The 72,089-nt window shown below is 46.3% G+C and overlaps 1 protein-coding gene across 1 annotated transcript; it reads right to left on the bottom strand.

The window, feature by feature from the left end:
* Window positions 1–28,245: 28,245 nt before the first annotated feature.
* On the bottom strand, window positions 28,246–58,015 carry LGI2 (leucine rich repeat LGI family member 2). The gene is made up of 8 exons (XM_084895796.1): window positions 57,633–58,015; window positions 55,673–55,744; window positions 53,983–54,054; window positions 51,708–51,779; window positions 45,687–45,758; window positions 44,852–45,021; window positions 37,289–37,453; window positions 28,246–33,662 (listed from the first exon to the last, which is right to left on the bottom strand). Exons 1-8 carry the CDS (start codon window positions 57,848–57,850, stop codon window positions 32,845–32,847), a joined length of 1,659 nt encoding a protein of 552 aa, XP_084751922.1. The 5' UTR covers window positions 57,851–58,015; the 3' UTR covers window positions 28,246–32,844.
* Between the last annotated feature and the right edge of the window lie 14,074 nt (window positions 58,016–72,089).

Below are 72,089 nucleotides of genomic sequence, written 5' to 3'. Positions count from 1 at the left end.
GAGTCAATAGCATCATTTGCATGAATGAAGGACCTTATGTTATTAGGGAAAAAAAGTTGAAACATAAGGCAAGAAGCCAAATTCAGTCTCAATTGAACATTCTCTATCTTACAAATGCAGCATAAATGTGTTTTCCATAGTTCTTGCAGAGCAAACAGCTGCATTTATTTGCGTCCAAAAACATGGAAAAATTACCGACTGTAAGCAAAGGGGAGGAACTCGAGAAAAATATTCAAATGTCTATAAGTGTAAATTGTCATAAAAATCGTTGTAAGGTTGTCTAAAGCAAGTGCTGAAACCTTCTCCTAGCCTGAGTATTCCACTTTCAAATGACCCCCTTCCCATATAATGATGACATTCGCTATGTACTACTTCTATATTTGTCTAAGAGTCAAATGCTGATTATACAATACTTTCTTGTGTTAACTTGATCGACCACTCCCTCCTATCTCCAACACACACAAGTTTAGCGCTCGTTCTCTCTCTCTCTCTCTCTCTCTCTCTCTCTCTCTCTCTCTCTCTCTCTCTCTCTCTCTCTCTCTCTCTGTCTCCAATCACACACACACACACACACACACACACACACACACACACGCATACACAAAATTTCCTGTATTCCTCTAGAGTCCTTTAGATCGCCTTAGATTCCTTATACAGACTGGTATATTTTTCATAGTTAAGACTTGGCTTGGACAAAAACATAGGACATATACACCTATGTCCAAGTTGATTTTACCCTATGTGAATCCCTTCCTTTTGCCCCATGAATAAAGACACAGTCTGAAAGAAGATGGCACCAAAGAACCTTTATAAAATTCTCATCCCTTTCCAGCCAACCCTTGATCATATTTTTTCTCTGGTTTGTGAATCTGAAAATGTCAGAAATGCATTGTTCCCCACAATTTAGCATTAGCAAGAGAGCTCTTTGAAAGGATTCTATTACATCTTTATGTATTTTCAAATAAACTAGGTCTTGTCTAAAAAGTTTGATTTGCACTGCAAATTCCAAAAGTTATGGTAAGGATTTTAAGAACTAAAGAAGGAAATACCACTCAGTGCTTACTGTGTCCAAAGCAACATGCTAGGCACTTTTTTAGAGAGATGTGCATTGTAGGGCGTGGCATAAAAGAGGTCATGATAAGTACTGTGTGTAGATGGGTCAGATGTCCAGGAAGGAGGAGGTGGTGGAGGAGAAGGGGGAGGGGCAGCATCAGGGAAAGTGGACACCTGATGATTGGGAAGGATGTCTAGAATTCCAACTGAATGGATGGTATGTGTATTGCTCTCACTTTCTTAATTAGCCCGCTGCCTCCTTACCACTGCTTATGTGTGGTTTGACCATTACCAGGCTGTCCGAAACTCTTGACTCCGCTCCCACTCCCCACTGCCCTTAATCTTGTTTTCTCTATTCTAATAACACCAGCCAGGTTCCCTCCCACTTCAGAGCCTTTGCAATTATGGTTCCCTCTGCTCTGAATACTCTTCAAAAACTGTGAGAGAATATAATAAATAGCTGTTGTTTTCGACCACCAACTTTGTTGTGGCATACCCAGGAATTCAACAGAGATGTACCATGATCTTCACAGAGTAGAGGGGTTTCCCTGTCCTTCCTAATGTGTCTGGGAGCTGAAATGAATCTGGAAGGCAAGGAAGGAGAAGAATAAGAGGCACGGGTAGCACTCCATGTGATGGGCTGAGTAGCGCACACCCCTTCCTTAGGTGACATTTACGGCCAACTAAAATGAACTTGAATTATTGCTAAACTTCACCTGCCAGGTTGCTACACAGTCATGCACTTAGCTGGTCCATCTGCTTGATTTAAATGAAGAAGAGGCACCCTTATTAGCATAGTGCTCTGACCCGTTTCCTTTGAGTCTCCTCAGAAAAGCTGAGGGTGGAGAAAAGCAATCCCAACCCCAGCGGTGTTCAGTCCCATGATCTGGTGGTGATAGTTGGTCCCACTCAGAGCTGGCCTAAATGGGCTGCTTGGTGACTTCTGTGTTTTCCAGACGTATTGGCCCGAAGCTCTGCTCTGCTGATTCTCAAAAGCAGCCTGTAACTTGCTGCACTTTTTCTCCTGTGGGCTCCCAGGGAGCAGAGGTCGGCCCAGGGCAGCTCCTGAGTGATGAGCTCGAGGATTCTCAGAGTGAGACCGAAAGGCTTCCGGGTAGATTAGGAAATTCCCCCAAATCTCCTCTCCCTCCTCTTCATTAGCATTGCCACCACTACATTTCCATAATTATTTGAAGTGGAAAGAGAGCATGTTACCTGCGTAATGAAAAATAAATGGGGGGAAATAGAAACTGTGGAGATCAGTGATTGAACAGCCTCTCTCGGAAATGCACATCATCCTGTGTGATGAGTGAGTGTGAGGGCTTTGCATCCAACACACTGGTCCAGATTAAACTAGCTCTCTTCTCTCTGAGGCCTTTCACTCCAGCAATTCAAATCTGACTTCCTGCCATAAAGGCTCCCCAATTCCTCTCCTCTGTGACTACAACACCTCTCTCCCATCACAGAATCCTCCATCTCCCCTTCTCCTCAACGTCCAAGACTTATCTAAACCCTCTTGGAGATTTTGTCATTTTCTGACATATTATATAGTTTGTTTTCTACTAGATTATAAACACCCTGAGGGAAACTTCCTGTTGCATTCTCCTCTGCATCTCCCATCCCCCAGCCACCAAGCATGTGCTTTGAATAGAGCAGGGGTTTCATCTCTGTCTATTGAAAGAACAAGAAGCTAGAGGTTATGAACTCATCCTTTTAATGGACATATATCAAGAGGTGTGGTATTATTCCCCAACCATTCTTCCTCTCCTTCCTAGACACAAGATAAATGGCACTGATCTACCTATTTTTGCAATTAAAGAACCTATAGGTGTGTTCTGGCCAATGGAAAGTAAGCAGAAAAGATTCGTACCACGTCAAGGCCTGGCCCATTACACCTCCATGCATGACCTTCTATTCTCTTTCTCTTCCGCCAAGCTTGGAGACTACATCTGGAAGATGACAAGGACACAGATAGAAGGATCCTGGGTCTTTGAATCATCACATGAGGAGAAGCCACCTACCAATCAGAAATACCATTTTAGGATTTTGTGTAAGAAATAAATGTCTGCCATGTTTGAGCCATTACAAAGTTTTGGGTGTGTTTTTGTTTGTTTGTTAGTTCGTTTGTTTTGTTACAGTAACTAGGACTACCTTCACCAATATAACAGGTTTTAGTATTTCTGGGAAAAGGTGCAAAAAAACATTATTCTTGTTTTTTTTTTTTACAATGTATATAAAATTTTATATTAGTCAAGACAGGCTAGGTTACACTACAGTGACCATTAAGCCTAAAGTGCCAATGGCTTAGCGCAGTGGTCCGCAAACTCATTATTCAGCAGAGCCAAATATCAACCATACAACGATTGAAATTTCTTTGGAGAGCCAAATTTTTTAAACTTAAACTTCTTCTAATGCCACTTCTTCAAAATAGACTTGCCCAGGCCGTAGTATTTCGTGGAAGAGCCACACTCAAGATGCCAAAGAGCCTCATGTGGCTTTTGAGCCGCAGTTTGCCTGGCTTAGTATATGAAAGCTTTATGTTTGGCTCATGCTGTGTATCCATTACAGGGTTTTTATTTGTGTTCAAGTCCAATGAAGCCTCTAGTCCACACTGACACTCAGGTACCCAGGCTGACGGCCTTTCTACCATTTGTAGCTACAACATCTGGGAGGGGTGGCCTTCTCATTCACTTTAGTAGGAGAGGAGAGACCAAATACGCCCTTCCCTGTTCATCTGATTGGCCAGAACTTGTCATGTGACCCTAAAGAAAAAGAGCTGGGAAGCACCCACATTAAACATAATATTTTGTGAGCATTACTGTCTTCGCCACTTTCCAGAAAGCCTCCTGAGTTTCCTCTAGCTACAAACACTGGATTCTGGGAGCACTGTCTGTGCCCCTTCTTTATAAGAGGTATTTTTTTACACTATATGAACACACACACACACACACACACACACACACACACACACACACACGTCTACCGTATATCTATGTAAAAGAGAAATCACTTGCTACATGCCACTCTCTTATTTTCAGGTATTAACTAATTTAAAACCCCACAATAGGCCCTGGCCAGGTAGCTACTCTGATTGTCTCAAACCAACAGATGAGGAAAGTGGGGCACAGGGGGCTAAGTTCCAAGCCGGATTCCAGCCAGGATGCTAGCACAGCCTGTTCACTCACACAGAGCATGCTCTGAACTACTCCACTACATTGCAGCTTGTCTTTTTAACTTCCTCATTAGCAGAGATTAAGATATAAAATTGATTTATTGCTTTATTTCCCATAGTGCCAAGTTCAGTGTTGGACACATAAGCAAGTTTCCTGAAAGGTACTGCACACAATTAGTACCTTTCTAATCAAGATTGTCAACAGAGCTGGTCTTTTAGTAATTGGATCTTCTGCAATGCTGGTTGACCCTGAGGTTTTGGAAAGTATTTTAGGAGATGCGATTGTTTCTCCTTAAAAAGCCACAGGTCTTCAAAAAGGTAAAATCGCTTCGTTGGGGACAGCTAGGAGATAGCAAAGCAGGAGGCAGCAGAAGTGAAGGTAAGACACTGAGGAAAGACTTGAGCCACTTTGCTTATATTGTGTTTTATTTTGTGCTTAAGAGACTGTTAAATTGCAGTAGGGAGGTGTGGCTGCTAAATCTATTTGGTCTTCATTTGAGTCCCTTGACTTCGTAAATAAATCCAGATCCCCAGAGAGGACTTCCCTTGGCTTAAATGTGGATTCCTAGTAAGCTATAATCCCCTGCCATTGGCCGTGGCCTTCTATAGATTAAATTTATAAAAATTAAATTACAACCCAGCAATGTGGCTCCCAAATGAAATGTAGAGGGCAGAGCACCTGAAAACACCAGGGAAATGGTCGTGAGAGGGAAGTGTCAGGGACCCGGTGGCCAATCTCACCTGTCTGCACTCAGAGAGGCAAAGGTCCCGTTCATTTAGAAAGAAATGGGATTGTGAGAGCCAATTTAGAGCCATCAGAGCAATGAATGGGGAGAGGCGCCTCATCCTAATTAGGACTCCGCGGTCCAACCAGGCATGAATGACATCACAGTAAACCTATTTCAGGGGAAGGCATTCCCCAGTGTGACCGGGGCTGATGTCTTACGTGCAGTGAGAACCAGTGAGTCAGGGCAGGGAAAATACTAGAAAATGATCCTCTTTGATGACTAACATAGAGGGGGCTTTTCTCCCATTGCCCTGATGGAAAAGTTGGAATTAATAAGGAACTATCAGTTCCTGCTTGGATGTTGTATGGTAAAAGTGGAGACATGTATGTATTTAAATGGGAGGGACTGGGTGGCACAAGAAATCTATCCTGAGAAGGCGGGACTAAGTGATGCTTTGTCATTAACCAATCCACAGGATTGCTCTGCACTACCTGTTGAAAGGTAACAATGCCCAAGTCACCTTCAGACATACTGCAGAGCCCTAACCAGTTTGGCTCAGTGGATAGAGCCTGCGGACTGAAGGGTCCCAGGTTCGATTCCAGTCAAGGATATGTACCGTTGGTTGCGGGCACCTCCCCAGTAGAAGGTGTGCAGGAGGCAGCTGATTGAAGTTTCTCATCGATGTTTCTAACTCTATCCCTCTCCATTCCTCTCTGTAAACAATAAAAAAAATGTATTTTTAAAAAACAAAAACAAAAATCACAGAGCAGAGCTTGACCCAAAGTATTTTCTAGATTAAGCAAACAAACAAATGAACAAAAAGCCTGAAATTTTCCTAGTACCATACTAGAGATCTCGGGTTTAAAAGAATATTGGAATTTAAAGAAAAATGTTTCCATGAAGATGGACATGATTTTTGCAGAAAAGTAAGGCTCACATATCAGTTAGGGTTCTTGGTATTTTAATATAGTCTACAAATATTTTTATTTTTTATTTTTGTATTGCACAAGTTTTTATTTGCTTATTTGTTTTGCAACTTGATGTTGCTCAACAAATATTTACTGAGTCCTAAAACAGGCCAGGGACTGTTCCAAGCCATCCCTGAGAATGATGTGGTGACCAGACCAAGTCCTTTTCCTCATAGAATTTTCTGTTCTAGAGGAAGAGACAATGAACAGTAGGCAGATAAACTAATAGTTGTGTGATTTCTTACTGAGATAATTGTGATGATGGAAAAAAAATAGTGTCTTAGTCTGTTCAGGCTACTGTAACAAAATACCTTAAGAATATGATGTAACAAAGTACTATAGACTGGGTGCTTATACAGAACAGAAATTTATGTCTCACAGTTCTGGAGGCTGGGAAGTCCAGGATCAAGTGCTGGCAGACGTAGTGTCTGGGGAGAGTCTGCTTCCTGGTTGGGAGAAGCCATCGTCTTGCTATGTCCTCACGTGGTAGAAGGAGAACAAGACAGCTCTCTGAGGTTTCCTATATAAGAGCACCAATCCCATTCGTGAGAGCTTTCTCCTGAAAGGGATAGCTTTCTATATTTTCTGTGCAGCCTGAATGCTGGCATGGGGAATTGCAGTTCTTCTAGGACATTGGTTCTCATACTGTGTAGGACCTCAAGCCCCCAGAGGTCTTGTTGAGGCTCAGTTTGTTGGGCTCCACTCGCAAAGCTTGTGACTCAATATGCCTAGGGTGGAGCCTCAGGATTTAGATTTCACGGGTAAACTAAGTTAAATAGTGTCACCCCTCCCCCCACCCACACACACGTACAGACTTAAGGTTCCTGTCTTCCCAGAACCTCAGAAACTGATCTTATTTAGAAGCAGAATCTGGTCATACAGGATCAGGATGGGTCTAAACCGAAGATGACTGGTGTCATTTGGAGAAGAGAAGAGATAGAGACACACAGGGAGAAAGCCATGTGCTGCCAGAGGCAGGACTGAACTGGTGCATCCGCCAACCACGGAACACTAGGATCGCCAGCAACTACCAGAAACCAGGTTGAGACAAGAAGGCTTCCTTAGAGCCTTCATGCGTGTTCTTGAAGTGGCCTACACTTAGCTGGGTTGCAGAGGAATGAGGACTTAACCTTGTTCTTCATTTTTTAAATCATTCTAACATGACATTGTTTCAATTACAACATCTTGGTTTTCCCCCCCTAATTATAAAAGTAATGCACATGTTAGAACAAAGGAAGGGTGCTTTCTAAGGTTGAGTTTAAAAACAAAACAAACAAAAAAAAACCCTGCTTAAAAAATAAAAATATCCCTGCTTGCCTTCCATTGGTTAGACCAGTGGTGGACAAACTCATTAGTCAACAGAGCCAAATATCAACAGTACAATGATTGAAATTTCTTTTGAGAGCCAAATTTTTTAAACTTAAACTTCTTCTAATACCACTTCTTCAAAATAGACTTGCCCAGGCCATGGTATTTTGTGGAAGAGCCACACTCAAGGGGCCAAAGAGCTGCATGTGGTTCAAGAGCCGCAGTTTGCCGACCATGGGGTGAGACTATCAGAAAATACAATATTGGTTAACTAGACTAGAGGGCTTTTCCCTGAGGAGGGAACACATTAAATGACTGTCTAAAAAGCCAATCCTAGTAAATATGAGCAACTTCATCCCAGCAAAAGGTGGGAGTTTCCTTTTTCTTATCCTATTCAGTGAGTTAATATCAACTCCAGGTTTATCATCAGTCTAAGATTTGCCTTAAAATCTCATTTATATTAACTCAAGGCACACTCTTAGAGTTCAGGACTTGCGTTTTTCATACACAGTCATTTGTGGTGTCTCAGTATTCGTATGCACGCATAGCTTTTCCTCCCTGAACTGCACATTTCTTCCTCTCTGTGACACCATCTGCTTCCCCCACCTAAGCCACTTTGCAATGCTATTATAAAGTCGGCGTCAACAGCTTCCCACCTGACCTGGAAATCAGGTTTCTGTGGGAGACAGTAATATATTTTTTTCAAACCATTAGACAGATCACGACAAACTTTTCTTCTTTTTATTTATGCATGAATACATTGAAATAATCTCAGCCAAGTGTTTATACATGCTCTTTGCTTCAATTCTATCCCCTCAACCTGTGCTAAATTACAGGTGTTTAAGTCAAACATGACTCCCATGAGCCTGCCCCAAGTCCATCCTTTTTGTCCCCTCAAGAAATCCCAGCCACCCTTTTCTGAACCTCCCCAGAAACTTGCCATGGCATAGCAAATAGCCAGAACTGGACACCACCTCTCCTGCGTGTTGCATCTAAAAATCAAAATGCTACCTTTTAAAAATGAAAAAGCCAGTAAAGTGCCTTTCAAGGTTCAATTTGAGTTTAGAAAATTCATTACAATGAGAAGAAAAGAAAGAGGATTTATATATATATATATATATATATATATATATATATATATATATATATATATATATATATATATCTCGCTGGATAGTTAGTGGCATTGATAGATCATGGCAGAACCATCCGCAATATGGCCAAATAATTTCACTGGAGAAGATTTTATATAGCTACAGCTAAAATCCAATGAGCTGATGCAGAAGGCTCAGTATAAAATATAACAGTGACTGTGAGCGCCAAATCAATCTGGGAACTTGGAGGGATGGGGGAAGCCCCCTTCATGGATGCGACTAAGTGGAGCTGTAAATTCAGAGGCTTCGGAGTGGCCGGGCAGTGGGTTACAGCAGGTGATTTAAGAGATCTCACACAAAACACCAGCAAGTGGTTGTGAACACTGATGCTTAGAGAAGCATGTGACTCTGCAGTATGTCTGCGAAAAAAAGCTAGAAGGATATTCTTAAGGACAGAGATTTGCAATCAGGTGGCTAGGTTTGCAATTGGGTCAAGACCCCATGTCCTACTTCAATTTTCTCCTGTATCTGATGTAATCAAAATACATTGAGCACCTATATTCATTTATTCACTTATTAACCAGCAATAGGATACCTCAATGAGCCAGAATCTATGCTACGCTCTGAGGCTAAGAGTAAATAGGACGTGATTCTGGTCTCAGGGACTCACACACATTCCACAAACACACAGACCAAATGCTTTTTGTGTGGTTCCCAGCCTGGGAGAGGGCCCTGTACACAGCTTTCCTTCCCAGCCACAATGGGGGCTCTGGCTTGGGCAACTGCCAATTGCCATGGTAGAAGGGAAGCCCCCACTCCATGAAGAACAGTCTGTTGTGCACTTCAGACCCAACACCCTCTGGGGGAGAAGGCATGGGCAGAAGGATGAGGCAGATGTGGCCTTTCCCCCAAGATGCTGCAGGGATTCAGGTGCAGACCCAGGGCTCTTGGCTTAGCGGATGGGGATGGTTGCTTTAGAAACCTGCAGATGCAGAGAGGGCCATGAACAGAAGGACGGGCGACAGTCAAAGGGCTGTGGATCAGAGGCACTCTTCGGGCCTGGCCCCTCTGCACCTGGGGAGGTGGGAAGGGCGGTAATCCCCCTGATGAGAAGAGTAGGGATGGTCCCAGCGTTCCTCAGCCCTATGAAAGGACAGAGGGATATGTAGGCGCAAAGCTGTGAGCACGACCTCTGGAGCCACACTGCCCAGCTTTGAATCCAGTCTGTGTCACCTGCTGACAAATAATATATTTATCTTCAGTCTCCTCATCTGTAAAGGCAGAGTCTAACCCCACCTGACGGAGAGCTATGAAGATTTGATTAATGGACATACACAAAGGATTTAGAGCAGGGCCTGGCGCAGAGCATGTGCCATGTCAATATTAGTATCACTACTCCATGTGAATGTTAGTGTTACTACTCCAAGCCACGTCACTGCCTTCCTTTCCTGGTGGCCACATTGTAAACATACTTCAAGATGGCCCCAAATCGCCGAAACCGATTTGGCTCAGTGGTAGAGCGTCGGTCTGCGGACTGAAAGGTCCCAGGTTCGATTCTGGTCAAGGGCATGTATATTGGTTGCGGGCACATCCCCGGTAGGGGGGTGTGCAAGAGGCAGCTGGTCGATGTTTCTCTCTCATCGACGTTTCTAGCGCTCTATCTCTCTCCCTTCCTCTCTGTAAAAAATCAATAAAATATATATTAAAAAAAAAAAAAAAAAAAAAAAAAAGATGGCCCCAAATCAAGTGGAGTTGGAGGTGGAAATTTAATTTGGCCGATGGGCACAAGGCTGGGAGGCAAGGTGGAGCATCTGAGGCTTTGGAATTGGAGAAATATTTGCCACAAGCCATCTCTGTGATCCTGACAAGGACTTACCTTCTCCAGTCCTTTTAGTCTTCTCATCTATAAAATGGGGATAATGATAGCATTTACCTTCTAGGGTTGTGGTGGGGCTAAATGCAAAGCATTCCTTTATTTTTTATTTACTTCTGTATTCAATTTACAGATTTGCCCCACTATGCAGCTGTGCTTACAAGGCAACAAACTTGTTTCACAATTTGAGGGTGGGTCCAAGGCACATATACGGTCCTTCCGGGCCTCTCATGAGAAGGCCCAAGCCTCAGTTGCCACAGAAACTTGACCTAATTCTTGCTTCTGAATGGGATATACCCCATGTTTCTTGGCTCCAGCCTTCAAGGACTCGGACACCATCAACACCTCAGCTCAGCATCTGTGGACCCTCAGGGACCCCTTCTGGAAAAAAAAACAACTGTTCCCCCACTGGGGAGGAGGAAAGAAGTCAGAGGCAGGAGTGTGCAGGAAATTGCTGCCCAGTGCTGGGTGATTACCGCATGTGTTAGTACCACTCCTGCCTGGGCGGTTACCAGGACTACAGGCAGTGAGTGACAGGTCAGGTGGACACCTCCTCATTCAGATGTACCCCTTGCTCCAGATCTGCCTGTTCCCAAGGAGCTTTCAGGGCAAGTTGCCCCGAATGTTTCCATTCAGAACGATGCATCCCCACTCATCTTTGGAAGCTTTTAAACTTCAGGGTGGACAGCGTGGCCCTTGGGAATGTGCTTTCATGCATTGGGAGTTGGTTTTGGACAGCAAATATGCCACAGTCAGTCACAGAGCGAAATAACAACTTCAAAAGAGCAGAGGCCAAAAGAAAGGGTTATTATTAATGGAAGGAAATTTTAAAGTCATATTAAACAGCCTCGAGTCCAGTGGAAAAAGCCAGGAAATGGGAACAAAATTAGCATTATTATAGCTTTTCATGGTAACTTACTCTGGGTTTTTATGGTGGCTTAAAAGGGGAGAAAAGAAGGGGGAGCCTCGCTGATAACGATTTCTCCGACCAAATACATTTCCCATCCAAAATGCGCCTGCGATAGCGACTGTATTTAAAATGTTTTCTTTTTCTCTCCCTTTGTGGCTGTTTACACCTCACAGTGTTATTGGAGAAAGCTAGCATTTTTGTTTGGAACAGTAAATAATAAAGCTCTTTGAGGCCTCTCAGAAAGTGGTGCCATTTAGGGCCAGGAATTATGATTATTCATTTGCATCTTAATATTCCAGGGTTTCCCAGAAGCCCATGCTGCAGGCACAGCCTCCCAGCTCCGCGGAGGGGTGGCTCTGTATATAAATAGGGCTCTGTGGAGGCCAGAGGACAAGAAGCTTCCATGAAGGACAAGACCTTTCCTTCTGTCTTTGCAACTGTTGTGGGGTCGAACCCTGGGTTCAAAATAAGACCATTGGAGGCTGATGATTGAATAAAAATAAAATAAAAAATAGGCAAGGATTTATTGAACTGGCCAGGACGGCCCCAAGAGCACCACATACAGGTGACTACACTCATGACCGCGCTGTTCCAGGTGTAGGCAGTCCTTTTAAAGGTCCGAACCACAAGAATTTTCCGTTGTTCTAAATTCTAAATTCTAAAGGCTGGGAACATCCTGCAGGGTCATTCCCAGCCACATCCTGCTGGACATTGGAATGTAGCCCTATCTTGCGATAGCAGATAGTACAGAAGCAGAGCTGAGTGGTTAATCTCTAAAGGTTATCTACAGTTTCTACTTCTGAAGCTACTGAGTCAGTGGGAATCAATCTCCTGTGGTCCTGGTCCACAGGCACAGGAAAATTGGCTTAGCTTCCAGGTCTCAATCTGGAAGCTGAGGCAACTACCCTATTGTTTAAGCAAGTCAGAATAGCAGGGTTAAAATTCAAACAGCAGTTTTTACCTAACTATGGTTGCTACCATACTTCAGCAACAATTCTCTCCTCTGAAACTGCCCACTCCCTCTGTTTCAATCACCCCAGCTGAACTAGACCACCCTTGTAGTGACTCCTCCTCCCATCACTTAAGACACAAGACCACTGATTCCCAGGGTCCCCCGCCATTGTTCTCCATTTGGCTAAAGATGCTCACAATTCCACTCTCCTGTCCCTATTACGGGGCATCTGTGTTCACATCCACATACTATGTGTGCGCATGAAACTCACATAATCTTATTAACCAATGTCACCCCAACACATTTAATTTTAAACTAGAGGGAAACCATCTTTGCTTTCCTTTTCACCCAAGAAGATGCCAGGAAGCTTAATGAATGTCGTAGACTCCAAAGGTGATTCTGAAAAACAAAAAAAAATTGGGGCACATTATTAGAATACCGAGAGGCAACAATATAAACCTCAACATGTTCATGTGTCTCCTACCAAGTTAATGGGACCAGTGCTGAGTCATTTCTCCCTTTGCTGAGGGAGAAGCCGGACGCTTCTTGTGAGATGATGGAAAACCTAGTTAACCCAACCCGACCCCATACAAGTGTTCCTCTGAACTTGCCCGAGGCCTGATGGTCCCAACTCACCCTCTCGGTGACCCTCTATTAACATATGTAAAGGCTTTCAAAGTGACTTCTAAAGCTGTCCTGTTTTGTTTCAAGGCTGCTGACAGCCTCTGATTCCCTTCTCCAGACTGAATTTGTGAATTTGCTGCACTGCCTCCTGGGAGGACTGAGCCGGATCTAGGCCATTTCAGGCTACTCATGCAAATGATTTTAGTGACCAGTAACTTCAGTTCTTCCCAGTACACACCCCATGCATGTTCACACCTCACACTCACACCTACCCCAGGCCTTCACCACCACTCCGTGGCTCATTGATGTTTCTAAGGGCAAGACCAATGGGCAGCCGACAAGAGTACTATTTAATATGTATGAGCAAGAGAGTAAGGAGGAGAGTAAACTAAGGCCAGCCGCCTCCATAGGAAGTCATGACAAGTGCTAATTTGACTCAGAGCAATCCAGGACACCCCACCCCATGCATACTGTATGACTCCATGTACGTAAAACTCTAGAACCGTGGTCGGCAAACTGCGGATCTTGAGCTCAAAATGTGGCTCAAAATTCTACGGCCTCGGCGAGTCTATTTTGAAGAAGTGGCATTAGAAGAAGTTTAAGTTTAAAAAATTTGGCTCTCCAAAGAAATTTCAATCGTTGTACTGTTGATATTTGGCTCTGCTGACGAATGCATTTGCCGACCACTGCTCTAGAACATGCATAGGACTGTAAAGTGACAGCAGATCATTAATTACTTAGGATGGAAGAAAAGGAAGAGTGAGCAGGAGGAATCTCAAAGGAAACTTTGGGGTCAGGGATATATATGCTCGCCATCTTGATTGTGGTGATAGTTTCATAGGGATATACATGTGTCAACACTTACCCAGTTGTACAGTCTAAATATATAAAGTTTCCTGTATATCAACTACACCCTCATAAAGCTGTGTAAAGATTACCAGGGAAAAGAAAGGCTCTTTGGGTTGAACTTGGAGTAGTGAGTATGTAAACTTGAGGCTCCTGGCAACCATCCTGACATTGTGAAGAAAAACATGCTTGAGAGTGAAACCAACACAGAGGAAACAGAACCAAAAGCTGGCCCACTGAGCGCCTGGATCCAGCTGTGCCTGAAACTGTCCCATTAATTTTTGCTCCTTGAAACAACACATGAGTGTGTGTGTGTGTGTGTGTGTGTGTGTGTGTGTGTGTGTGTGAGAGAGAGAGAGAGAGAGAGAGAGAGAGAGAGAGAGAGAGAGAGAGAGAGATGACCTCAGTCTGAATCGACTTTTCTCTGTTGCAGCGGAAGAGTTCCATGGATACTGTTCATAGTCAGCCAGACAGACTGAGAGGCCCTTCCTGGCCGGCACAGATCTTAAGGAGGGATTCGTCTGGGTATGATGACAGGAAGCAGTCCTGCTCTTCTGGGGTACCCCAGCCAGAGGCCCAAGGGGAGGCTTCAGCGTTTCACACTTGTGTGCTGGGCTGTTGCGGGAGAGTCACGGTCAGTTGCACATCTGCTTTGGAGTATTTTTAGAGGCAAATAGAGTGGTTTGTGGAAAACAGACGCCTGGAACAAATCTTTGAAAAGGAGAGCGCCCGTGTGCGGCCCGCTGCCAAACTAGGTCAGCCTCAGGCACAGCTGCTTGCGACAGTTTGCTCCCGAAGGTGACCGCAGGTGCGGCTCCTGTCCCCACCAGTCAGCCATCTGTGGTTTGAGACTCGCAGGCCTGGAAGAGACCTGGGTCACCCAGGCTCATGCCCCCACTTCCAGGTGGGTGTACTCCCATCCAACTCAGAACCCAGAGTGGGGGAAATACCCTGAATTCCACCAGGCGTCTCTGTCAGCAATCCCAGGAGGTGTCGCCTTGTCTGGCAGATACTGTTGAAGGGGATAAAACGAGGTGATATGAATCCAGATGAAATACATGTGGTGTGAAGGAAGCTACACGGGACTGAAATCTAGCTCAGGCCCTAACCCTCCTACGCCTCTCCCCAAGGGGTAGAAGATAGCTTACCCTCCCCCTAAGGTGGTATCAGGATGGAGATGATAATACCAAGGGGTTCATGACTCTTGGGAATGTTGACCAAATGATAACAAGCACATAAAAGCATTTTGAAACTTACACAGCGACACGTTATGTTCTACACCTGTGCTGCCCAATGCAGTAGCCATCAGCCACGTGTAGCTACTTAACTCTTGAAATATGGCAAATCTACTCTGAAATGTGCTCCATGGAAATGCACACTGGCTTTGGAAGGCTTTTGGTATTTTTTTAATAATGCAAATACCAAATTAGTAATTTTTTTATATTGATTACCTGTTGAAAGAATGCTGTTTGGGATTTTGGGTTAAGTAAAATATATTACTAAAATTAATTTCACCTGTTTCTTCTCCCCTCCCTTCTCCGCCATACACACACGTTTGATGTGACTACTAGGGAATTTTAAATTGCCTATGTGACTTGCACTTAAAGCTCGCATTGTATTTCTATTGCACAACGCCTATCTAAATTTGAGGGGTGGTGTGTTGGTGAGGGAGGTCCATGAGTCTGGAGTGAACCGGTCGGGCCATGGGGGTGAGGTAGGACAGCATTCAAAACCAATCTGCTTTGTTTGGTTGGTTGTTGTGTCTCTAATTCCCTGTGGACTGTCTTCCCTTTTCTCATCCTGCCTTCCACCATTCACCTCCTAACATCCTCCACAGGATGAAATGGGCTCAGCATCCTATGTGCTGGTCACAGTGAAACCACGGGTCATAGAGAAAATTGAATCTACTTATGTCCACTGGTTTCCTTCCCTCAGAGGAGCTCTCCTGGCTTCTCTCAGTGGAGTAATCTCCAGGACTTCCCCATAGGGTGACATGTGTGGTCTGCTGTTCAATGTCCATGTGCCCCTTTCTGGAAGCGACATGTTTTGTTTTTAGCCTGATTACCACAAAAAAGTCCTGAGGCAAGGATTTGGGTGTAAGTGATTTTGGGGAGAGGGAACCCAAAAAGCACTGTGAGGTTGTAGGGACGTGACACAGGGAAAGGATGAAAACCAATAAATGGTGGGTGGATACGACCACTGTGGGAGTGAGGGCTCAGTGGACTTTGAGAGAGGGAGTGAGCTTCGGGAAGCCACCACTTGCCAATGCTGTCACCAGAGTGCACCAAGGACCTTGGGTGTTAGTAAGACTGACACTAAACACCATTGTTAGTGTTGAGAGAAGTGGTGGCTCAAGGCAATTCCCTAACCTGATAATCCTCTTACTGTTTACCAAACTTTACCTTTGATATGCCTGTATGCATTGCTAAAGGGAAAATGTGTATTCAAGTAAATAAAAGATGGGCCAGGCCAAAAGTCAGGTGTGCCTCTTCAAGAAAGAGGTTTCCACCTGGCCCCCAATGTCTTCTAAATTCATATTTCTTGTAGAGCATTTTCATTTGTGCATCAGCCCCTCATTCAGATCCTGAACCCCACCGTGAAGGCTGCAGCAGTGAACCACATACCATAATGGTCCCACTAGGAATTAGCAGGCTAAGCTATTTATTCTCTAATATATATATTGAGTATACTCATAGGGACAGAGAATTCCCTCAGTAAGAAAGATGTAGGGACTCTTTATATGAAAAATGTCTACAAGTGGGTTTCAAGAAAGGCTGAGGAGGAATGGGAAAAGCACAGGCAGTGCTTGCTACACCTGAGAAGACAGAGAGGAGAGATAAGAAGAAATGGGATCCTTGGTGATGGTTCTGATCTGCTGGATCCATCCTTACCTGAAGCCTACACAGACTTCTTATTTATCTGTATCTATAAATTCCATATACTGTTTAAGCTGGCATGAGTTTAATTTTCTGTTAATTGCAACATAAAGATTCCTAACTCATTTCTTTCCTAACCTTGTTCCCACTACCCAGGAGTCTTCCCAGGGTTTCAAAATCAGGGATGGTGGATAAGTCACCATTTCCTTCCTTAAACTAAAGAGAAACAGTAAAATGAAGAGCTGCATAAAATGGTGGCCAAGTTCTTCTTGTGAACTACCAGCCATTCCAGGGAAGGGAACCTCACTCAACTTTCTCTGAACACTGGGAGCTCCATGTTCCAAAACAAACTCCACATCCAGTGCATTAATGTTTATTCCAGAATCACATCAAAAATCTTCCAATAGAAACACAAAAAGGTTTCTCTGATGCTCTAAGAAGTGTCACAGAGTAATAAATGGAAAATACCATGTTCCATACATATATTTTTATACAATAGAAATACATATATTTTTTTATACAATAGGAAATAATTATTTCCACCAGTAACTTATGAAACATATCTAAAGAATAATTTAAACAGGAGAAGAAAAGAAGAAATTTCTCCTGCCATTCACATCATTTCACAAAATTTCATGGATTCAGGAGGATATCCAGGCCCCAGGAAGATTAAACAGAACATGTGAGACTCCCCAAATACCTGCCTCTCTAGTATCCAATCCCAGACCCACCAGGTTGGATCAATTGGTCTTCTCTCACTTTTTGCTTTTGGGTTGAGTAGGGAGGTGGGAATTGATACAGTCCCATTCCTGATACGGCCACAAGAGGGAGTGCCTAATGGTTGGCTGTACCTGAAAGGAAATTACAGTCCAGTCTATGGAAAGTGACAAAAAAAACAACAACAACTTGATTTAAAAGGTGTCTTCTGATGGATGTCAGCATATTCTTGCTAACATGCCATGAGCATGTCACTGAACACTTCTAGTCTGTTTAATGCATCCTCTGAAGATTAAGCATTGTCCTATTAAATCTCAGTCATTTGATTTAGGGCATCTGGCTTTTCTTGGGAGCTGCTCCTACATTTTACAGGGTGAATTTTTGAGCAACAAGATTAAAGCTTCGGAGAGTTGGTAAAGTTTAACACTAAGCCCTGGGGCCTGCTAAACTGACAATTGAGCCAGAATGACTATTTAGGGAGGAAGCTCTGATCTGCATTTCACAATTGTTTCTGAAGAATGCCACCATCACCTCCTTTTCCCAGTACTTGTCTTGAGTCTTTTCAACTCATATTTGAATTGATTCTCTCTCCTCTCTCTTTCTCTATTTTATTATTATTATCACTTTGCCAGGGACTTTGGATCATTACAAGATTGCGGATAATGACAGACTATAATTAAGCCTGAAACAGATTTTTCTTTCGGGGAGAGTAGAATCTGCTCTAGCTGAGACTCCAGATTGCCTGGGCTGTAATTTGTGCTGCTGTCACAAAGGGGTCCTTCTTCCGCGTGGTGCACTGAGATGATGAGCGAGGAGCTAGAGTTGAGGGGTGTGGGCCTCTCCCCGCACTCTCTTGGAGCCAGCAGAATGGACGCCTAAATAGCTGAGTATAGCTTGAGGCTGATTACAGGCCAGATCCTGCTATTGTGCCTCATCAGTTGTCATTGTTGAGGTTGCAATTGCATGGTATGCTTCTCTTTGTCGTCTGCTCCAAACTCGCTTCTAGGACAGGAGGGAAACTGTGTGGTGAGCCTGAGGTCCGGGGTGGGGAGAATTGTTCTTCTAGTGTGTTGCTCACACCCACGGAAGAGCTTGGCAGCTCTTTGGAAATGGAAGATGGCCCGGCCTCCGCCATGATGTCAGTAGCCTTGGTATTGATTTGGCTCCCAGACTTAAGGATAATCTCTAACAAAGAGGATGAAGTCCTGGCTCTGCCTTCAGTAGCTGTGGGAACTTACGCAAACAGTTCAACTTCTATGGGCTTGGTTTTCTCAACTGTACAATGGGACAAATAACACTTACCTATTTCAATCGCAGATTTGAGTATCCAATGAAATGAAATATAAAGAGCCAAGACAAAAAAAAAAAAGACCCCAGAACACACACACACACACACACACACACACACACACACACACACACCACACTAGAGGCCCAGTGCATGAAATTCATGCACAAAGGGGGGTTCCTCAGCCTGGCCTGCACCCTCTCCAATCTGGGACCCCTTGAGGGATGTCTGCTAAATTGGCAGTCGGACATCCCTCTCACAATCTGAGATGACTGACTCCTACCCACTTGCCTGCCTGCCTGATCACCCCTAACCTCTCTGCCTGCCTGCCTGCCTGGTCGCCCCCAACTGCCCTCTCCTGCTGGCCTGATCACCCCTAACTGCCTCTGCCTCAGCCTCCACCTCCATGGCTTTGTCTAGAAGGAAGTCAGACATCTGGAAGATGGCCAGTCGACCTGGTCAGATTATATAAGATAGGATCGCTTAAATGGATGTGAAAAGCCTTTTGCAGCAGGAGGAGATACTCTTAGCAGACAAAAACACATAATCCCTATATCTGAACTGATAGCCAGCCATATACACTATACTGCCAAACTGGTCATTAAAAAATTGAATCACTTTCTTACACCTTGAACCAAACAGCTGTTGCCCTTAAAAACCCTCCTCAGCCCCTACCTTAGGGTTTGTCTTCACAGTTCACCAGAGTAGGTTCTGATTGATCAGTTTCTATGCCAATCAGCATCAAAAGCTCTGCTGCGTAGGCAGCGATTGGCTCCTCACAGTTCACCCAGATATGATTCTAATTGGTTGGTTTCTATGCCAATTAGTATCTCTGGGCCTATCTCTGGGTCTAATCATAGAGGCGGGGCTGATCGGCAGCTGCCCAAGGCTGCTGTAAACAGGCTAAACTGCTGACCTCTGGGAGAGAGAAAGAGTCTTGGCTGTCTGAGAGGCCCATCTCTCTCTCTCCTAGAGGTGAGCAGTTCACCCCACTTGCCTGCTGCATGCTTAGCCTGGTGTTCAGTTGAGCCTTTGGTCATTTTAAATGTTATGATCCTTTACATATAGATACTAGAGGCCTGGTGCACAAAACTGGTGTCCCCCAGCCAACACCTTCTCCAATCTGGGATCCCTCTCACAATCCAGGACTTCTCGCTCCCAACTGCTCACCTGTCTGCCTTCCTGATTGCCCCTAACCACTTCTGCCTGCCAGCCTGATCACCCCCTAATGACTCCCCTCCAGCATGATTGACACCTAACTGCTCCCCTGCCAGCCAGATTGCCCTTAACTGCCCTCCCCAGATGGCCTGGTCCCCCCAACTGCCCTCCCCTGAGGCCTTATCACCCCCAACTGCCCTACCTTTCAGGCCTGGTCCCTCCCAACTGCCCTTCCCTGCCGGCCTGATCACCCACAATTGCCTTCCCCTGCCAGTAATCTTGTGGCAGCCATCTTGTGACCACATGAGGGCAGCCATTTTTGACCACATGGTGCGGCCATCTTTTGTGTTGGAGTGATGGTCAATTTGCATATTACCTCTTTATTATATAGGATATATTAGAATAGTAGACATAGCAACTATTGATATGTGTCCCAAAAATATAAAGTGTCCCCCAAAATGTATACACACTTTAACAGCTGATAGCCCAATTTGAAAATGAAATGTATTTTAATAAACACTGCCTTTATAATGATTCAAAGTGTGTGTATAAATTTTTGGGACACCTATATTATTATGGGCATTGTGTGTGGATGTTTGTGTGTGTATGGTTTCTTAGTAACAGGGGTCAAATTATAGAGAGTCAGATTATGTGCCAGGAGATGAGGTCTGGACTTGACTGCAATAATAATGATAAGCTTATATGAGTGTTTCCTATGAGCCAGGCACTGCTCGGAACACTTACATGTGCCACGGGAGTGATTCTCAATAGAAGCACTATTGGAATTTGGGCAGGACATTCTTCCCCCTCTTTGGGACTGTCCTGATCATTGATAGTTGTCAAGGGTCTTGCAGGACACTCAGCATCTCTGCCAGCTAGCACACTCTCAGTCATTTGACGGCCCGACTTTCACACTTTTTACAATACCCAGCTTGAGGATCAGCTTATTAAAGCATGGGCAGTGCTGTCCAGGACCAAAGCTACGGACCACACATGGCTACGGTGTGCTGAAAATGAGCTAGTCTGGACTGAGATACACCGGAAATACTGCAGATGCAAAAAAAGTTTCCTGTGACTATTTTTTATAATGATTACATGATGCAATGATATCACCTTGGATATATTGTGTTAAATGTCGCCTTTTTCTTGGTGCTTTTTAAAATGTGGCTACCATGAAGTGGTGAAGTCCAGTTGTAGGAGACATTTGTGGTTTGTGTTACATTTCTATTGGATGGTGCTCAGATAGACAGTGGGATGTTTTTGAGAGGTTCTGAGCCAGGCCTTTTCCTTTAGAAAATGGGAATAATATTTACCTAAAAGGTTTGCGGTGAGAAATGTGCTTAGCCTGGGGCCTGGAAATAGTATGTTCTCAGCAAACAATAACTGCTATTTCTCTTGCAGCCTCTTCCCCAACAGGCTAAGCTCCCAGCTCCCTCGTTAAGCCCCGTATATTCAGGGCCCTTGTGGGGACATACCTGACACCCACTGCAGCATCAGGGAAATGGGAAGCCTTAGGCAACCAAGAATTCCCACTGGTGAGATTTCTGTTCAGTTCTTTCCGAATAGAAAGCACACTGCACTTCTCCTAGGACTTTGATGTTGCAGAGGGAGTCTCCTAGACAACTCTGCGATGAGAAATCTAGGCCACGTGATTAGCCAGAAGTGCACAGGTTCCTGGCAGAGGCTCTGAGCTGCCTCCCTCTTCTGAACTGAGGATTGGGGATCAGACAGACTCTTCCTGACAGCTCCTGAGAGTCCTCTGGCCCTCACCTCCGAGATCAGCCGCTTCTGCGGCAACCAGTTCTAGGCAGACCCTGACCAGCTTTACACAGGGGCTTTGCATTGTGTGGGACACGCACCTCTGTCCTATCTTGGAAGAACATATATCCTAATGCCCTCCTACAGGGCACCCCCAGAGGCTGCCCACCTCAGGGGTGGGCAACAGCAAATGTCTGTAAGGTCAACAATGGCCAGTGGAGACGAGAGCTGATGGAGCAATGTTTCCCTTGCATCACCTCTGCAGGCAGCTCTGAAACCCATTCACACGGACACGTAGACGGTCCAAGTGGGATCAGGAGGCAGCCCCATGGCCCCAGCCACCTTGCTTCCTCATCCTGCTCCTCACTCCTGCTCCAGGGATCACACTCCCCCAATAGCAATCCCTTCCAACAAAGCCTGGGTCCCAGGCTCTGCGTGCTGGGGGACCCAGCCAAGACAATCCCCATGGCTCTCCTAAAATGAAATTCATCCATTATAACCTTCATCCACACGTATTTTTTGAAAATCAATATCATGCCCTAATTGTATTTTAATGGAGAAATAATAGGAGTAGTCTCTAAAAAATAAAAAATAAAACATCTTGCAATGTGCACAAGTTCAGGCAAAACTCTTGCAGATGAGCGCGGGAGCAGCGTGCATGTGGCACCTTTGTGCGGATGTGACTGAGTGGTCAGAACCCTCGGAGGCTCGGGGACCTGGCTCTGGGCGTCAGCTCTGCCATTAACCTCCCGTGTCATCTGAGTCCTTTACTCTGGGCCCCGTTTCCGCAAGGATAAAATGTGGCTTTGAACTGTATGCTCGCCGAGGTCTGGTTCTGCTCTATTTCGGTTTGGTTTTCTGACCTTCTCTGAACACTTTTTTTTTTTTTTTTAATTCCAGTCTCCCTCCAGCTGTTAGAGTAGCCGTGGACAGTTAAGATAACAGCGTGCACATTGAGGACCCACCCACTGCAGACACCTACAGAAAATTCAAAAACCTGCCATGGCAGAATCTACATTCAGGAGGCAGTAGCGGGGGAGGGGGAAGGGGGAAGGGAGAGGACAGGCAGCATGCAAACAGACAGACATGAAGTGTGCCAGATAGCAAGAGGAACAGAGAAAAGTGAAGTGGGTAAGGGGCCAGGAAACATGGGGGTTTATTTTCGGAGGACGCAAGGGAGGGTTGCTAAATAAATACATCCCTTATGATGTTCATCTCAGAGAGTTATACGTGAACCCTCTTCCACTGGGAATGCCTGCTGTTCCAGTAACTATTGCTGCATAAACAATGGCCCCAACATGCAACTGCTTAAAACAGTGATTGTTCATCCTCTCGCGTTGTTTCTGTTGGAAAGTGCTCAGCCAAGTGGTTTTAGCGTGGGGGGGTCTCTCCCGCATTGCAGGGATAGTGGAGCTGCCAGAGGGAGGCTGCAGCAGCTCGGGTGTGAACCTCTGTCTCTCTTCATGTCTGCTCCGGTTTTCTCAGGGTTCCTTCTCAGTGGGGTGTTTTGAGCTTCCTCACAGCATGGAAGCCTTTGCGCAGTCACACACTCATTGGATGGCACAGAGCTCCAGGTGGCATCCAAGCAAATCAGATGGAAGTTGTAACACCTGCTGTGGTGGAGGGTCCCTAAAAAGGCCCCATGATTATTGTTCCCTAATGTCTGCCCCCTGAGGAATCCCCTACCCTAGAGGTTGGCAGGAAGGGTGACCTAATTCGAACCAATAGACTATGCCGGGCAATGGGCTGTCACTCCCAAGATTACATTATGTAAATGGCAAAAATGTGATTTTTTTTTCAGATGCAATTAATGTCCCTAATCTTTGAACTTGGAGTTCATGGTCCTGAATGGGCCCGAGCTAATCATGTGAACCCTCTGAAAGACGGGTCTAGACCTTTCCTGAAGTAAGAGGCTCCCAGAAGCAGAGACTTCTCTGTCCGTTGCTTACTGTCATGGGCTGAACTGTGTCTCCTCTAAATTTCTATGTTGAATTCCTAACCCCTGGTACCTTACAATGTGACTGGAGATAGCACCTTTAAAAAGATGATTAAGTTAAAATGAGAGCACTAGAATGGCCTAACATTATAAGAATGGGAAATTAGGACACATAGACAGACACCAAGTGTGCATGTACCTAGAGAAAGGACCATGTGAGGACAAGGACTGGAAGAAGGCTGCCATCTGCAAGCCAAACCTCTTGCCATCTACAAGAAACCAAACTTGTGGATACCTTGATCTCAGCCTTCCGGTTTCCAGAACTGTGAGAAAATAAATGTTTGCTGTTTAAGCCATCTAATCTGTGGTGTTTTGTTATAGCCGCTCTAGCAAACTAATACACTTGTCTTGAAGAAATCAGCTGACATAAAGTCTAACAGTCACAAGGAAATAAATTCTGCCCCAAACCTGAGGAAGCTCAGAAGTGCATCCATCCCTATTTGAGCTTCTTGCAAAGAACCCAGCTCAGTCACCACCTTCATTTCATCCTTGAGAGACCCAGCTAAGCCACACCGAACATATGACCCACGGAAAGTGTGAAATGATAATAAGTGGTCATTTGTTATGCAATAGAGAAACCTAACCCATCTTTTATGATTCATCCTTAGAAGTCCCAGCACTAGCTCTGCTGTGTTTAATTGGGTAAAAGTGGGCCATAATGCCGAAACTGGTTTGGCTCAGTGGACAGAGCGTCAGCCTGCGGACTGAAAGATCCCAGGTTCAATTCCGGTTAAGGGCATGTACCCTGGTTGCGGGCACATCCCCAGTAGGGGGCGTGCAAGAGGCAGCTGATCGATGTTTCTAACTTTCTATCCCTCTCTCTTCCTCTCTGTAAAAAATCAATAAAAGAAAAAATTTAAAGAAAAAAGAAAGTGGGCCATAAGCCCATCCTGATCCCAACCTTGGATGGAAGGTATTGCTGTGGCCAAATTTGGAAAATACAGCCTGTGTCACCTACATAATTGAATTTTCATTTGCGGTTTATATTCAAAACTTGCTTTCTGAATGTACATCATCTTTGTTTATACCACATACTCACTCCTTGGTCTTCTATTGAGGCCTGTTTGAGCCCCTTGGCAGATGTCTTTCTGTCCCTCTGAAGAGTCCCCAGCCTACACAATACCATTGGAAAGCAGGCTTTTCCAACCATGCTCTGGTGTTTTAGGCATTTTCTCATGTAATAGGTAGAAACATTTATTTCCTTCACCCCATTTTTGCTGCTCCTAGTGGCTGGTTCAACTGGCCAACCCTGAGGAAGCATGAGTGTAGTGAGCCAAATGAAGGTGTGAGTCCCAGCACCTTGTGACGTGGCCCCTAAATTAGGTTCACTCCACTGGTTTTGGGGGTTGTACCTGCTTTGAGAAGCCCTCGGTCTGGACTTGCACAGCTCATAGGAGCATCCCAAGAAAGCCAGAGTCCAGAGCCCTGGCCCTAGGCTGCAATCCCAGAGGTGCCCGCAGGGCTCCACCAGCCAGGCCACCCTCTCAGATGTCCCCAGCCAGGAAGGATGTTGGGACATTCTGGCATCTGAGGCTCAGTTCCCTTCTCCAACAGCCCCACCTAGTGGAACTGCCAGAGTGCTTCTCCTGGGGATAATAATAACTCCCAGCTGCCCCAGGGAAGGCAAGGGCAGGTTCTACCCAGAAGAAAGAGGCCATTCATCAGCTGGAGTCTCTAAGCTGCCTTCCTTGACCTCTTTAGCAAGACAAAAGAGGTCTTGACAGCCAGGCACTGTCAAAACAAAAAAATTGTCTAAATTCCTCTAGTTTCATTGGCCAACTGAATCATTTTACCATAATACAGAGGAGAAATGAGCAGAGCTGAGGCAGAGGAAATTGGAAGGCCATGCCTTCTACTTTGGTCATTGGGGATTGTGGGAGGAAGAAGAGAAAAGCAGGGGGAAGGCCCTGGAAGTGGGGTGGGAGGGATGCTACAGAGGTCAGGGGGAGGGTGAAGAATTCTACAGAGCCAGTGCCACTTGCCATGCATTCCAAGCAGAGGCTGCCAGGATCTAGGAGAAGCCCACCAAGTGGCCTCTTCCTACATGGCACATGGGGAGGGACAACAGCCCTGACAGAGCAGTACTTCTGGCCCCAGGGAATCTCAACATTTCTGTGCCCTGGTGAGGTGACCTGGGTGCTGAGGGGATTGGCAGGGTGGCCTGCAAGGGGAACAAAGAGGCCCATGCTAAAGGCCTAGGACTGGGGCAAATGGCCAAGATCCAGTGATGGGCCTGCCCAACAACAGCAAAACAGGTGACGCGTATTGAGCATTTGCCAAATGTGAGGCATTGCTCAAAGCACTTTCCACTTAATATCTCATGTAATCTTTGAATTCGGTTTGTGAGGTAGGTACCATTAAAACCACAGCTTTGCAGATGAGGAGACCTGCCCGAGTTCACTCAGTAAATTATATAGGATCAGCCAGACCTTAGTAGCCCCAAGGTCAGGTATCAAACCAGGTCAGGGTAAAGGTGAAGGAGTATCTAGAAAATTCTACATGCCTGTGAGGAACCATCCCTATCCCTCTCCTTCTGTCACAAGGTCTCTGAAAGTTCTCCTGAAGGAGAAACCCAAAGAGTGGAAATCTGAAAATTGTTTAACTCACCACAGCCTGAATGCTCTAAGAAGACTGTTTAAACCATGCATTAGACTGAGTTTACTGGATTGGCTTACATTTCATTTACTCATTACCCAGTGGGATGGAGTTCATACAATATATTAGGTTGATCAGAGGACAAATACAGAAGTTTAATTTTTTGCAGGCTTGAGTGGTGTGCGAGTCGATGCATGATTTGACTTCGTTTCTTAGCCTAGCCTGTCTAAAGCATTATTTGGTCTCAACTTGAGAATCAGACAGCTCTGGTTTGAATTCCTGCTGAGCTACTCACTTGCTACTTGACTTTGAACAGCTGGCTTAGCCCTCAAGGGCTTCCTTTTTCTTTCATATGTACAAAGTGTGGGTTCTGGATTAGGGTTGCCAGATTTAGCAAATAAAAATACAGGATGTCCCAGCTGGTGTAGCTCAGTGGTTGAGCATTGACCTATGAACCAGAAGGTCATGGTCAGGGCACATGCCTGGGTTGAGATCTCAATTTCCAGTGTGGGGTGTGTAGGAGGCAGCCAATCAATGACTCTCTCTCATCACTGATATTTTTTTCTCTCTCTCCCTTTACCTTCCTCTCTGAAATGAAAATATATTTTAAAAAGTACAGGATACTGTATTTATTAACACTTGAATTTTAGAAACACAAAGAATAATTTTTAGTATATGTCTTGCAATATTTGGGACATTCTTAAGCTTTAATTTTTTGGGTTTTATCTGAAATGTAAATTTAACATGAATCCTGCATATTTCCCACCCTCTTCTGGAGGTGAACTACGTGTGTTCCTACCCTAGGTCTTATTCACTCTACGAACTTGAGCAAGTTACCTAAGTGCTCTGGGCCAGGGCTTCCTGATATTGCTGGTCTTTAGCTGTACAACCCAGGGAATCCTTCAACCTCTTTGTGCCTCCATTTTCTCATCTGTGAAATGGGGATATAAGATATAAGAGTGCCTGATTCATGGAATAGTTGTGAGAATAAGCGGAGTTAAGGCATGTAACACCCTCTACTTAACACCTTCAATCGTATCCTTTCAGAGAATATCAATTGGGGAACACTTTTGGGCTAGGTGACATGAGGGGTGCCAGGGAAACAGTGATGACAGACACAGATACAGCCTCTGAAATGAGAGTTTCCTCCTGCTGTGGCTCTTTCCACATTCACGGCTTAACTGGCTATCCAATCCCCATGTCAATTTCATCTTTAATTTCCTAATGGCTCAGGGAGCATTTGTTTGAATTAACTTATTTTTTTTCTTTGCAAAAGTCCACTTTCTTCTTCCTCTGAGCCATCCTGACTAGAAATGATAGTCTGTAGTTCCATGCTGAGAGAGACCCGTTCTGGAACCTACTCATTGGAGGGTTTCACTGGTTATTTATTGTGACCGAAATGCAAACGCATCGGCAGTAAACCTAAGGGGGGAAAGCTAGCTCAGCAGTCCGCGCAGAACATAAATGCAGATGGAAGCGGTGGGAGAAAGTGTCATTTCTAGTAAGTGGAGCAGATACTCCACTTTGCTAAAAATATGAAATGCCAGAAAGTTCTCCTGATTTTGTGTGTTACTGAAAGAAATTTAAAGTTGGCCTGTTTCTTCTTCAGCATCCAGAATGACATGAGAGCTCACTATATTCAAAGTGAAAGGATAAAATAGAAAATAAAAATCTACAAAAGGGATTGTGAAAAAGAACAGAGCTTTACTGAATTCTATCAGCTCCTGCCACCTGCCAGGGGTCCTCTCTCAGCGCTGGCAAATTTCCCTTGTCATCTGGTCTCTTTCATACCAAAAAGATCCTTTCCGAGTGGTTACATGCATTTCTCTGGCCTCTGTGGACAACGTGCAAATAAATGGTAAGAAGTAGGAAGCTTGAGCTCCCCAGATCCGCTTAAATATGGAGACACTGCCTTGTCCCTGAGTTGTTGATGTTTGAGGGGGAGGGTGACATGAGACTTCCTTTCTAGTCCGGATATCTCCTTCCACATGGATGAGACCCCTAGAGCACAATACTCCCAGAGCCAACCTGCATGTTCCACTCTCCATCTGAGCCAGTGGGGGTGTCCTAATGTGACTGGTGAGTTAGCACAGAGAACCTGGGCATGCCAAGCCAGCCTCTCCCTTCCCCTCCCAGTCTGCATGCAGAGAGCAAGGGTGTCCCCTGCTCTGCATACTGTAACTGCCCTGTGGTGCCCACCTTCCATTTAAAAGGGGCTAAGCCACAAAGACACCTGGGCACACTCAGCTGCCCTGGGTAGGCATCCCTTCAACTCTAGGACTCAGATGGACGTATCAATATGCAAGCAGACCAGAGATCAAAGCCATAGTAGGCAGGAGCTATTTTTTATTCATAGGTTTACAGGACATAGCGAATTAAGAGGCATATCATTTGTTAACTCTATTTACCAAAAGGAGCTAAATATACGTTCGGCCTTAACAATGCATTCCTTGTAGCTTGCATACCACAAAATTTGCTTTCATAGACAGATAAACTATTCTTACGTTGCCTAAGTTATGCATTTAAAATACTTAAAAATGGTACCAAATGGCATATTGGCCTATTTTCTCACAGGTCTTATACATTCCTGATAGTCAAAGGGAGTGATGGGGAATGCATAGTTTCCTATTAGAAAAAAAAAGGTGGATTCTGAGACAAGCAATGGAATCATGTAGGGATCAGAGTGCCTCGGTTTAGATTTCAGTAGCTTTCCAGATAATTCTTATTCTCATTAGCGCTATAACTGGCTCTCTCCATTAATAATTAGGATGCTGTTCATTTGCCTGGTCGTTCCACCGTCTACTTGCCTGGCTGAGGCGAAGGAAATCATTATGACTTGTTCTTTTCCTCCGGTTCACTTCCATGTTCCCCAAAGAGTCTCCTCCACAGCCATCTGCCCTGCTTTTCTATCCATTTCCTTTCCCTCTCCCCCAAGTCTGGACCATCTTACTCACTGTGTCGACAGCTGGGTTATTGCATTCTATTCCAGGGTGCCATTTAACAGAAGCTCTGGTCACTGCCTAATTAACTCTACCGCTTTGAGCGAGGGGCTGATACTTCTGCAGAAGAATCGGGAAGCCGGCTCAAGAGATTTTCTTTAGGAGGCATGCAAATAGATTCCCTTCCCACAGACCTTCATCTCTCTTCCATTACACCCCGGTGGAGAAATTTCCATCCTGAGTGTTCCTGGCAGCCAGATTTCCATCGTGAGTGTTCCAGCATCCCACGCTGATTTCTTCCCTAAAAATACACAGCCTCTCACTCCACGGGGAAGAGAAATGCAGCCCTGCCATTCCCAGCGTGCTCCCTGAAGGCTGACTGTAGCCCGGAGCAATTCATCATCGCTCGTGCATCACGGTTTTAGTTTCCCCCCTCGCGGAGCTGTTCTTGTTTATCTTGTGGACATTGTGACAAGAACCAGACCCGTCTTAACCTCAGCATCTTTCCCATAGCTATGTGAGGGGAGAGGCAACCGGGCCCGTTAGAAACCCTCTTGAGAACAGAAGATTACCTGCAACTTCTGGAAGACTTTCAAGAGTAGGGTCTTTCATCGTAACGGCAGTTCTGTGGTGTTTAATTGTGAAATGGACCGGTTGATTGGATGCTGTCTAGTCAGCACTCTTTTCCTCTGGCTATCCACATTTGGTTGCATTTTTAAAATTTTCTCTCAAGGTGCTGCTATCTTCAAAATCCTGATTAAAACGTGTTCATTTGGAGGGCCTGGCAGTGCTCACAAGAAAAAAGTACAAAGCCTGTTGGGCAGAGGGCAAGTCCCTGGTTTTCCAGAATTTCTGGGCATGTTCCAGTTTTGCCACTCACTATGAAAGAATCTTGAACAGGCAACTGACTTAGAACTTTTGTGTCTATTTCCTTTTCACTGTAAAGGGAAAAATATCTGCCCTCCAAAAAAACTGGAGAACTATTTATGAACAAAGAAGATGAATACGAAAGTACATGGAAAAATATAAAGGTGGTCTTACCAGCCACTGTCTAAGGACACAGCGCCATTCAATCTGAAGACTTATTTTTAGTCTTCATAAGGGATGGCTCTGTAGAGTTTGGGGTCAGGTCCTCACTTTAAAGCTATGTGTCTTGGCCGCATGGCTAGGTGCAGGTACTCAGTCTGGGAGTCACACCACCAAGATTGTAAAGACAAAACCAGCGGAGATGATCAAGCAGTGGGTGATGGGAAGGAACGGAGCAAAAAGCACAGCCCCTCCTGATGCTATCTCCACAGGGATGGTCCCCCAAGACACTCTGCTTTGGATTCTTGTTGTTGCTTGGTGTTTTTTTTCTCTTACATTTATTACGGGAAGAAATCTTCTTGCAGAAATTGTTTAAAACTTGAGGGACTCTTGGGATGGAGCAGTAAGATTAATGAAGCAAAGCTTCCATCGCCTGGCGCAAGAACATCTCCACTCCTTAAGTCGGCCAGAACCAATATCTCCTCCCTCAGGGCAGGGGCTCTAGGGACTGCAAACGTGGATCTTGTCTGAAAGTTTTTTAAAAGAAACAGAAAAGAAATCCTGATTGCAACTGAGTGGCTTCCCCACCCCTGCTCCCTCCGATCCCCACCTCCATCATAAGCTTGGGATTTTTCTTTCATCCTGTCTCACCTGGACATCCTATCTCACCAGTCCCCCCACACCCAGCCCGGCACCCTGTGCTCCCTGGTTTTCCAGATTCTGGGCAATGGTGACCAGAGTGGTGACTGCACGTGCTTAGCCTCTAATTCCATCCCCAGCGGTGAAGCTGGGAGACTAGTACACAGCTCTGTAGAGACAACACCGTGATGTTGGAGCAGTTGCCTTCTCTATGAACATCTGAACTGGGAACATCATTTCGATCTGGCACAGGGCTGGGCTGTCTAAATGTCTCCTACTTGACTATTCGCCAAGAACCTGTTTTCCCACCCAGCCTTGTCGGAAGGGTTCCATGTGCCAGAAAGAATAGTCTGACCATGACAACCCGAGGAGTAGCTGAGCTCCCCCACATCCAGCCGCCAATGCAGGGATCGGGGCATTTGCAGTCAATGCAAACAATCAGGAAGAGGAAAGAACACAGGAGAAAATCATTGGTGCTTAAAAAATGACAGACAACATGTCACTTTTCTCCGGTTCCCTTGGTGCCTCATGGAAACATCCCAAGCAACAAGGCCACCGTGTGCAAATGAGCTAGTTCATGAAGGTCCCTGGTGTCCGAGACTGGGAGCAGCCTTCAGTCCCAGAATGTGCCCAAGAGAGCTGCTGTGACATCAGCGCATTGTTCTCTAAGTGCTATTTATTGCCTCAGTCCGCATTGCTTACAGTCTGGAAACAACACACACATTCATATTTGTGTCAAAACATCTACCTACTCATGACTTGGCAAACACAAATCATTAAAAAAGTAATACAGTACAGCGATGATGCTATGCTCATGGCTACGAGTGGTGGGGTTACTCTTTGAGAGCCACTCCTGAAACCATCCCCTTCCTATTCTCTGAAGAGAACCAGCTAACCAGGCAGAACACCCCCTGGACCCTCCACAAAACCAGATCCCTGTCCCCATGCGCTTCCTGATGGTCCACACCAGAGAGACCCATTTGAAAACAGGCCACCTGGGCCCCTGAGTGCAGACCCAGTCTATGGGATTCTATGTGTCCGGCTCCTAAGCTGGTCCCTATTGTTCAGTCCCCCCCCCGCCCCCCCTTTCTGTGTAAAGCCCCCTATCAGCACATGTCCCCAAGGGAGCAAAGGACAGGAACAGGGAGGAGTGTGCTGTCCTGAGTACCCCGGCTTCTACAATTTGGTGCTACAGCACCTTCAGAAGGACTGAACTGGCAGCAGCAATATCAGCAAATCAACAAAGCAGATGGCTACGTGAGCAGGGAGGTAGGCAGGTGGACAGGTAGGTAGGTTGCTATTCAATTACTTGAAATATTAAGTTGCCCATTAAGGGGGCAAAGGCATGCATCAATCCAAGGGCAATCTCTAGGTTTCAAAGTACATGGAGATGTGTGTGAGGTCCTCCTAGACTCTACAAACTCTTGGTTCGGAAATGCTCATCAGATGGCAATCCCTCTTCTATTGCTCTAAAGGACAGAATAGAAAGCACCATTCGGTCTTTGGGCTGTCTGCTGGCGACCCGCACACTCAGAGAGTGGGTTCTGAGAAGCAACGCATAATGGAGAGCATCGAACAGGCATTGCTGCTCCAGCCACCACGGGGCAGCGCTGAACCACAGGAAGAGGAGACCTCCTTTGTCTCCCTCCTGGGCCCACAGCCCATGCTGGGCCTAGACAGGTGTCAGCAGAATATTTTTTTTGTAGCAGAGGAAGCAATTCGTCAAACATTATCTTGTTGACACGCCCATGACAAGCATCCATATGAGCCAATGCAATCGCCAAGGTTCTGCTGGGAAGGGGAGTTGGGGGTGGGTGGGGGTGTTTGGAGATTGGGATGGCTCAAAATAGCAATGCTGAGTGTTACCTGATTTTTAAACTTACCATCAGCAAATCTTTTCAGCTGACTTTGGCTTTAAGAGTCCTTACCAGAAAGATAGCTAAAATGGGGTGAGACGGGCCCATAGTTTGTTTGGTCTTTTTAAAAATTTCATTGTTAAGAGCTGTCCTATCTTATCCGATTTTCTCTTTCCTCATTTAAAAAAAATATCACATTACTTTCCTAGATGGTATGAGTTACTACTGTACTCGTTTCTCAGGAATTAGAGGCTTCTCTATGTCTTTTTAAATGGGAGGATGGACATGGCATGCAATTAGCCAATAAATGTAATCCCTGATTAAAATGTGAGTTCTAAACGTTGGAACACGTCTAACTATTTCCCCAATGCAGTGTTCGTGTCAGACCTCTGAACCTGGCTTCCCTTTAAACATGTTTTCTCGGTTCTCTCCCGAGAGCTCGTGCTGTGTGTCCTTTAAAGTCACCGGTCACAAACTTAAGTCAACAACTATGTGTTCAAAGATCTTTGTTTTCCCTTTGAAACTGGACGCAAAGAAGAAATCCCTCCTATCGGTGGAGACGGCCGTGAAGGAGCGGGGCGCCTGCACATAGATCTCCTTGAACTTCTTGAACAGCTGCTTCTCCTTGTCCCACTGGTAGATCTGGGAGAACGTGTAGTCGCTCCCCAGGGCCAGGTAGTGATTCTCTTTGAAAGAAAAGGGCTGCAGGGTCATGGCCCCCCGGGACGGGAGAGCCTGGATCTCCACGAACTGCTTGTTGTTCCATCTCATGACCCTGGAGTCCCCGATGAAACGGGTGAGGGACAGGTAGAGGGAGTTCTGCATGCGGAAGCTCTTCACGGCCAGCACGTCTTCCATGTTGGGGATGTCGCTGTGGGGGACGAACTTCTTGGAGCTCTTATTCCACTGCAGGATGATGGGGACCTGGGAGCGGCTGGACAGGATCAGGTGCGACTTCCCGTCTATGTCTACGAACTCAGCGTCCGTGTCCCTGAACCACTCGTGCAGGGACTGGTAGGAGTAGAACCCTTTGCTGTTCCACTTGTAAACCGTCGACAGGCCGGCTTTTGAGCTGTCGGCGATGACGAAGAATGTCTCGTCCTCGATCTGGAACAGCTCAATGTCGTTGGGCTTGGAGATGCGAGAGACTTCGATGTCTTGGAATTTGACAAACTTGGTCCAGCTCTCGTCGTACCTGTAGATGTGAGAGCCGCCGAAGAGCTGGGCCACCACCACAAACACCTGGTCGTCGATGAGGATGGCCTTGCAGCCCACAATGGACTGACCTGAGCCCCAAGAGAGAGGAGAGGGGGTTAGGGCAGCCGTGGTTGAGATGCTCCTCCACAGTGACACAGAGACCCTAGGGAACTGCTGGTGGGGAATGTATGATGGGGCAGCCCCGTTGGAAATCACAGAAAAATTAAACCATTGAAAAATTAAATATAGAATTATTATATAATATAGAATTCCACCTCTGGATCCTAAGCCAGAAAAATTCAAAGCAGGGTCTTAGAGAGATATGTGTCCAGCCATGTCCTTAGCAGCATTATTCACAATAGCCAAGAGGTGGAAGCAAGCCAAGTGTCCACTGATGGGTGAGTGGATAAACACATGTGGTCTACGCATCCAATGGGCTTTTATTCAGCCTTAAAAAGGAAGGAAATTCTACCCAGCCAGCATGGCTCAGTGATTGAGCATTGACCTATGAACAAGGAGGTCATTGTTCAATTCTCGGTCAGGGCATATGCCTGGGTTGTGGGTTTAGTGTGGGGTGTGCAGGAGGCAGCCAATCAATGATTCTCTCTCATCATTGATCTTTCTCTCTCTCTCTCTCTCTCCCTCTCTCTCTCTCTCTCTCTCTCTCTCTCTCTATCTCTATCTCTCTCTATCTATCTCTACCTCTCTTTCTCTCTTCTCTCTATCTCTCTTTCTCTCTCCCTTCCTCTGAGAAATCAATAAAAATCTTTTTTAAAAGGAAGGAAATTCTGACTCCACTTTTATGTGGTACCTAGAGTAGTCAGATTCATAGAAACAGAAAGGGGAGGGGGAGGTGGCTGCTGGGTCTGGAAAGAGGGAAAAATGGGGAGTTGTTTCATGGGTGAAGATTTTCAGTCTTCCAAGGCGAAAAGCGTTCTTTTTGCTGCACAATAATGTGAATGTACTTAACACAACTGAACAGAACACTTCAAAGTGGTTAAGGTGGTACATTTTATGCTATGTCTAGTTTCCCATAATTAAAAAAAAAAATTAAACACTTTTTATAAATGGTGGCTCCATAGAAATATGTAAATGCTGGTCACCTGGGTCTCTGTGTCTTTAGAGGCAGGTGTACAAGCCAGGAAATTCACTGACACACCAAATGCACTGGCCTCATGATGTTCAAAAAAGCACGTCCCAACTCCATAGGGCAGAAGGAGGCCATTAAATGACTGTCAGATAGTGGGAGTGAAGGCTCATGGGCAGAAGGAAACAATTGTAATAAGGGCTCTTGAAGACATTGGCCTCTTCCGATGGCCAGAGCCAAAGGAAACCTAGATAGTCTGACTGCTGCCTACCCTCCACCAACAAGGTACCAAGAAGCACAAAGAAGAGAATCAAAATCATGGTCTTGCAAATGCTGAAATGATACTTATGTTTTGATATATTTATTAGTCATCAATCTATGCTCATATTCAAATGCACTTTTTAAAAATAAATGTGAGCTTATCATACAAATACATAGGCTTCTTATTAACCTGTGTTTTCACTTGACCATGTTCACTTGTGAATATTCTCCCATGTTATTTCCTCTTCTATAACTAGAATTTCAAATACTACACTGCATTCCACTGTGTGAATGCACCGTCCTTTGTTTAACTAATCCTCCACTATTGGACATGGCAGTTATTTCTAGCTCTCTGTGATTGTAAATAACATGCTTCCTCGTAGAGAAATCGTTTTTGGAAAACCATCTGGCAGTGTTCTTATGTGTTTGCTGAGTCAAACATTGTGCACATTTTTAAGGCTTCTGGGTGTAAACTACCACACCGCTCTTCGAAAGCTGCCCAGGCTGCCGCCTGCCAGCACTGACTAAGAGTGCCCGCTCCTGCTCTTCCTCCTGCACCGCCCGGCCCCGGAGGTGCCTGCTGCCGAAGCGCCCACCGGCCTGCTAGCCTCAGCTGAGGGGCGTGAGAGACAGAAAGAACTGACTTCAGAGATGCTCCCTAATGCCTCTGCCCCGGTGAACACTTGTAGCCTATAGAGTTGCCAGTAGCAGCCAAAATCATGTGTGTGTGTGTGTGTGTGTGTGTGTGTGTGTGTGTGTTTCCAATAACACAAACCAGCACCTGGCACCTTACAGGCACAACCAGCATTGCCACAAGCACTGACATAGGCTCTCCCCGCACAAGAGCAAAGCGTCACTCTGCTCCCACCTCCCGGGGAGAAGGCAGAGGGGCCGGCTCATTCACCCCTCACCACCTTCCAAGTCAGGAAAGAGAGAGGCAGAAGCACGTAGGCCGGGAGTCCCTGTCTGGCCCCCCTTTTTCCTTGCATTGGGGCTGGGTGTAGGGTGCGAAGCCTCGGCTTCCCTCGGCAGGTTCACCTGAGCGGCTTGGTGCTGACTCTGCACTTAGACTCAGGAATGTGAGCTCAGCACCAGGCGGCCAGATGGCCGACAGCAACGTGCTCCTCTGAATGGCCTCTCAGTGGCATCTGCATGTGTGTCTCACAGACCTCTCAGGGCTGTGAGATGAGGCTCATTACGACACTTTCCCTGCCTCCCACATCCCCGCACCTGCTGCCAAGCCACTTGGTGCCGGAGAGATTCCGAGGAGCCGCCCCCTGCAGACATTCCACCTCTGCCCGCTTCTCTCTGGAACAGCAAAACGCTGCCCCATCCCCAAACCAGGACCCGAAAGGAAATTGTCTCGTGGGCTGACTGTGGGGCCATAGTGATGCTGCTCATAAAGTTAGTATCATTATCAGGTTGCACTTGATAAATGAGAAGTGTTTGCAAGATTGTTTTAACTTTACCCACTTATTTAAAAAGCAAGCCCTAATCGGTTTGGCTTAGTGGATAGAGCATCAGCCTGTGGACTCAAGGGTCCCGGTAGGGGGTATGCAGGAGGCAGCTGATCGATGTTTCTCTCTCATCGATGTTTCTCTCTCATTGATGTTTCTAACTCTATCCCTCTCCCTTCCTCTCTGTAAAAAAATTAATAACAAATATATATTTAAAAATAAATAGATAAAAATAAAAAGCAAGCAGGCCCTCCGTTTTTAATAGCAGTAAGACACTGGGGGCTTCTGCCAGCACTAAAAGAATCCTTAACCAAATCTTTTCCCAAAGGCCTAGATTTAGAGAGCCATGCATTCTTAATTGCTTGCATTTATTGCAAGGAAGCAGTGATCACCAGGACCTGGCAAGGGGGCATGATCACACATGTGTGTGCATATGTACTGGCATGTATTTGTGCACATGTGTACACACATGCATATGTACGTGTGTGCGTGTGCATGAGCACGTATGCTTGTGTGCACATGTTCATTACCATATTGTTAATAATCAGCATAACAAAAGGCGAGGACTTGTTTAGCTGCTACAAAGTGGGTGCAATCGAAGGTGCCATAACTGCTCAAGATCAAGGGGTTCTCAGGGTGACCTCTCACCTCTCCAGGGAAATGCCTCCCACCACATATGCCCCATCACTCTCTTCCTTTTCAAAAGGATCCCCCACAACAAACAGGATCGCCACCTTAGGCTTCTGGTTCCACCAATAATGGACCATGTCATGAAGCAGTCAGAGATGAGGATGGGCTGGCACGTGTCCCTAAACTCTAAGCCAGGGAGCGAGCCCAGCGGTCCCTCGGTACGGCGGAGAATGTTTCTTCTCTTGCTGAAACTGGGCCGATACCTCAAAGCCACACCCACCTGTGATATTGTCATAGCTCCGGAAGTTCATCTCGATGTGGTCCCACTCCAGCACCATGCAGTTCTCCATGCTGGGCTGGGCGATGGCCACGTAAACGTCATTCTTGGAGTTGAAAGTATCCACCGAGACCGACTGGTAGGGCAACGTCTGATGGACCACAAAATCTTCGAATAGGGGTTTAAAGAGAAAAGCTCCATGAGATGCCTTGTAGGAGTCATCGACCACCCCTTCTTTCCTTTCTCTCATCAGTTTCAACAGGAAAAAACAACGCTAACATCCCAGCCTGTTTGACTCTGGGAGATTCCAGAAGGTTTCAGGGTGCACAGGACTCCCAGACTGAATGCACCGCTTCTGATACAGCTTCTTTGAGATAAACAGCTCACAGGCGTGGCTGAAGGATCTCGATCGCGTAAACACATCTGGTGAGACCTGGCTTTCAAAAAGGCCGGACCAAAAGGAAGCCACAGAGCCGCACTCCAGACACTGCCCTGAAAATTCCTCGGGGAACCAGGGCGGCAGGGGGCGGCCTCATTTGGGGAAAGCTGTGTCTAACGCTCTCGGAAGAGCCGGGTAGTAAAGAAGCATGTGGCTGGGCTGGTTCTCAAGCGGACCCGGCCATGGGATCCTTTATCACCTGTTAGCACACTCCCAGCTCTGCATCGCCCTGGTGGGGAGGCTGCCTCAGCAGGTTCACCAGGAGAAGTCAACCCCCCAATGGCTTCCTGCATGTTTAGAAACCAAGCCACCCCCTCCCATGAGGTTTATAAAGCCCTCTGTGGGGAAGGAAAGACAGTTGCTGGCTCCTGGGCCTGGTGCAATGAGTGACGGCTCTGCCTGGGGTCCGGACTGCTCAGCTAGCACTCACAGGAGGTCTGTTGCATTTTCAAGCAACAGAGAACCTGCCCAATGTGAGCACATGCTTGACTCTTATGTTTAGTGGTAAATTAAAACTCCTCATCCACACGGCTCCCCTGAGCTATGACAGACTCACTGTATTAAGTCTCAGTAGGAAAGGTACAGTTTACCAAGAAATGGGGTGAGGATGCCCCCGGATACAAGGATACTTAGTGCGCAGAATGGCTGGAGAATCTATGAAGAAAACGGGGAAGGACACTAATAAAGTTTAAGTTCTTTCTTTAGCCAGAGAGCCTTCATTTGCACTGCTTCCTGGCAGGTTAAAAGCTCCCAGGGTACAATGATGGTGCACGCCTGGCTAAGGAGAGTCACTCTGGGAGAAAATCATTGCCCCTCAATTCCCCACACTGTCCTTATAGGGGGCCCTCAAGTCCCACCTCCTCTGCAAAGCCTTCCCTGACCACTCTAACCCCTGGGACTCTTCCTCATTCATTGGACACATAGTCAGGCACTGTTGTTTACATCCTGCTTTCCACACTGACTGACTCTTCCACATAGCAGCATCAGAGCCGGATCTGGGCACATGAGAGCGATCTTGGAGCCGTGAGTCATTTTACAGAGTCAGAAGCCCAGAGAGGGTGCACATCTGGCCGTGGACACACAGCATGGTGTGTCTCCCGAACAAAGGGATTTCTAAGGTCAATCCCCATTGTTCAAGCCCACAGCAGCCACTCGAGAAATGCCTCTGACTGGGAAGCCTCCTACAGCTGTTACACCAGAAAGGCAATAAGAGGACCGGCCACTCCGTAGGGAGTCAAGAGGGACTGTGCTGAGGGAGCGGGGCAGGAAAGGAGGTGGAGCAGCTGAGCAAGTGTTAGAATGGGAAGTGTTGTGACAGCAGAAGCAGGCAACAGGCAGGGGGCAGGAGAGAGGGGCAGGGCTGAGGGAGTGAGGGCAACATGAGGCACCAGGAGGAGCATTGTGCCTGGAGTCAGGCCAGCTAAAACCACTGCCTGCTCTGGAGACCCTGGGTGCACAAGTCCCCTTACAAGGCCTCAGCTTACCTATCCACAAGATGGGGGCAATGGTATTTACCTCCCAAGCTTCACAGCAGAGGGACACATTGGGTAACGTTGCCAGAAATGCCTGCCTCAAGGCTTAGCACAGAGCAGCTGTTCAATAAACATGGAACTAGGGTCCGAGAAAGGACAGTCCACCTCCTCTGTCCTCGCCACCACCCCTGGCCTCTCCCTTGGGGGAGTGTCCATCTCAATGACATCTGAGATAAGATGCCAGAACTGTGACTCCACCTTCCTGCTAACGTACCCTCTCTCTGCCTCAGTTTCCTCCCTGTGCATTATGATTCGTACTCACTTAGAACTGAACGTAGCACAGAGTGAGTGCTCAAGGCATGCTACACACAGAGGTGGCCCTCCCTGTGTACAGCAGGTGCTTAATAAAGGCTGCTGGCTTAATGAGTGTGGGGGCACTGGCTCATTCTGAGGACTGGGGGGGGGGGAATGAATGATGGGGCTGAATGCGTGATGCTTGCAGGTGTGGGGAGAAGAGGGAGACGCAAAGAGGAGGCTGCCTCTGCACCCCGACAATAAGAAGTGGCCAAGGGGTGTGGGGACAGGTGGCAATCATGGGTGAGGTACCCACCCCCCCCCCCGCCCTCTCTCCCCCCACCCCCCCCGCCCAGGGAGTGGACTATCCAGAAGAGCTGGGGCTCAGGCTTCCACCTACACGTTAGCCTGTGACCTTGGGCAAGAAACTTGAGCCTGAGGTTTCTCAGGAGTAAAATGAGGGGGGTGTTCATTCTGTAGGTTGTGTAGACACTAAGTAAGAGTGTGCACGTAGTGTCAGCACAGAGCCGTCTACGGAAATGCCTCAGCGGAGTCAGATACGTACGAAATGATACAGTTACATGGAGCTAGACGGTCGTAGGTCCAATGATAACATTATGCTGCCTGAATGAAGACAGGGAACAGCCCCAACCCTCTGCCCAAACCCCCAAATACCAGTGCTGATCAGCCAAAGAGGAGCAAAAAGCATCAGCCTCGGCTCTTTCCTGTTGGCACACACAAGACCAGTGTAGGAGCCAGGAGGCACTGGCTGAGGACACAGGCTCCGAGGCTCTGTGCTCACAGGTCCAGAGATGGGAAAGGGTAGCCGGCATTGTCCGCTGCCTCTTTTTTCAGAGTTAGCAAAGGACTCTGAGGACGCAGGTGCACTTTTTTCATTACAACCCGGAGGCCTATACACCACTCCTCTACCAGGGCATTCGCCTAACCCAGGGCTGCAGAAGCGTCCGAACATGCGTGCGATGCCCCTAGCGAGCGGCTTGTTCGAGTCAGGCCCCCGACTGCTCGCTGGCTTCCCAGAAACATGAGCGTCTGCTTAAAAGCGCAGGTCATCTAAAGTGCAGGCCCCGAAGTCAGCGTTTTATTAACGATTCCCAGAACGAGCAAAGAGCTGCCAGACTGGAGAGCATTTTACAAATCTGGCCTTCCATGGTCTGATTGTCGTTTATTTTCCCAAAACATCGGTTTCATCAGATTTTGTATAAACTGAGTGTCTTGCACAACAGACAGTTAACTCATTTGAATTATAAATCAAATTGCTAATAGGAAACCCCTTTCTCCCTCTATAACCCCCCTCATAAAAAAGGAGGAGACAGCCCTAGCTGGTCTGGCTCAGTGGATAGAGCATTGGCCTGCAGACTAAAGGGTCCCAGATTCCAGTCAAGGGCACATCCCTGGATTGTGGGCTTGATTCCCAGTAGGGGGCGTGCAGGAGGCAGCCCATCAATGATTCTCTCTCATCATGGATGCTTCTGTCTCTCTCTCCTTCTCCCTTCCTCTCCGATATCAATAAAAGTATATTTAAAAAAATAAAAATAGGAGGAGACAGTCCAGTTGGCATGGCTTAGTGGTTGAGTGCCAACCTATGAACCAGGAGGTCACCGTTCCATTCCCAGTCAGGCACATGCCTGGATTGTGGGCTCGATCCCCAGTGTGAGGCATGCAGTAGGCAGCCCATCAAAGATTCTCTCTCATCATTGATGTTTCTATCTCCCTCTCCTTTCCTTTTTGAAATTAATTTAAAAAAATATATAATAAAGGAGGAGGGAGAGAAGGAAGAGAGAAAAAAACAGGTGGAATAAAATGATCGATACATATGAGCTTGTGTGCATGGGGGGAGGGGACTCAGATTTAAATATTGTCTTCCATCCTCATCTTAATTTATCTTTCACAAACGGCAAACGCACAGCCACGTGGAAAGCTCTCGGAGAATGTGAGCATTGCTATGACACCAATTTACTAGTGTTTGAGTATTATTGGGATCTCTGCAAAAGCCTGCCACTTCCATTCACACTGGATTAAGTTCATGATGTCAGTGGGACTCTTCCAATTCAGGCACGGCTCCCCCCGGAATCAACAGATTTTTGCATAGCTATTTATAGCACTTGCAGAGAATAAATTATACATGATGCCTCCCCCACTGGGAGAGAAACTGCACATTAATGCATTATTTCTCTTTGCATTTTCATCAGCCCTGAAACAGGGCAGCTAACAGGACCATTAGGATGCAAAATTCACTCCCTCTAAGGAATTTAGTGAATTATCCACCTAACACGGGGAATCATGAGCAGGTAACAGGGATTTCGGAGGTGGATAAAAATAGACTGGAGGCGGGAGGTTCGGGAAGGACGGTGATTAATCTAGAGAGCTGGACACGGTCCAGGGTGCTCCGTGGTGCTAGCTACCCCCCTGCGCCGGGAACAGAGTGGTCCCAGTGCCTTCCTCTCCCTGGGAAGAACAGCGCCTGCCTCCCCTCCTCCACCTCAAGAACTCACTCTCTTCCTGAAAATCTGGGCCACGAAGGAAATAAAACACTAAGAAGACGCGCTTCTTCCCAGCTCCTTGGTGAGCGTGCGGTAACAGTCCCATGACCTAGGAATGGGACTTCCCTCTTCCTCACACATTTCCTCCCAGCCTCTCATAAAGCCCAGGCAATGACGCTTTATCTGAGCAGAAAAGAGGAGCCCAAAACTCACCATCGATTGGCCTATGTTCTTACGAGGCAAGGGCTCTATTTGGGGACAGGTTATAACTTGCCTGTGCCTTTTTTTCATGATGGAAGGCCCTAAGAGCAAGAGGCCCTTTGCCCAGGATTTTTTTTTTTTTTTTTTTTTGGTGGTGTTGTTAACCCTCACCCAAGGATATTCTTTCCATTGATTTTTAGAGAGGGGAGGGGAGGAAAGGAAGTGGGGGGTTGGGGGGAAAGAAACATTGATTGGTTGCCTCCTACACCCTCTCAAACCCCGCCAGGCATTGAACCTGCAACCCAGGTACATGCCCTTGACCAGGATTCAAACCGGTGACCCTTTGGTGCATGGAGCAGATGCCCTAACCACTAAGAAACACCAGCCAGGGCCATTTGTCCATGATTCTTAAAGGGATAAAACAATAACAAAAATAGAATCCTCATCTTCCTGATACCTGGGAGGTATGATGACTTTCTTGATTTTAGTAGGAAGCTGTTTAGCGAAGATATACACTGAATGGCCAGATTATTATGCTCTCTGGCCACTCATTATACATATTAGAGGCCCGGAGCATGAATTCGTGCATGGATGGGGTCCAGATAGCCTGGCCAGGGGGAGGGGACATGGGCAGTTGGCCAGCCAGCCTGATGGTCGAATTCCTGGTTGAGGGGACAATTTGCATATTAGTCTTTTATTATATAGGATATACACTGAGTGGCCAGACTATTATGCATTCACAGATCATAATAATCTGGCCACTCAGTGTATATAAGAGAGAGAATGCCCTAAAATGTGTTAGGGACTCACACTGATTCTGGGTTTATGACATGGACTCTGGGTTTATGACAGATTTCAGGACCTCCGTTCCCATGACAATTCTCAGAGCTCGGATGGTTTTCATAACCATCCATGAGGCTCTAAGCTCAGAAATAAGATTGTCTCATGTAAATTATTCCCAAATCTCTTCATCCCTCTATAGCCCATGTCACTTCTCTCAGAGCTCGGCAAACTTTTCATATAGTATGACCAGGTATGACTAGAACAATGGAAAAGCTGCTAATTTCACCAGTGTGTTAAAGAACTCTCTAGAAAAGCTGGGGAAGAGGTAGAAACAGCCTCAACGAGCTTTGGTTTAGCATTTCATACCCAATGGCCTTGAGTGCCACCTTCCGGTGCAAATGTCATTGACTCGACCTCTGATATTTTGCACTGCTCCACAACACAGCGAATAACCTGCTGCAGCCTCGCTGCCTAAAGGGCACCTGCCGATTACACAGCTGAATAAGCCCCTGCTGGGTGATGAAAGACAAGGTCATTCCCGTAAGATTTCAGATTTCCTCTCAGAAAAGAACAGAGAATCGCAGGGGCCCTTACTTACAAAGACATCTGGAAATAATTTTTACTTGGCAAGTGTTTATTTGGAGGATGGCTGCTGGGAGGTTTTGTTCTTGAAGTTCTTTTGTCTTTTGAGTTTCTGTGACTATGTTCTGAGTTCTCACTCATGCTGCTCCCACTGACATGCCTTGAAGCCCTGTAGATATCAAATCTCAGCCTGTTCACTTTTCTAAGTCTGATAAAGCAGGTTTCATATTGTGGATTGGCCTTTTCTCCTCTGGTATTAGCCCTGGTTGGTGCTGCTAAGTGGTTAGAGCATCAGACCACATACATAAGGATTCAAGGTTCAATTTCCAGTCAAGGATATGTACCTGGGCTGTGGGTTTGCTCCTTGAAACCTGGTCAGGGTGCATGCGGGAGGCAACCAGTTGATGTGTTTCTGTCATATCTCTCTCTCTCTCTCTCTCTCTCTCTCTCTCTCTCTCTCTCTCTCTCTCTATCTCTCTCTCTCTCTCTCCCATTTCCACAGCCCCCCTCCACTCTCTCTGAAGAGCTATGGAAAATATATCCCCTGGTGAGGATTAAAAAATAAAATCTGGCATCGGAAGCTGTGGGGACTCCATCTAAGCCTTTCCTATGGAGACACTCATCTGCTCTCTACATATGCAGAGAGTTGAGGCAGTTAGTATTTTTATTTTATCTTTATAGCCTAAAAATGTATAAACTGGGCCCTGAGAGAGGTCCTGGAAAACAGAATCAACTTTACATTTTCCCCTCAATGTGGGTTTCCTCTTTTGACAATTAACTCTTAACTTATATTCCTACTTTGCCTAGTTTGGTTATAATTTACCTAGTTATCTCTTTTTAGATGGGACTACAAATGCGATTTATAGATTTTAAAGTCTCGTATTTACTAAATTTTCAATAAAATTTATGTAATCCAATCAAGAGGACAGAAGTTTAGGCCCCTCTGCACTGACTTTCTATGGAAACATAACTGACTTGAAAATGTTTTTATGCCAAGCTCACCAGTTTATATTTGACTAAAAAAAAAAACAAAAAACAAAAAAAACCTTTAGAGACATTTAAATTTTGTAGAGGATCAATAATAAAGCCAGTGCAGTTAACAAAAATCTAAACTGTTGAGATATTTTCCTTACCACATCAGTGCATACCTTTTGGAGCTTAAATTTCGCCTAAAATACAATAACTTTGACAGAAAGTGTTTGCACCCACTTTTCCCCAGTCCCTGTTGACAAGCTAAAGGGAAAACACAGGGATTGTTCTGATTAACCGCGTTGGTGACAGGGGCTCTGCATACCTGTAGTTGTGCATTCGTAGTCAAAGCTGGTCACGTCGTTTAGCTTCTTCTCCTGATATTCCGGGGGACCGATACACAGCACGTCCGAAACGGTGGAGTTTGTCATCTTCAACCACAGATACAGCCACTTGGCTTTGCAGTCACATTCAAATTTATTGCCCCTTAAATCTCTAAAAAATAAAACCAAGTACAGGCACAGGAAAACAGACATGCCTCAAATGTTCAGGCACTGATATGAGACTCCAGGATTATTAATATCTTGACATATTTAATACCCCAACATGTAATTTAATTTTTTTTATATTGAATATATCCTATTTTTTTGTTCTTATCACTGACTTTATTTAATAGTGTTCAGTGCCTCTGGTTTTAATTGGACGGCCTACAGGGAGCTTTCAGAGCTAACATACCACCATTTCTCCAAACTCTTGAAACTGTCGCCATGCCATGCTGGACACGGGAGCAGTGACAGAACACCAGCCAACACAGGTTCACACAAACACAAACAGGACATCCCAGGAAACCAGTTTTCACAAACACACTTGAAACGCTAAGAACTTGTTAAACTAAGTCCAATAAAAAGTGACCAACACTAGAAAGTAAATCCGATGGATACGCTATCTCAGGGAAGGAGCCTAATGCTGCTAAGGATATTCTAAAATGGCACAATCCAACCCCATACAGACTCCATGCTGTCTCCCAATGGGCACAGCTCTGTCATAGGTTCTTGAGCTACAGGGGAAGAGAAATGCGGCGAAGGGGGAGAGAGGACTCAATAGCAGGATTTGCTGGGGCACAAGCACTAGCAGACACAAACTTGACTTTCATTACTTACAGCTCAATCAGGGAGTCTAAATCACTGAAGACATCTCTTGGGAGTGCTTTGATGTGGTTATTGGCCAGAGAGCTAGAACCAGAAAGTAACATTTTAATGTGGTTATTATCTTTACGCCCTATTACTCTGAAGTTCCTTAAGTAAAGTCATGATTTCAAACAGAGCTCTAATCCTCTTCGGCACAACATGGTTCAATTTCTGGCTCTGGTCATCGATACTGAGATAAAGAACTGAGTTTAGTTATAAAAAAAAAAAATAATATAAATGCTGGGGTACAATGTAAGTCTTTTGTTTTTAAAACAAGCATTTATTAAGCTCTTGATATACATTGGTTAAGCCTCAGGTACCACTCATGTTTTCAAAATAAAAGCCACAGTCCCTTTGATGGGATGTAATACTCTCCATTGTCTAATTCAGTGGTCGGCAAACCGCGGCTCTCGAGCCACATGCAGCTCTTTGGCCCCTTGAGTGTGGCTCTTCCACAAAATACTACAGCCTGGGCAAGCCTATTTTGAAGAAGTGGCATTAGGAAGTTTAAGTTTTAAAAATTTGGCTCTCAAAAGAAATTTCAATCGTTGTACTGTTGATATTTGGCTCTGTTGGCTAATGAGTTTGCCGACCACTGGTCTAGTTTACCTCCATTCCCACCTACCGATGGGTCATCTTAACCACCAAGATCCAGCTGCACTGGCCTCTTCGTTATTTCTCAAGCAGGAGAAACACAGCCCCAGGTCAAGGCCTGAACTTGCTGTCCATCTGCCTAGAATGCTCTTTCCCCAGACACTCCACAGCTCACTCCATCACCTTCTTACATCTGTCCGCAGCTCTCACCACCTTCCCTGACCTCTACACACTTCCCTACCCTATGTTCCTCATTGACATACTATACATTTTAGTTATCTACTTGTTTATTGACTGTGTTTTCATCCTATACATAAGCAACATGAGAAAAAATTTGTCTGTTTGTCCACATCTGTATCCACAGCTCATAGAATATGGCCTGGCATATAGTAGGTACTCAGTAAATCTTTGTTGAATGAATTATGCACTAAAATGACAATGATTTTTTTTAAAGGATGAATAATCCTGTACCAAGAAGTTCCCTAGTAGTCCATTTAAGTGAATTCTATCACTTTTGTCACTCTAAGAAAGGACTCAGTACATATGCTTTTACCTAAAGACCCTCAACTCTAACCCTGACAATAATATTAAATCTCAACAAACCCCATTTAGGGAATGAATGATGGTGACCGATTTTGTTTTCTCATTAACAACGGTTGACCAGAAACTATTCTGCATTTTTGCTGTTAGTTTTTAAGAACTTCTAAAACGTCTTAGTTCCCCCCACCCCCCTACTCCCACCTCCACTTCCAGAAGAAGACTCTGAATAAGCACTGTCAACTCCTTCTCGGATGATTCAGGGTTCTGCAGTGCCCTGTCACCATGCTAAAGATGAATGTCATGGGGCTGGGCTGCTGACATTGAAAGATGCAGGGTGTTGAAAGGATGTACATGGAGTCTGATTTCCCCCGGGCACTGTGTTCTAATATGAGTCAGCCAACAAACTAATGGCTACTTTTTTTTCTTTTACACATGAGTACAAATAGCAAAATCATAAATGAGCAACATGTAGGCAATTCATCACCAAATATATATGTGTAAATATTTATATAAGAAGTATGATTATGAAACATATATGAAATTAGTCTTCTGTAGCATCATAATGACCCATCCCAGAAAGAGGAATTAAAGAAATGCTTGTCCTCCTTAGACTTAACTAGAATAGAAAGTTTTGAGCCTATTTTTAAAAATGTTTCATGTTTTCTTTTCTTTTAAAAATAGTTTTATTTATTTCAGAGAGGAAGGAAGAGAGAGAGATAGAAACATAAATGATAAGAAAGAATCATTGATCAGTTGCCTCCTGCACACCCATGCTGGGGATTGAGCCTGCAACCTGGGCATATACCCTTGACCAGAATCAAACCCAAGACCCTTCAGTCTGCAAGCTGGCACTCTATTCACTGAGCCAAACTGGCTAGGGCCTTTAAGCCCATTTAACCAATCATTCTAGCTTCAAGATACTATCAGACTATAGGGATACCCCTTCGCATCTAGGTAACCACCAATGGATTAAAATACCATTTCTTGTATTTTTTAAGCTTTATTTCCTAATATCTGTACATTTTTAGAGATGTAGGAAAATAGACTGAATATGTAATCAGACTGAACATACTTTAGAATAGCTTTCTGACATTAAAAAAAGAACATGTTTGTTTTGATTATTTTCTGGTTGATGGTCACCTCACCTAAAAATGTAAAGTAAAAACTTTTTTTTTTTTTTTTTTAGCTAATTAAAGGGGAATTTTTCAGCTAATTTTTTTTTTCTACTTGAACTGTACGGGATTGAAGTGATAAGAATATACGGGATATTCGAGGCCAAAAAAAAGCAGACTATTCAGCAGCCGTTCCAAGCATTCAATTTGGATTTCAGAAGCTGAATTATTTAGATGGACCATCCACCCCACTCACACTCCGTGCCTAACATCTCACTTTCCACTTCATTTTATCTATAAACTCATGGCACTTACTTCATTTCCAAAACTACTTAACAGCAACCTGTCCCTTGGGCTTTCCGGGCTGCTGGAAACAACTGTCCCAGATTTTACTTACAGATTGGCACCGCTCCTGCAGGGCCCTGAAACCCGACCTGTGTCTCTTTACAGGAACATGTGACCCTGCAGGTGTTGGGGAAGTTTATAAAGGATAAAAATCAGAAACTTAAACAAGCAAATTCCAGACAGTGGTTTCCTTCATCACAGGAGTGAACTTTAGAGAGCTGACATGTGATCTTCACTCAGAGAGTTTACAAAAAAAAAAAAAAAAAGTGGGAAAATGGAAGGACCAGTTCATTCTTAAACAATGTACTAAATGCTTTAATGACTACATGTGTCTCCAGCCCAGAGGAGGCCACCTGACTTGCCCAGGAGTAGAGTCCACATGGAAAATCCAGCTCAGTAAGGAACCCACTGGTCAACCAGTGAATCTGAAAGGATGTCCTGCTGGCTTAGCCCTGTGCTAGATGCTAGGCAAAGAACACAGCTAATGCAAGATCCTCACGGGCCCTCTCCTCGGGGAGCTCTCACTGCTGCTGGGAAGGTAAAACGAACACCATGAAATTGCACCAACCAGTGTGGCCCGAGTCTACAGTAAGGTGCTGGGTGTGTGGAGCCCATAGGGAGGCTATGAGAGAAGTGAAGGGGAGACCCACATGGCTCCACATGGGAGATAGAACTTAATCTGGACTTTGAAGAAAAAAGATCCAAGGAGATCGTGGGCAGAAGAAAGAACACCCAAGGCCAGAGAAAGGATGTGAAGGGAAGCCCAGTAATGGGATGAGTTCGGTATGCGTGGGAGCCCCCTGAGAGCCCAGTGTTTCAAGGACATTTAGGGAATTGAGGTTGGAGAGCTGGGGATAGAGGGGGCCTGGTGGGCTTGACTGTCAGGTGGCAATACAAGCCGGGATGGGTGTACTAGGGCATCCGATGCACCCTGGACCCAAGCAGAGGACTTCTTTGTTCCCTCTGCATTTCACACAGAGAAGGAGGTGCCTCGTACACACATGTACGTCTGATATATACATATGGTCATATGTGCAGATGCACAAGCATGCATACACATACGCAGTTATACACTGTGTGACCAGATTATAAAGATCTCAGTGTATGTGTGTGTGTGTGAATATATATATATATATATATATATATATATATATATATATATATGAGGCCCGGTGCATGAATTCTTGCATGGGTGGAGTCCGGCCAGCCTGGCCAGGGGGGAGGGAACATGGGTGGTTGTCCGGCCTGTCTGCTGGTCGAACTCCTGGTCGAGGGGACAATTTGCATATTAGCCTTTTATTATATATATAGGATATATACTGAATGTCCAGATTGTTATGTGCTCAGAGATCATAATAATCTGGCCACTCAGTGTATAGACACATGTAGAGAAGTCCATATACCCATGTAAAAGCTATGCAAATATATATGTACAGTACCTATACACTCTCCAGACCAAGGACCATAGCCAACTGATCAAATGAAAGTTGACATCTGGGCTAACTCAGTCTCATGGTCTTTGTTTTAGGTTCACAATCTGCCCAGAGACTTTGCTCAAAACAAAGCCCCTCATTCCTGACTTCTGGGAACTGGTTTATCTGGCCACAGCTGTTCCTCTCAGATGCCCACAGCTGTGTACTTAGCAGACTCTGCCTGGCCACCACTCTTTTTCCAGGGAGAAAATCGAAACTTCTTAAAGATTGGAGGGAGGGAATGGGGTTGTTGTTGTTGTTGATGATGATGATGATGATGATGATGACAACAATGATATTAATGCCTATCATACCTGGGTGATGGGCTGGAATCTTTGCAAGCAAGCACTAGCCACCATGCGCAACAGTATCTGGGGTCAGTATCATCATCCTCATATTAAGGATGAGGAAACAGGCTCAAAAAGGCTAAGCAACAGTAACAAATGATGGCCTTGAGATTGAACCCAAGTCTATGTGACTCTAAGCCCATTGTCTTAGCCTCTAGGAATGTAGGGATTGGGCATGTAGGATGAATTTGCTGGGGAGAGAAATCAAGATGTTTACAGGAAGAAAAGGAAACCTGGAGTAAGTATGCCAACAGGAGTCAGATGCTCTGCAGGATGACTGTGCTGATCCGGATGTTCGGACCTCCCACTCTGCTCCCTCGTCTCCTTACTCTGTTAGCTTGAACTCAGATAGAGCTTTTGCTTGGTAGGAGTCCAGAACCAAGTGCTCCCTGAGCTCAGGGACAGACACTTTTGCCTACATCAGGGTTTGATGTAAACTCTTCAGATGCTGTATCAGACAGGGTGATACATGCCAAGGATATTACCAACACCCCAGTCAAAGCCCTCCCATTTCCTCACTTCTCTTTTTACCACACATGGCCTAACTATGGAGATGAGACAGTGTCTTACTCAGACACAAAATATACATCCCGGCTAATAAATGGCTCCTACCAAGACAATGGTTATCCTTACATTTTCATAAACACGGTCCCTATTTCTTCCAGTTTCCTACACTTGTTAAGTGTGTGCACTTGCTTCATTCTGATATGCCAATTCAAATCAATTTGTTGAATTTTTTCCTCCAGAAAGCTATTAAAAATCCCAGAGAGCTTAGCTTAAGCTGCCGATAAATCCAACATAAAAGAAAAAGCTATTTGCATTCAAATTTGAGGAACCACAGAAAATGTCTCTATTCCACTTTGTCCTAATTCTGACCCTGCATTCAACCTTCTTCTATGAGTCTATAAGTGTCAGTTCCTAAAACTGTAAAGTGGGGACTCACAGATTATCTTGAAAAATGAGAAGAAGGCTCACTAAGCACCCAGCCCTGTGCCTGGCACAGAGTAGGTGCACAATACATGTCAGTCTCCTCCCCATCTCTTCTGTCACTCACACAGGTAGGCCCCTAGAAGTATTAGAGTGCTCCCTACTTGACATGCAGTCATGTGGTCCATGACAACAACCCAGAATTATGGAGCCGGGACCGGTTTGGCTCAGTGGATAGAGCGTCGGCTTGGGGACTGAAAGGTCCCAGGTTCGATTCCGGTCAAGGGCATGTACCTTGGTTGCGGGCATATCCCCAGTAGGGGGTGTGCAAGAGGCAGCTGATCGATGACTCTCTCTCATCGATGTTTCTGACTCTTTATCTCTCTCCCTTCCTCTCTGTACAAAATCAATAAAATATATTTAAAAAAACAAAAAAACAAAACAGAATTATGGAAAAGATAATCAAGACAAGTGTGTCTTTATTTTCATGGACAGGTGATTGGTCCATAACATAGAAACCTTTAGGGCAACCTGGAAATTAGTTTCATTTCAAGGATGTTACAATATGGACAAAACAGTCAAGAAAAAGAAGAGGCACCAGAAAGGGAATCTTACTTTGCACCTTGAAAAATTGACAACACTTTTCATAGGACTTACAGGTGAGTCAGGTCACGGAGGCCACGGAAGGCATTTCTTGAAATCGTTTCTATTTTGTTCCCTTCGATGAACCTAGGGAGAACAGCAGTGTAAGTAAACGGAACTTTCTCAGTTTAACAGCTCTAGGAAATGCTATTGGCATGCTTTTGAAACAAAATCTAAAACATGGATACAAATGTTTGTTCTGCACTCTCTCCAGAAGCAGCACAAACATCTTCAAATTCAGAGTTGGCAACAGGCATAGAAACATGTTTGGGGGGGGGGGGGGGAGAGAGAGAAAAGCACTGGACCAAGGCAAGAATGTTCAAATCTCCGCAGGCCTGGAGCATTCCCAGACATCAACCCTTCTTACATTTCACGGCCTGGCTACTCCTACTTTTGTTAACATCTTTGTCCCTTGAGGGGAGCCCGCTGTTTCACATCTCCTTATTAAAGTTCTTGCTGAGGGAGAGTCCCATTACGCTTGGCTTCTGGCAAACTCTTGAGTTCATCATGTCCTACATGGTCTGATCTCAGAACAAATCGGTGACGAGGCAGGGTCCTCTCCAGATCTCGAAGGCACAGGGAAGTGGGAAGTATAATGACATTGAATGTGGGCCAAACTTCTTTCTCTGTGCTGAAAAGTCTCAGGGCTTGAGCTAGGATCCTGCATTAATAATAACTCTGGCCATGCTGTAACATCTTGGTGAGAAATAGATGCACTACAACTGTGTCCTTGGGCCATAGAGACCTACAGCTTAGTTTAAGGCATGGGTGGGGAGAATCACATAAGGCCCTCAAAATTATGGGGTCTGGCCCTGCCAAGGCATTAGGGGTGAATTAATTCAATGTTTGACCAAATATAACAGGCTCATTTTTAAGTTGATAATTTTGTGTGGACCTTGAGTGATGTTATACAGATCCAAAAGGCCCTTGGCATAAAAAAGGTTCCCTTCCATTTCATTAAATGGAAGGGGGTCTTTGATGAGATGGTCCAAGGGAGAGGCTTGGCACACGATGCCATTCGTTAATGAAATAGTTCTTGATCCTTGCACTGAGAACGTTCCCATGCCTACTTTTTCAAGATCAGAGGTCTATTCCATGATAGACTTCAGGATAAACTAAGCCAACCTCCTCCTCAATCACCGTAACACTCAGATGAACTGCTCACAGGAGAAAACTGGTAGCTTCACATTCACTCCATGCATGGCGTGTTCACATGCTTTCAGAGACCCTAGCTGGACTCAGCGCTGCAGTCCTACCTGTCTTCACATGTACTACCGTGTTTCCCCAAAAATAAGACATCCTCTGAAAATAAGACCTAGCACATGGAAAGATAAGACATCCCCTGAAAATAAGACCTAGCGCACAATTTTTTCTCCTTTGGGAGAAAAAATTAATATAAGACACTGTCTTATTTTCGGGGAAACAGGGTAGCAAGTGAAGCATGCTAGTACAATGTCCTGAGAGCACACATAGTATGTGCATCTGGAGAAACAACTCCAGAAACATCCTTCCTGAGGCCATAACCTCAGCAGAGAGCTTCCTTAGACCCAGGATGTGTTTGGAATTCAAACATCTACCTGCTCACCTCAGATAAGAAAGCAGAGACAAGGCTTTAAAAATGCCTCTGAGTGCCAGGTAAGGAAATCCCATCTGATAACAGGATTAATGTTATTACAAAGTTACACAAGATGAGGATGAAAGAATTTAAGTGGAAAAAAGACATCAGAGGGGGGCAAAGGCAGAAATCAGAGAGAGAGCAAAGCTCATTGCTGGGGGGAAACTGCACCTCTGAAAAGGGAAAAATAATCATTCTTGAAAGCAGAAAAAAGAAAATTAGACCCTCAGCAGCAGCTCCCAGGGGATACTGCACACAGAACATAGGCCAGCTGAATTAAAAACATGACACTGTATTCCCATATAGGGAGACTTTATTTAAAACTAAGTAACCCTCAGAATCCTTTCTGGCTGATCAGCAAATCCATGCCTCGTTATGAGAGGTAAAAATATCCAACACAATTTCCAATTGTGCTTACTACACGGCAAATTAAATGTCAGCAGAGAATGAATGGCTATCTTTCCTTCTTTGTTCCCTTTCCCCCTCTTTGTCCCCACCTCCTCCTGTCCCAGCATGTTTATACACAAGTGAACTGCAAAAGGTCAGCGCTGGAAAGGGAGTGGGGTTTGATCCACCCCCCAAGTTCTATAAGAGATGCTATTTGGCTTGGAAAGCAATAGAGCAATTGTACTGACAGACCAAATGCTCAGCAAACAGGCAAAGCATGGCACTTACAGGTATTCAAGATGAAAGAGTCCAGCAAACGCATCATCGCGGATGACTGTAAATGAGTTAGAATTCAGCAACCTGAAAAGAAAGGACAGGTCTCAATGCAGAGACGTAAACCTGGAGTCCCATGGGGAAGCATTTGTTTCTTTCCCTGTGTCCTGAGCCATGAGCAAACAGGGGTTCTTCTCGCCCTAAGCCTGGCCCGTGAGATGCGCAACCCAACTCGCAGATGCTGACAGAACACAGCAAGTGGATTCTCTTTGGCCAGATTTTCTGGTCACTCCCATTACTCTAACCTTTTCTCCCCTGTGAGTTTCAGGGGAGACCCCGAGAGCTGTTATTTCAAAACATTCGAAAGCCAGCACAACTAAATAGCCAATGAATGCTCAATGATACACGAGCAATCACGAAAGTCGAGATCTAAAGGGAGTTAATCCAACTCCATTTTTAGAGAAATCTGAGCCCAGAGAAGTTAAGAGACTTCACCGAAGTAACACAACTGAGACATAAATAAATAAATAAATAAATACCTTTCTACTATATTATACATCCCCATGAGAAGTAATAAATAAAAAAGTTTAGGAAGTTCAGAAAACTCTTTAGCACCAATAGTTTTTTTATGAGTCACACCTACATCTCCTTGGTAAAGTTTATATGGAATAGATAGTTACCACTTAAGTCTACTGGGTAAAGTATCTAAAACTGTATTTCTATTTTTGGAAAGTATATTTTAATAGAACTAGAGTTATTAAGAAACTTCAGAATTTAATGTTATAAGCAGGTACATAACATTTCAAAAACAAAAAGATCAACAATCAGTCAACTTAGTTTGAGTAGTGATCCATATTTCATTTCTTCATGTTTTTCTATAGTATATTGCTTTTGATTCATCTCAAGTTTAAGAACCCAGTACGTACACAGAGAGTGTGCTATGTACTCATGACTTTGCCTCTCAATAATCTGCTTTTGAAAGTTGCTTTCTGGGCATCTCTTTTCATTAGCAAACATGAAGTGGCCTGGGCAACAGGGCAGGACACAGGCACTCGCCAAGAGGGGCTGGGATGTAGAATAGTTATGAGTGTGGGTTAGAATCCTGACTGTGATTTTGAGCAAGTTACTTAACTTCTCTGAGCCTCAATTTTCTCATCTGTCAAATGGGAAAATAAAGATACTCTTCTTGTCAGGATAATAGGAAGATTAAATAAAATTTTACATATAAATGCATAGTATGCTTCCCAACAGTTTATGTACTCAGTCAACTAGAAATATTGCTATTTCCAGAGTAACATTAAGAAGTTAAACTGTAGGTTTTCTCTTAAAGTGAGAGAGACCATTTAGGTCAGTGGTCAGCAAACTGTGGCTCAAGTCTCGCCACTCTGTTGACTGAGTTTGCTGATCACTGATTTAGGTGAAACTCTAGTCAAAATTCCATGGACTCACATTCCTAGTTGCCAGATGTGTGGTCTGGGATCTATAATCCAATCCTTGTGCCAGAAGAAGGAAAGGACACTGAGTTAAGCCTTTAGGCTCAGCTTGGTGGGAACACCACAGCCCATGTTACCGCTAAGAACCAGCCATGACTTACTCATGAGCTTGAGCATCTTAGGAAGAATGGATATCAAAGATGCAGAGATTGCTCCTCCCAGGACCACACCTCAGGGGACCCCCACTTCCAGGGAGAACTTGCCATACTCACAGCAGCTGCAAGGAAGGCAGATGGGAAAACATCCGGTCCTTGATCTCGGAGAAGGTCCCATTTACCAGGCTCCTGCAGGCAAACGAGGAACAAAACAAGGCCTGGGTGGTTTGAGAAGTTCTGGGCAGGATGGGCCGTGAGTCTTACCCGCCACCTGTACTGCAAACGCCTCCACTCCAGAATGAGTCTTAAAACCACTGGCCCGGGGCTTCTCGGGGTAGGAACAAGGCAAGTCAAGTTCATGTCCCAATGAACGGGATTGATATGAAAACCAGTCTGAATAACAGAAACCTTTACCATCAGACTAGCTCCTTCCACAGACATTATCTCAGTCCGTTTAACTCAATTCCCCCCACCCCCACCCCCGCTTCCTTTTCCTCTACTACAGGAGGCCCTGGCTGCAAACGGGTAATTGCTTCACCTCTGCCCATGATTCTGTTTGTGTAGACACAGCGTTCATGTTGGCCCACGGAACTCCAGAGTAGCATTAAGCATTCCCCTTGGGAGCCCAGCTCTGAAAGACACTCGAAGCACTTCTGATTAAATGCACCGTGAAAGCCTTAGGGGGAAACTCCGAGACACCTGAACTTGGATGTGCAGTGGGAGGCCATGCCATCTGCCAGATTGAACGGTTAATGGGGGGACAAGAGGCGTGGCTCTATTATTGCCATCACCCCCCATCCTTTCTGGCCACAGCAGGACCTCAACACATGATTTCAGAATGCCTTCGGTTGGCATGCAGATAGATTGAGCAGCTACTGGTCTGAAGGCTTTAACGAGGGGAATTCTAATTTCTGGGATCCTCCACGTCACCCAATCTAGCAATAGGAGGAACCAAAAAGGCCCTCTGCCTGCCAGCCAGACTCCTAACTTCCTAGAAATGCCAACAGGAAGCCCTTCACTGCCGGGTCCAGGCCTCTGTGCCTTGCCCAGGGGGGAGGCAGGGCAGTGTAGTACAGGAGGAAGTGCCCTGGCATAGCTGCTGCACCTGGGCATTCCTGCCTCTGCGTGGAGTGGGCATCCCCAGCACCTTGGCCGAGCAGGGAGTCATGTCAGCAGGAAAGAGAGTGCCCGGAGCCCCTTCACAGCCATTAGGAGAGCTGGTCAGGCGGCTTGAGAGGCCACGTGCATGCAGGCAGGTTGAAAGCATCTCTTTGTAGGTGGGTAAAGGATGTGGAGGCTTTTCCCATCAGCTCCTCCATCATTGAGAAAGCGGCCAGTATAATATGTGGTGCAGAGAGAGAGGGGGCGGAAAGCCAGCGTGGACTACAGGCAGGGACTCAGGCTGACTTCCAGCACCTGACCACGAGGCTGGGTGCCCCACCTGCCTGGAGACTCTCCAAGCCCCGGGTCCCCTCTTCCAGGCCCCATGGGGTACCCTCCTCCCCCTTCCGGAGGCTGCATGACTTTACTCAGTTCTTCCCATCCTGGGCTGTGCAGAGGAGGTCGGGATGAGGCCACGGTGTAAACCGCAGCCCAGACTTGAGGTGGGACAGGGAGGCCTCACCCTTACTGGGTGCACTCACTCCAGTCACGCTCACTGCATCTGCATGCCCATACACCACACTGCTCCCCGCCCCCGCCCCCACCCACACCTCCTCTCAAACTTTGGTGCACCTCCGAATCCCCTGGGGACCCCACATGCAGACCCTCAGGCCCCAAGAGCCGCTGCAGCCATCAGCGCGGCCCCAGAATCTGCACCCCAGAATCTGCACTGGCACCATCTCCCCCAGGGGGGTCCCATTCAGGGGGCTCGCGGGCCACACTCGGAGAAAGCACTTCTGCAGGGACTTGTCCGGGTTCCCAGACTCTGCGTCTCGGTCCCCCTCCACCCTCCCCAGGGCCCGAGACTCCACCCACAGCACGCCCCCACCCACATCCCGAGAAAACCCGCTAAGGAGTGGGGTCCGGGAGCGCCGTCCCAACTCCCTTGGGGGCTGGAGGGGCCCCGCCGACTCACAGGGAGCTGATGTCGCCCGGCACAACCCTGGGCACCCAGGAGGAGCCCACGCAGATGATGGACTCCTTGGTGCAGCTGCAAGTGGCGGGGCAGCGCGCCAGCCGCCTCACCTGCGCGCTCGGCGGGATCAGGCACGCGGCGCCCAGCAGCAGCAGCAGCGGCAGCGGCAGCGGCAGCCGCAGCCCGGGCGCCCCGCCGCCGCCCCTCCGCAGCGCCATGCCGGGTCCCCGGTGCCCGCCCTGGCCCCGATCCCGATCCCCGCCGCCGCCGCCGCGCAGCGCGCTCGGACCCGGCGCCTCTGCAGCCCCGGGAGCCGCTCGCTGCTCCGCCGCCGCCGCTGCTGGCGAGGACGAGGGCGCCGCGGGTGTGGGAGGCCGAGCCGCAGCCGAGCAGCATGCTGGCCGCCACCCCCACTCGGCGCCCCCCCACCCGCGCCCGGGCTGCTGGGCGGCCGCTGCGCCCGCCGCACCCGCGCCCGCCTGACATCAGCACCAGCGCCCGCGGCCCGCTCTGGCCAATGGGGAGAGGGGCCGCCCCGCCCCCGCCGCGCCCCGGGCCGCCACCCCTCCGGACCCTCCCGCACCCTCCCGGGGAGCTGCGGGGAGAGGAAAAAGTTGGGTACCCTTAGGGGAGGGGCCGGACTGGGACGGAGACCCCCCACCCCTGCTCCCGGGGCCCGCAAGGAAGTGGGAACCGGGTGCCCGCAGTCCCTCCAACCAGCTCTTTTTGCTTTTTGCAGGGTCAAACCTGACCAAGGCAGAGAAAGTGGGGGAAATAGGGCCCGGGAACTGGCTTGAAGGCTGGGAAGGGAGATTTCGTCCTGGGTGCTTTGAAGAGTGCAGGAGCTTGAGCAGCTCCTAAAAAAGAAGCCATGAAACGGATGCTGCCCTAGAGCGGGGCGGGATGGCTCCGCTGGTCCTGTGCGGTGGGCAGTGGGGGTCTGGCTGTCATTCCCAGGACCCCGTGGGGTCCCTGAAGCCAGCCACCTTCCCTGGCGAAGGGATGGAGAAAAGAAAGCCTGCTGCAGCCCTGCGTGGCCCTGCTCTCTGGGCCTGCCTGCTGCTTGCCACAGAGCTGAAAAGGCAGAGAAACTTTCCCCTCACTCCATGCTCTCCAGCACCCCACCCACCCCAGCGAAAGGACTGGGGCGCTTGTTAACAGAGATTTCGTGCGTGATGCATGCTAGGCGCTGTTCATTTAATCTTTCCTATGAATATCCTTAATGTACTGGTGGGGAAACTGAGGCACAGAAAGCACCAGTAACTGGTGGGTGGTTACGGAGTAAGTGGCTGGGCAGAGATGGGGATGGGCGCCTGGGATGGGAACTGGTAACCAGGCCCTACTGAGCTCCACCCTCTGGCATTCTGCACGTTTGCTCCACGGAGCTTGAATCTTATTACCGCAAGCTACGGTCACCTGGGAAATCAAAGAAAATGGCCAACGCAGAGCCAGAATGATGGCTAATAGCCCACACTGCTCAGAGTGAGGAATCCCAGGGCACCGTCATCAGGCTGCTAACCAAGGCAAACCGCTTCTTACATTAAGACACACCCAGAGAAGGCAGCACCCGGCGCAAAGGGCTGTTACTGCAGGGATCCTCATTGCCATCTCTTCTTCAGCAATCATTCTGAGTGTGTCTCATCTGGCCACTGTGCGAGGGGGCAAAGGGACAGGCCCTCTTCTCAGGGAAGTCTAACTGAGCGGATGGGCCTAAAGAAGTAACTGCACACAGTACACGGGGTCACAGACTGACCAAAGGGGTTCAGGAATTGAAAGTGAGTTCGTCGCAGGTAACATAAAACAGAGGCGGTCGGATCTTCCTTGCAGGAAGCCTGTATCCAGCACCTAGCATCGATGTGAACCAGTCTGCATTTCTCCTCATTTCATTCTCACACCTTCCCTGAGAAGTGGGTCTTCCCATTTTATGGATGGGAAAATTGAGCTCAGAGATGTGTTCAGCTTGCCCATAGTCCCCAGGACAGAGCCAGGAGGCTCCTTCTCCAGAACTGCCTCCCTGCTGTGCTGGCCTGCATCCCACAGCTGGGGGGATCAAACGCTTCACTCAGCAAGGCCCGATGCTGGGGCGGAGGATGCAGGCTACGGTCTGGATAGGGCGACTGGCCGCAGGCACTTGGACCCACAGTCAGGGATGTGTGTGCTTCATGCCTGAAATATGCCTGCTTTTAGAGGGATGGGCTATGGCAGTGGTCGGCAAACCTCGGCTCGTGAGCCACATGCAGCTCTTTGGCCCCTTGAGTGTGGCTCTTCCACAAAATGCCACGTGCGGGGGCGCATATACAGTGCAAACTGAAACTTCGTGGGCCATGCGCAGAAGTAGGTTTTCTGCCTAGGCGAGTCTATTTTTAAAAAGTGGCGTTAGAACACTCAAGGGGCCAAAGAGCCGCGGTTTGCCAACCACTGGGCTATGGGAAGGAGAGGGCAAGGCTTCTCTAATGCAGTTCCTTCCTGCTGGGCCAAGGAAGAGAATCTGGTTCTCACTGTGTTGGAGAGGAGCTAGGAGGAAAGGTGAGGAAGGTAAGCTCTCTGCCCTGAGGACTGGACGGGTTTGAGTTAGCATCCCAGCATGCCTCTCAGTAACTATGCAATCGCAGGCAAGCTGTGCCCTGTTTAAGCCTCAGTCTCCTCACCTGTAAAACAGAGATAGTTGTACCCACTTTGGGGGGTTAAATGTGACCAAGAATGTAAAGCACCTGGTGCCACGCAGGAGGTACTCAGCATCTGCTCAGAATTCTGAGTGATGGGGTGGAAAGGGCAATTCTCAGCTAACCTCTGTGATTGCAGGGAACCGGCAGGGGTTGGGGGAGGGGCTATGAAAGGAGGTGAGTTTTCTTGACCCGTGTGCCTTCTTTATCATCAAGGACAGGACACAGTCTAGCACGGTGGCTCTCAATCAGGGGTGACACTTGGCGATGTCTGGAGATAGGTTGGGTTGTCCCAGTGAGAAAGGTGCAACTGGCATCTAGGGTAGAGGCCAGGGATGCTGTGAAACATCCTGCAATGCAAACAAAGAATGATGCAGCCCAGAAAGTCACTAGTGCCCAGGTGGATAGACCTTGCCTTGGTGTCCTGGGAGGACCCTCAGCATGAGGAGTTCCAGAATACAGATTCTAAGCCTGGCTCCAGCGCTCACCAGCAAACCTTTCTGGTCATTGTTGCTCCCCTCTCAGCCTCTATTTCCTCATCTACAAAGTTGGAGTCATGAGATAGTGACTTCCTCTCTCTTCCTGATATAAATGTAGCATATCATTATTGCTATCCTTACCCTCCCCAAGCCAGGCTGATTCCAGTCGGTCCTCTCCAACCTGAAATCTAGAAAGTTCTGAGAGGAAAGATGCAGAGAGAAGACTCGGGTAGCTGGCAGGGTTGGTATTTGTTTCGGCTCTGCTAGCGACACTAAGTGAGTGCTTGTAAATTCCAAGGTGCCGTTTATAAATTAAGATATAAAAATGGAAATGCAGATTACTTTGGTTTGGTTCCAAAATCTTCAGCAGGCTAAAAAAAGAACTTAATAGACAATCAGAGAAACACAATCTGTTTCCAAGAAATAGCAGTTTTTGAAAATGTAAAAATCTGTGTTCAGTTGTACACTTACTCAAGCTGTCTCCGTGACGTGAGCTCACATCCATGCCTACAGGGGCTGAGATGGTGTTGGCTGGAGTGGCAGCTCAAAGCATTGTTCATTCTTTCCCCAGCTCCTTTAACCACCTGTCAGTCTGATCAATATTGATTGAGAGTCTACGAGGTGCTGGCTTGGATTGAGCTTTGAAGTCCAATGAAACATCAAGAATGCCTCCCAGGTTTTAGTTTGAGCCAGTGGGTGGATAGAGGCACTATTTTTGAAGATGAGAAAGCCTAGAAGAGAAGAGGGTTTCGTGGGGTGAGAGGTATCAAGAATTTGGTGTTGGAGATGTTGGCTCTGAAATGTCTAGGAGGCATCCATGAGCAGCTGATTGACAGCTAGATGACCAATGGGAATGGTAAGGAAGAAGTGGGGGGAGGAGATGTGAAATCTTCCTACTCTAGATGAAACATTGATTCGCCCTCAGGGTAATGTTGGTTGATTGAATGAATAAAGGACATTTTGGACATAAAAACATTAAAGAGAAAATATTCTCAGGTACAATCAGCAAGAAATAACAGAAATCTCACAAAATAGGGTAAATCCAGGGACACTATAGTTTGGGAAAATCTAATTTTAGACCAAAAATAATCTTTTAAGTACTAAACCAAACTGTAAATCTCCTAAGAATCTCAGAGACCTCATCATGCTTGTTATTCCTCCTCCCCTGGTTTCCAGCCACTGCCACCCCACAGCTGGTCCTCACACCGGAACCACAGACTCTGGAAAGTTTTCACTAATGTCTGGCACTTCTGGCTCTGATGCTCACTGTAACAACAGAAGCAAAACTATTCATACAAACCTCAAAGGCACTCACTTCAAATGCCCACAAATTGGATTCCCTGGGGTAAAAATATAAATTAATATAAAACAAAACCATCTTGTCTATTTTTTAAATCAGAGAATCTGCCAAACTCTCTTTGACCGCATCACCCAACATGCCACTCTGTGGTTGGCTGCTGGTCAAATGTCGATGCCGTTTCTGGCTTCCCATCTTCATAAACTCAGTGGGTGTCACAAGTCTGAAGCTCGTTCTGAATTGGCCTCTGAGTGGCCTCTTGATTTTCAATCATGCTCTTGAAGGGCCTCCTGTGGATACCTCATGCAGTTTCCTAAATCAGCTGAAGGGCCCTCAAGACCCTGGACAAGGTTTCTGGTTACCTTGGCCACCTCCTCCCCGCCACCAGTGTAATGGACACCTGTGAGGTATTTGCCACCCAGCCTCTGAGGTCCTCTCTCAGGACAACAGGACACAACTGTGCTTGGGAGAGAATGACCCTTCTCCACATTCAATCCATGTGGCTCATTTGATAAACACTTCCATCTCCCATTGCACGTGTCATCTGGACTAAAGCATTCCAGAGCATCCCATTCTCCCACAGTAATTAATTTAGTGAGGAACACATCACCCAACCGGAGCAACCCTGCGAAGGGTGAACTGCCTTTCTGCCTGAGCTGAGACATCTGTCCTCTTCTGTCCTCAGACATCGGTGCTCGTGTTCCTCAGGCTTTTGGATTCAAACCAGGACTTGCACCATCACACTGCACCCTACCTGCCCACCTCCTTCCCCATTCTTAGGCCTTTGGACTAAGCTGAATTACACGACCGGTTTTCTTGGGTCTTCAGTTTACAGGCATCAGGTTATGGGACCTCTCAGCCTTCACAACTGTGTTGGCTAATTCATATTATAGTTCTTCATGTATATGTTTTCTGGAGAAACCTGAATGCCTTTAGCTGTGTTCCCAGTTCTAGGAACCTAATCTTTTAGTTGGGTTGAATTGATTGAAAATAGATATGTGAGTCACAGACAGTGGGTCTGAGTAAAGTCAGTATCCTAAGATAAGGTCTGTTTTCTAAATCACAAACTTTCATGGTCTCACATCCGCAAGTCAACATAATTTTATGGGAAATCTCTTTGCTCTTCTTAGCAAACAGAAATTCTACTTTAGGAGAACAAGTTACAAAAGGAACATAGATTTAACTTAAATTTATAATAATGGGCCTCTACATATCCTCTAAGCTCTTCCCTTAGTCATAAACAACGACTAATTCAATGTTTTGCATTCCCAGAGGCCGTATATTCTCTCAAGATTCCTGCTACTGAAGCCTCCGGTCTCAATTTAGCTTTAATCAAGACTAAATTAAATGGATGGACCTGGAGAACATTATGCTAAGTGAAATAAGCCGGTCAGAGAAAGACAAGTACCATATGACTTCACTCAGATGTGGAATCTAATGGACAAACTGAATTAACAAGCAAAATAGAGACAGACTCATTGATAGAGAGCAAGCAGACAGCTCTGGTGTGGTGAGGTGTTGAGGGTGGGGGTGGAGGGATTGAGGAAGAAAAAAGAGAAAACTCATGGGCAGGGACAACAGTGTGGTGATTGTGGGAGGCAGGAAGGTGGATAGAGATAGAGGAGGAGATGGGAGAGGTAGAGGAGGAGATGGGGGGATGAATGGTGACAGAAAGAAAATAAAAAAGAGACTAAATAAAGGTATTTGGGGCTTATAATTTTTCATTCTAAAGCATCTGAGTTATTCTGTGCTCTTATGCCCTCTACTCAACCCACCCCAGCCCACATCAAAAAGTGTTCTGAGGGAAGTGTCAGAAATGCATCCACATTTAATCTCAAGGCCTGTTTATTCATTGAACTGCTCTTCCTAGGGACATTTGTGTTTGAGCAACACTCTCAGAAGTTAACTAAATACCATGGGGGAGAGGTGGGGAGATAATAGAGAGTCCCTGAAACAAAAAATTTTTTAAAATGGACTAAGGCTTCCACTGCTACCTACAGGCCGGCTAAGGGTCTCCCCTCTTCTACCCCTCCCCCCTATGTCTTATAGGAAAAGTTATTCTGAAAGGAAGTATCCCGAACTTATCTTCAGAAACCCCCAACCCCATCCTGCCCATGTCTCCCTTCCCTGAGCTCTTCAAAATCTAGGACCAACACTGGTGTCATGAGGGGATCCTGCAATATGCTGGGGGAGGGCCTGATTTGAATCCCAGTTTCACCATTGACCACCTTGGCAGGCCTTTCCTTCTAGGGGCTGTGATTTCCTCCTCTGCAAATGGGAGATGACAGTGCATATCACTCTGGCTTGCGTGAAGGACGCAATCAGTTGAAGATCTTTAAAGCAGTAAAGTTAGTTAAGTGGTTAGCTAGTGGCTCTCTACCTGTTCACCTGAGAGCCACAAATCACTGTAGATACAGGTATGGATATGGGAACGAACAGATATAAATATAGACAATAGACATGGATATGGGTATAGAGAATTGGATACAGAGAGATATAAATCTGGGTATAAATATTGATAGGTATAAATATAGACATAAATATTGGTATGGATGTAAATACAGATCAATATAGACATGGATATAGATCTAGATAGATAGCTATTTAGATATATTCTCCTCAAGAAGCTTAAGCCGAAACCGGTTTGGCTCAGTGGTAGAGCATCGGTCTGCGGACTGAAAGGTCCCAGGTTCGATTCCAGTCAAGAGCATGTACATTGGTTGTGGGCACATCCCCAATAGGGGGTGTGCAAGAGGCAGCTGGTTGATGTTTCTCTCTCATCAACGTTTCTAGCTCTCTATCCCTCTCTCCTCCTCTCTGTAAAAAATCAATAAAATATATTTTTTTAAAAGAAGCTTAAAATGTACTCAAAGAAATAAGACTTTTCTATGTTACAAAAGCTTGCTCATATATCAGAAGTGTCTTAGTTCTTCCACAACCCAAGAGAGAGAATCTGTGCATTCATCTGAAAACTGGAAAGGTAAGTGTAACTAACTTAATTGTTCAACCAATATTATTGAGTGGATCCACAGAGCTAGGCACTATGCTAGACTCTGGGAATACAATGATAAACAAGGCAGATGTGATCCAGCTGTGGACTCCTGCTGTCCTCATCCTGCCCTGCTTCTCGTGTACCAAATCCAGGTGGGCATCCTGTGCCCATGGATCAGCATCCCCCAGGTAACTGGGCAGAAGCTCAGGAGCCCAGCCAGAGGGGCAAGATGGTGACAACACCAGTACACACCCACTCACCTCCCCTTATACCAGGACAAGATCAGACCTGCCATTGCACTGAGATAAATTTTCATCCCTTAAATAAACCTTATGGCTCCTTGTTCTCAATCAGTAGAATGACATTGGAGCTTAGAATTTATGTGCTCCTGAAGACTGCTGATTCGGTAGGCGAGCAGGTGATTCGTCATTTAAGGAAAGGTAAGGGGGGTGTCCACTGGTCTGACCACTGACCCGCAGGAGCAGTTGTTTTAGAAAGAGGCAGTTGTAAATCCCAAATTTGTCCTCAGCAGGCATCTTAGCTCATGTCAGGCAAAGGCTTGCCCTCTGTTTTTTTAAAAGGTCCTGGAGTGCTTCTATTCTCAAGGATATTTCCTTCCTACTGTGGTGAAAGTAAAGTAGCTTCTTAAGGGCACCATAATAAAACCTGACATTTACTGCAGGTTCACAGCTAGCAGGGCTCTTCACCCCATTATCTCAGTGGTAGCCTCACAATCACCCTGGCACAGAAGGAAGACACTGAGGTGTGGACAAGTGTCCTCCCAAGATCAGGCAGTCAATGTCAAAGTGCCAAAGGCTGCCATAGACAGAGTTGTCACCACACTGGAGGGTATGGGGTCAAAAGTTAGGAATGTATTGGAAAGGAGCATATCAATGGCTTCCACAAGATTCCAGAAAACAGGAGCCTTGTCATTTCTTCCTCCGTCTTGCCCCAAGGTATTTTAAAACACATCTCTCTTTTCCCCTTGTGCACTGTTAGTGGGAATGTAAATTGGTGCAGCCACTGTGGGAAATAGTATGGATGTTTCTCAAGAAAATTAAATAGAGTTACCATAGGATCCAGCAGTCCCACTCCTCGGTACACATCCAAAGGAAATCAAATCAGGACTGCACCCCATGTTCTCTGCAGCATTATGCACAATAGCCAAGATATGGAAACCTTGTGTCTGTGGATGAAGGCATGTCTCTGATGGTGGACTATTGTCTAAAAGCAACGGTACATATTCTGTAAACGCTCAGGGATGGGTCTTGATGATTTTCAAGCCCCATGTGACCTACAAGACAAAACTGTCCAGCCTGGCCAGTGTAGCTCAGCAGTTGAGCATCAACCCTGAAACCAACAGGCCACCGGTTCAATTCCTGGTCAGGATATATGCCCAGGTTGTGGGCTCAATCCCCAGTAAGGCGCATGCATGAGGCAGCCGATTGATGATGTCTCTGTCTTATCATTGATGTTTCTATGTCTCTATCCTTCTTCCTTCCTCTCTCTCTACAAAATCAATTTAAAAATACTTTTTTAAAAACAAAACTGTCCAAATATCTCAGGAAGCACCAGCTGAGTGCAAAAGGGTGAGTGGCAGAACGAAGGTCCTTCACAAATTTCCCTTCAATGCACATGATGCCTGGCTTGAGGCAGGAATCCCCAGGAGCCCGAGAGACTTGCTGAAGGGCAACAAGGGCAAGGAGAGGAACAGACAGAGTCACACTTGGAGATCAGACCAAAGAAGGGCCAGCTGGAAAAACTGCCCCCAGCCACCCTCCACCCCCTCCCCATGCCAGGACAAGCTTCGACCAGTCCTCTGGGTGTACAACCTAAGACAGCACTATTTATTTTTATCTTTATCCTCTGAAAGGAATAATAGGATTCATCAATAATGTCTTTTTTTTTACACTTATTTGGGAAATCAGAAAATTTGCCACCCACAGAGCATCCCCTCTGATAGATTTTCCTATAATATTTTGAGCAATGTAATTACAGATGAATTTCCCCATAAAAACCAAAGGACCCTTTGTGTCCTTCCTGATATATGGGCAGGCCCCTGGATAAGACTTTAACAGGCCGGAGGATGGCCAAAACTGGTGCGGTCAGATCAGCCTGAGATTCTGCATTGCTTCACCTGCCATAATGTGCACCCCTCCTGGAAAATGAGGTCAGCCTTCCTGCTGGCTCCTCTAGGCTCTCTTGGGACACTGGTCTGCAGTGGTGTGCTGTTTAGGATCTTTGGGAAGCAGAGGCTTAGCTGGAATTACAAGTACAAAAGGCTTCGTAGGGAATAACACCTATCACAAAACAAGGGGAGCAGTAGGTCAGGGCAAGGGAGCCATCAGTCTGTGATGCAGACCCCACAAAGTTCAACCAGCACCGGGAGGCTCTGAAGCAGTCCCACATGGGCAGATACAGCTGGCCCTGCACCACTAACTTGCTCAGTCAGAGTCCAGGGCTCCCGAGAGAAGAGTGCCTTCAGTTTACAAGCCAAGGAGGATCCAGAGGAGCTAACAGCTGGAACTGACCCCTGGAGGCTGGCATTCAGGCCTTTCAGTAAAAGACTGAGCTGTGATTGCCCAGTCTGCTAAAAATGATGAAAACATATTTAGGCTTTGCCAGTTGACATGAACAGAAAGGAACTTGGTAAAAGCTGTTACAGAAGATTCCCCAGGCATTCCTGGGCCCAAGAGAATAACAGCAGTGACTTCTATCTTGAAGTCCACTGATTTACAGGAGCTGATAACTGCTGCCTATTGGATTTTCTTTCCCATAGCTCATTGGTTGACTCAATAAACATCTACTGAGCATTTTATGTTTTACTTTTATTTATTTTTATTAAAGTATAGTTGAGATCAATATTATATTAACTTCAGGTATCCAACATAGTGATTTAACATTTACATACCTTACTATGTGATCACCACAGTAAGTCTAGTAACCATCTGTCACCATACAAAGTTATTATAATACTAGAGGCCCAGTGCATGGATTCATGCACTGCTGGGGTCCCTTGGTATAGCCTGCAGAGATCCAGTCGGAACCAGCAGTCCAACTCTGCCTGCTGCTCCTACCTACCATTCCTGCTTATCCTAGCCCCGCTGCACCAGCTGCAGCTGCCAATGTGGTCTCTGGGCTGCAGTGGCCATCATGAGCCCCATGTTTGGTGTCTGTCTGTCAGATGAGCGGTGCTGTCACTGTGGGAGTGCACTGATCACCCCCTGGTGGTCAGTGTGCATCATAGCAACCAGTCGTTCAGTCGCTGAGGCTTTTATATATATATATAGATAGATAGATAGATTATTTCCTATATTGCCTATGCTGTACACCTCATTCCCATGGTTTGTTTAGTTTGTAACTGGACGTTTGTACCTCTTATTTTCTTCACCTTTTTCACCCTCTCCCCCTTCCCCTCTAGCAACCATCAGCTACTGAGCACTTTCAACACATACATACACATATCTATGGAGTTCCTTGAACATATCAAACGCTGGGTGAAGGACTGAGGCTACAAAGATTCTTGTCACTTAAGCCCTGTCCTCAAAGAGCCAGATAAATAACTAAAGAAATGCAAGAAATTATATGACAATTGCTATGGAAAAGAAAGACTTCGGGGCTAGATTAGAGGAACTCAGTAAAAGTTGTTAAAGAAGATCTTCAGGCCTTTCTGGACCCAAGAGACTATTAGCAATGATTTCTTCTTATAAATTCAGTGCTTCCCAAGAGTGACTAGCCCAAAGGGCCATAAATGCAGGAACCAGAGGGGGCTGGGATGTAAGGCTTCCCAAAGCCACTGGAGCTGTGCCATGGCGAACAGGTAGGATCCAAACAGACAGATATGAGAAAATGGAATGAGCAAAACCTCCTGCTAATAACGACGACAAGAATAATAGCTAACATTCCTCTAATGCCTACTTGTGCCAGGCCCTTTGTGTAAGTTTATCTCTTAAGACTGTAAATGTCTCTGCGAGGCAGGTGTTAATATCCTCACACGCAGGGGAAGAGTCCCAGGTTCAGGGATGTTAAGTAATCTGCCTTGGGTTCCATGGGCAGTAGCAGATTCAGAATTCACAATTGTGTTTTGTGTGCTTGTTTGTTTTTATCTGAAAGCTCATTCCCAACCCTATGCTGTCCCCTAACCCTCCCATAGGTGAATTTGAGACCAATGACCCTATTGCTCAAGGAAGAGCACACAGCTGGACAAGGAGGAGCATGAGGAGGGGGTCAGAGGAGGACGAACAGTGGGTCCAGAGCTGGGTTGTCTGTGGAGATTTGCAAGTGAAAGGCAGGCAGAGATCTGGATTAGAAAGGGGTGTGGGAGAGATCATTGCTGTGTTAGAGAGTGGAGACCTGTTTCTTTACCAAGAAGAGCAATGGGTTGGCTTAGAAAAATAGGACCATGAGACTCCAACGGTTGGCTAAATGTCTTGTAGGAGAAGAAGAACACAATCTGTTTTCCCAGGAGTTAGAGTGGGATAGAAAATTCCAAGAGAGAAGGAAGGACAAAGAGAGAGAGAGATGAGAAAGGTTCTGTGAGCTATATGATTCTTCCTTGTAACTCTCCAATCTTTGGAAAAACTACCAAGATGAGTGGGGTGTGTGTGTGTGTGTGTGTGTGTGTGTGTGTGTGTGTGTGTGTGTGTAAATCATGTTAGGCCCACAACAGATGAAACAGAGACTTTGTGCTCAGAGCAGAGCCCACAACCAAGGGACCCTGACAACCACAGCCTGGGAATTCGCAGACACGAGCAGGGTTCTGGCCTTTCACAGGCTGGAGAGTGAAGTCAAATCTACCAAGTTCTCTTTGGAACAGAGTCCCTGGTTAAGAAAGAGCAGGCTGCTGATAGAACTTTTGCTACCACTTCTGAAGCTCCATGGGGACCAAATCCAGTGAAGGAGAAAGCAGAACAGAGAGAAGATGGAGGTGACCTTGAGCAGAGGGAAGAGCCTGGGGCCTGGCTCAGCCCTGAACCAACTGTTGGGCTTTAGATAAATTAACCACATGCCTCTGGGTCTCCTGTTTCCGAACCAAGTACCAGACCACATAACCCCAGAGTTTTTTAATGCATGGAGCTCTGGGCTTTGGAGACTAATAGGCAGGAAGGTAGGAGCAGCAGGAAGCCCTACATGCCCTGGATGCAAAGAGGGGAGATACAGGAGGCAGCTTCCAGTGCTGTCACAAGCTGAGACTGAGAAGGTCGTGGACTTAGAGTTGTCCACTGGGTTTGGAGAGAGGCAGGGCCTTCTGAGAGAGTAGCAGGGCCACATTGCCCATCTATTGTCTAGGACATTGTGTCCACAATTTCTCTTATAATAAGGGATCAGGCATGGGTCTGTTCAGGTGGGAAAGTGTCTCTGTACCAAAGCTGAGTGGCCAGCCCTGACGTGTATGCCAGGGCGGCACATTCTGTCCTGGCTGCTGACCCATTTCTCAACTCCAGGTGGCAGGAACCCCGCCGTTGAAACGCATAGCTCCAGGGTAATTAGGTTCTGATCAAGCAGTTCTGGGAAATGATACTCCCCTCTCCTAAATGGATGAAGAGTTCCTGGGAGGCAGGAGGGATGTGATGTCATGTGGCAAGTCCCCTTTCTGTCACTCTGACTTTGGCTATTCCAGCTGGTTCTCTACAGTCCCCCAACTGCACTGTCTCCACATAAAGAGAACACCAGGCAACTTCAGACACAACTTCACGAGCCCAGGAGGGCAGACTGAGGGTCCCTGGGAAAACCCCCACCCCACTGATAAACCTCTCCCCCACCCAGATACCATAGGGACTCAGATGACATACATTTTTTCTGTTAGGACTATAAGGCAATATAATCCTTAATGGCCATTTGTAAACTTCCCAGCATAGAACAAAAGACCAAGAAAGATTTGTTGGACACCAGGAGTCAGACCATGTTAGGAATTGAAACTGTCCTAAAGACACCTCATCGCACACTGCATTCCATCCACATTTCAAGCCCACCTCACCCCCCTGACCAGCTGATGACAAGAGATTCCTGCCAGGGACTGCCTACAAGGATGAAACTCCAGCTCCTGGGTGCTGCCATCATTGGTGTTGTGCAGCCCTGCCCTTTGGATGTCCCATCCCTCACCCCCTTTCCTTAAAAAAATCCATTTTCTTTCATCACCATCTGAGATGGCTATTTAGCCTGCCAGAGTGCACCATCCACTTTAACTTTTCATTCTTGGTCAATTATTTCCTTAGAGGGAACAATAACTAACCCTTTCCTCATCTCCATTCAGCAATGGCTCACCTATCACATCATTGAGATCTTTCCTCAGATGTCTCTCTCATCTTCAGCAAGGCCTTCCCTGCCCAGCCTGTCTAAAATGGAACCTCTATCAACCTCTGTCATTCACGCAGCTTTTTCTTTGCAAGCAGTTCCCACTACTTGACATAGTATATATTACATTGTCTTCCTCATTAGAATGTGACTTCCATGGAGGCAGAAATGTTGCCTGTCTTGTTCTCCGCTATCTCCCAAAGGTCTAGGAAAGCTCCTGGCACTGAACTATAAATACTGGATAAACATCAGTCAATCAGTATTCGAGAATGAGTGGATGAGTGAATGAGTGGGCGGCATTGAGATGGTCCATGCCCTAAGGAGGCCAAGGACAGAGGCTATGATGTTTGGTTACTATTTTAGTCCCATTGCCTCGTACAATCCCTGACACTTCGTAGACTCTCAAATATCGTTGAATAAATAAATAAATAAATAAAAGAAGAAAGGAAGAAAAGACCAATGTCTATCCCAGCATCCCCACAGTCCCAGAGAGCACTGGGATTTGGAGCACCTGTAATGAGCACCGATGAAGCAGAAAAACTGAACAGACGACAAGGAGAACCAAAGATGCTCAAGGCACCTGTAGTCTTTTGAACCTCTGGTCTAAGAAGAGAAGGTCTCTGTCATACAGCTTTAAGGTTGGGTTCTGAAATTCTGCTTTCACCATAGGAAGTGATGCTTCAGCCAAAAGGATAGGCTCTATGACCTTAATCGCTTAACCTCTCAAGCTCT

The sequence above is a fragment of the Pipistrellus hanaki genome (genome assembly GCF_964339955.1).
Source record: "Pipistrellus hanaki genome assembly, chromosome: 1".
NCBI lineage: Eukaryota > Metazoa > Chordata > Mammalia > Chiroptera > Vespertilionidae > Pipistrellus > Pipistrellus hanaki.
This window is presented reverse-complemented; position numbering and strand designations above follow the sequence as displayed.

Bases quoted from the DNA above. Each gene is read 5' to 3' on its own strand.
- LGI2 (XM_084895796.1), bottom strand. From the start codon at position 57,850: ATGGCGCTGCGGAGGGGCGGCGGCGGGGCGCCCGGGCTGCGGCTGCCG. The intron at 55,745-57,632 runs GTGAGTCGGCGG...GTTTGCCTGCAG, and splicing joins CCGGGCGACATCAGCTCCCT to GAGCCTGGTAAATGGGACCT. The intron at 45,022-45,686 runs GTAAGTAATGAA...TTTATTTTTTAG, and splicing joins TTAGACTCCCTGATTGAGCT to AGATTTAAGGGGCAATAAAT.